At 37.7% G+C, this 60,948-nt stretch overlaps 2 protein-coding genes and 1 long non-coding RNA gene across 3 annotated transcripts; 2 read left to right on the forward strand and 1 right to left on the reverse strand.

Moving 5' to 3' along the window:
- Positions 1-9,202: 9,202 nt before the first annotated feature.
- Positions 9,203-10,114, forward strand: LOC132643756 (uncharacterized). Its single transcript, XM_060360290.1, has one exon. It carries the CDS (start codon positions 9,203-9,205, stop codon positions 10,112-10,114), a length of 912 nt encoding a protein of 303 aa, XP_060216273.1.
- Positions 10,115-41,004: 30,890 nt separating this feature from the next.
- Positions 41,005-48,058, reverse strand: LOC132600687 (GATA transcription factor 26-like). The gene is made up of 2 exons (XM_060314014.1): positions 48,019-48,058; positions 41,005-41,676 (listed from the first exon to the last, which is right to left on the reverse strand). The coding sequence occupies exons 1-2, from the start codon at positions 48,056-48,058 to the stop codon at positions 41,318-41,320; spliced, it is 399 nt and encodes a 132-aa protein (XP_060169997.1). The 3' UTR covers positions 41,005-41,317.
- On the forward strand, positions 41,461-45,240 carry LOC132600688 (uncharacterized). Its single transcript, XR_009567283.1, has 2 exons — positions 41,461-41,538; positions 43,776-45,240. It is a non-coding gene; the product is annotated as an uncharacterized LOC132600688 (long non-coding RNA).
- Positions 48,059-60,948: the final 12,890 nt, after the last annotated feature.

Raw genomic sequence — 60,948 nt, forward strand, 5'->3', positions numbered from 1 at the left:
TTGATGACTCTTCTCATCTGGAAAATTCTGGTCGTTCTCACCATCATCGGGGCAAAAATAACAACAAAACCCGCGGCTCTAGCGGCGGGAATAATAACGGCGGTGGCCGTGGTTCGGGCGGCGGCAGTGGCAGCCGACGCCATGGAGGACGCCCCTCAGGTGACCAGCAGCAGTGGCAATAGCCCTCCTCACCGTGGCAGTGGGGTTGGATGCCTCAGTGGGCTCCCCCTTGCCCGTATCCTACCACGCAGTGGGCTCGGCCACAGCAACAGTGGCAGTCGCCATCTTCTTCGTCTGGCCCGAGGTCGCTGGCCTAGCCTGGCATTTTGGGCTCGCGACCACAGCAGCAGGCATATGCAGCCGCGGGCCCCCCGACGCAATGGACTCCGACGGATATTGAATCGGCTATGCACATGATGACGTTGAACCAACCCGATTCGAATTGGTATATGGATACCGGCGCCACGTCCCATATGATATCCATAAAAGGTACTCTCTCGTCTTATTTTAATTTGAGCAATCGTAATACTGGCATTGTTGTTGGTAATGGTAATTCAATTCCAATTCGAGGTTGTGGTCATACTAAATTGCCTCCCCCGAACCCTCCTTTATTGTTAAACAATGTCCTTCATGCGCCAAAACTCATAAAGAATTTGATATTGGTTCGTAAATTTACTACTAATAACTATGTGAGTGTTGAATTTGATCCTTATGGGTTTTCTGTGAAGGATTTCCGGACGGGGATGGCTCTCATGAGATGTAATAGTAGGGGTGCTCTCTATCCATTGTCCACCTTCAAATTTTCCACCAATTGACCGTCGAATTTTGCTACCTTGTCTTCTACCCGTTGGCATGATCGTTTGGGCCACCCGGGAGCTTCTATTTTGGATTTTCTTAGGCGTAATAAAAGCATTTAATGTAATAGTTCTAGTTCATCAAGTATTTGTTATTCTTGTGTTCTTGGTAAACATGTTAAGTTTCCATTTGCTAGTTCTATTTCCGAAACTTTGTTTCCATTTGACATTATTCATAGTGATTTGTGGACTTCTCCAATTTTGAGTTCTATGGGCCATCGTTATTATGTTCTGTTTTTGGATGATTTTACCAACTATTTGTGGACTTTCCCTTTGGCTAGAAAATCTGATGTTTACTCAAAATTCATGGATTTTAAGACCCATATTCTTACTCAATTTGAACGTCCTATCAAGAATGTCCAATGTGATAATGGCAGGGAATATACTAATAGTCAATTCGGAAAATTTTGTGCATCCAATGGGATGTCTTTCCGTCTTTCGTGTCCTCATACATCCTCTCAAAATGGGAAAGCAGAAAGAAAAATTCGTTCACTAAATAATGTCATCCGGACTCTTCTTGCTCATGCCTCCATTCCTCCGTCTTTTTGGCATCATGCATTGCAAATGGCGACGTATCTCATTAATATTTTACCAAGTAAGCTATTGGGTCACAAATCACCTTTAGAGGTCCTTTACCAACGGAAACCATCTTATTCTCATCTCCGAGTCTTTGGGTGTTTATGTTATCCCCTTTTTCCGTCTACTACTATTCACAAGTTGCAACCTCGGTCAACTCCATGTGTCTTTTTGGGATATCCACCAACCCATCGTGGCTACAAATGTTTTGATTTATCCTCAAATAAAATCATTATTTGTCATCACGTTTTATTTGATGAGACTCAATTTCCATTTTCCAAAATCCATACTCCGGCTCCCACCTCTTATGACTTCCTTGATGATGGCCTCTCTCCTTACTTGATCCATCATATAGCCGCCAGCCCTCCACCGCTGCCCTGTCCCCCTCCGTCACTTCCCGTGACTCAGGACCACGCCGACCCCTCCCCACCTGGGCAGCAACCTCCATCGTCCTCTACGCAGGACCAGTCCGCCCCTCTCCCCCACCAGCATCCCACCACCCCGCAAAAATCGACCATTTCTCCACCTGTCCAGCCCAATACCCACACACGCATGGTCACTCGTAGTCAACGCGGGATTTTCAAACCCAAGCACCCATTTAATCTACATGCGGCAGTTACCAATTCCCCCATACCTCGTAAACCGTTAGATGCGCTACGTGACCCGAATTGGAAATTGGCCATGGATGATGAATATGATGCTCTTATTAAAAATAAGACGTGGGATTTGGTACCCCGTCCACCTAATGTGAATGTTATTCGGTCTATGTGGATTTTTACTCATAAAGAAAAGTCTAATGGTGATTTTGAGAGGCATAAAGCCCGTCTTGTAGGTGATGGCAAAACACAGCAGGTTGGCATTGATTGTGGTGAGACTTTCAGTCCGGTCGTGAAGCCAACAACGATCCGCACTGTCTTAAGTCTAGCTCTATCTAAACATTGGACCATTCATCAGTTGGATGTCAAAAATGCATTTCTTCATGGCGGGCTCAAGGAGACGGTTTATATGCATCAGCCTATGGGTTTTAGAGACCCATCTCGTCCCGATTATGTGTGTTTGTTGCGCAAGTCCTTATATGGGCTTAAACAGGCACCGAGAGCTTGGTATAAAAGATTTGCTGACTTTGTTTCTTCCATTGGTTTTGCTAATAGCAGGTCTGACTACTCCTTGTTCATCTATCGCAAAGGGCACCACTTGGCTTACATTTTACTATATGTGGATGATATTATTCTTACTGCTTCTTCAGATGCTCTCCGTTGTTCTATTATGGGCCTTCTTGGCTCAGAATTTGCTATGAAGGACTTAGGTCCTTTGAACTATTTTCTTGGCATTGCGGTGACCCGTCACAAGGGTGGTATGTTTCTATCACAACGAAGTTATGCTACGGACATTATTGAACGTGCAGGAATGTCCTCGTGTAAGCCTTCTTCCACTCCAGTTGACACTAAACCGAAGGTCAGTGCCTCTTCTGGCGATCTGTGTGACGCTCCCACTCATTTCTAGAGCCTTGCAGGTGCTCTTCGGTATCTTACCTTCACCAGACCGGATATTTCTTATGCCGTACAACAGATTTGTCTTCATATGCATGATCCACGAGATACGCATATGCTTGCTCTTAAGCGGATTATTCGGTATATTCAGGGTACTCTTGATCATGGTTTGCATCTCTACTCATCTTCAGTTAGTGATTTGGTTTCATACACTGATGCTGATTGGGGGGGGTGTCCAGACACCAGACGCTCGACGTCGGGTTATTGCGTGTTTTTGAGAGATAATTTGATATCCTGGTCATCTAAGCGCCAACCTACTTTTTCCCGCTCTAGTGCGGAAGCAGAATATATGGGGGTTGCTAATGTTGTCTCTGAATCATGCTGGATACATAACCTCCTCTTGGAACTACATTGTCCGATCCCTAAGGCTACTTTAGTTTATTGTGATAATGTCAGTGCCATTTACCTGTCAGGAAATCCAGTCCAACATCAGCGCACCAAGCACATTGAGATGGATATACATTTTGTTCGTGAAAAGGTGGCGCGCGGCCACATCCGTGTCCTTCATGTTCCGTCCCGATATCAGCTCGCCGATATTTTCACTAAAGGACTGCCACAGGTCTTATTTGAAGATTTTCGGGACAGTCTCAGCGTTCGTAAACCTCCCGTTTCGACTGCGGGGGTGTGATAAATAGTGTAAATATGTAGTAAAAGAATATTTTGTAAATCTTCTATTTTAGGTTAGTATAGTTTGTATCCTAATAGGACATTGTAACTATGGTATATTTACCAACTCAATCAATGAGAATAATCACGGAATTAATCTCTTTCAAAATCCATCATGAACTCCTATTCTGATTAATTATTAACGATATCAATATATGATTGGAGTACGATTTATGGGTTAGAAGGAATGACCAGACTTCAGGAGCTACATTTACTTTATGTCGTTAAATAAATCCTTATGAATTTTTCCTGGGAGAAGGAAAAAGAAGATGATACTATTTTAATAAAATGATGGGACAATTGTTTCCAGGGAGAGTGAAACTCTATTTAATTAAGAGATAATAGGGTTAATGTGGGTCATGGTCGGGTCTTATTGCCATGTGGACCGAGAAAAACAGAAGAAAAAGTCCATGTGGACTAAATCAAATACTATGTGATATTATGTTGGCGAAACATTAATTGAGTGACTTTTGAAATGATATCGGAAAAGTGGATGACCTTGTTAAAAAAAAAACAATACTGGGAGAGATCATTACCATAACTAGATAGCCTTTTGTGTCATGACCTCGGAGGGAGTATGTAAAAGAAGCCTTGAAAGTTGAAAAGTCTATTTCTGCAAATGGCCTGAAAACAAATAAAAATGGACCCAAATTTTATCTACCCCCAACCCACCCCAACCCACCCACCCACGACCCCAAATTAAAATTCAAACTGTCATCATCCATGGAATTTTTAATTCAAAAAATTATTTCTGATACGAATTATAGTGTATTGATTAAAATGCCGATTTTGCAATGTAAAATACGAATTTAGAATTTCTCTTTGTAAATTTTGCTGGTTAATATGTAAGCTTATATATGATTTTTGATGTGATAATAGCTTTAAGCTGTACTGGTATATTTATTTGCATTTAAGAGTTAAGCATCAAATTTTCCTAAAATCTAATTGAATAAAACTAGTGTTGAGATATGCAGTGGGTCTAATTTGTGTGTGACTGGGAACTATTAATTGTTATAAGCACTTTGAAAGATTTGAGGCCAGTGGCGGAGCCAGGAATTTAGTAAAGGGTGTGTAAAATTAAATGTATACTCATAATAGCTAACATTTAACCTATGTACAGCATGTAATTTTCTGGCGAAGAGTGTGCATCGGACCACCCTTCGCGTAAGGTGGCCCCACCCATGTTTGAGGCAGAATTAATGCAATAAATAACATTACTACAATATTTAAGAATGATTAAATGACCAGATTAATCTAAGAGGAAACTACTATAAGTTATCATATTTTTTAGCAGACAACAGCTCTATATAAGCACTAGACTAACTGATGAAATGACAAGGTTTAGAGGATTAATAGCCTGATTGGCCAAGCTTCTAAAATCCTCTTATTTTGAAAAATGTTTTTTTTTTACAGAAGCAGAGTGCATCCAATCAGGACAACTTATTTTATCAGGTAATTAGCACATCTGCGCACGTTTTGGGTGCCGGGGGCAGGATGTAAGAACAATGTGCAAATGTTGCAAAACAAAATCAAGTAGCTTATTAGACATTATTGTTGGAATAGCTTAGAAAAGGAAGCAGTACGGTGCAAATATGTTCTTAAGCTTTTATCATTTCCCCTTATTCTATCTTTAGTCAGGTTAGAGAGTAGTAGTTTTATAATGTTCGCTGTTCCTCGTCTGAAGTTGTCTGAAAAGTGCAACCGATTCCCATATTTTCCATCTGTAGTTCAAGCCTTTGAATCAGTTGCGTCTGATCTTCCACGATATGTTCATTCAGATTTTCCATATTGACCGTAAGTGTGTCAACTTTCCTTCCTTTAATCGCCGACGTACCTGTACTGTCATTCAAATTAACTGAGTGTATGGGGACATTTATTAGAGAGGAAGACCAAGCCTGCAAATTGTCATTTGCTGTTTCAGACCTTCTATCCTTGTCAATATATCTGCCTGGAAAATTCATGAATGGCAAGTGGCATTTTCTGGGTGAGAACTTATCTCGTTAGGTGGTTAAAGAGTCACTTCTGGACTCTGTGAATTAGTGATCAACGAACATAGAGATTAAAAAAGGCATAGTACATACTCGGACACCTTAACTTGGACATGTAGCACCAGCTGAATCTCTATACAACTATCATATTTTTAGGAAAGGTAAAATGGTAACTCTATCATGATTCATCTATTTCCATGGGAATGATCAGCTGTAGTCTCCCGATTTGTTATCTGTTTATATATATCTTGCGATCCACACCTCACTCAGACATTTTAGATTAGAGAGCAAGTCGAACTCTATGGTTAGTAGCAGCACATTCAACCTGATTTAAACTGGAATCATTCAGAACCAGATTATATGGGTAGAGAAAGGCCATGTTTCCATTGTGGCATCGATCGTAAGTTTTATTGACCACCTATATCCCACCTTTTATGTTTATCAATAATTTTATGTTTTACAGGATACTTGATTCAGTGATATGTGCCTGATGTCTTCAACAAACAAACTTGAAGGCTCACATGATGAAACACTAAATATCCAAATTTCTCTGAATTGTCTATCTGTTAAACATAAAACATGGAGTACTTTAATTCTCTCACCTCTGGAGCCAAATGTTAATTGATTTTCAACACAGCAGCCATAAGTCTAACAAGAACTAAGGTCATCTAGGATAAAATGCAGATTGACTCCCCAATCCCTGGTATCCATGCACATTTAGTCCCCAGTTATTTAATCTTTTGACAGAAGTGGTGCTTAAGTTCTAGATGATATATATTCCGAACTTTTTTCTCAGGAAAAGTTGTTCATAGACAGATGGATTCAGAATGGTAAGTAATATGGAGGGAGCAAGTAAGATGGCAAGTAACACGGAGTACTTCAATTTTGTCACCTCTCAAGCCATTTTGAGTCAAGCTGTCTATGAAAACTTTTGTTGAGAAAAAAGTTCGGAATATACATCATCTAGAACTTAAAGGACTACTTTTGTAGAAAGATTAAATACATGGGGACTAAATGTGCATGGATGCCAGGGATTGGGGAGTGAATCTGCAAGTTATCCTAGATGACCTCAGTTCTTTTTAGACTAATGGCTGCTGTGTTGAAAATCAATTAACATGTGGATCGAGAATTGATAGAATTAAAGTACTCCATGTTTTATGTTTAACAGATAGGCAATTTAGGGAAATTTAGGTATTTAGCATTTCAGTGTGAGTCTTCAAAGTTTATTTGCTGAACATCAGGCACATAAATTCTAATCATCGCTGAATCAAGTATCCTATAAAACATGAGATTATTGATAAACATAAAAGGTGGGATATAGGTGATCAATAGAACTTACGGTCGATGCCACAATGGAAACATGGCCCGTCTCTACGCATAGAATCTGGTTCTGAATGAATCCTGTTTAAATCAGGTTGAATGTGCTACTGCTGACCAATAGAGTTCGATTTGCTCTCTAATCTAAAATGTCTGAGTTAGGTGACAAATCTCAAGATATACGTAAACAGATAAGAAATCGCGAGACTACGTCTGGTCATTCCCATGGAAATAGATGAATAATGATAGAGTTACCATTTTACCTTTCCCAAAAAAATGATAGAGTTGTCATTAACTTTAATCTATTTTTAACTATTTTGTTTCCCCTTAACTATTTACACTATAACTCCAATGAGAGAAGTCTTGGATTCTCAATTGAAAGAAAAAGGGGTGGCGATTTGCAGGGTGGAGAAGGTGGGGTGAAAGCTGGACTTGGTGAATCTTCATAATTTTTGGGCCTTTAGTCTAGTGGTCAAGGCTTTTTAATCAACAAATCTTAAGGCAAGGGAGTGTTAAATAGTTTCAAGATGATAATTCAAATATGTAAAAATGAGCTTATAAAAGAGTTGCCAACTAACATGTATAATGTAGTAATTGCCTGCAATTATGATAATCAGATTTGGTATTGAAAATTCCAAGGAAGGCCCTCAGATTACACTAATGAGAGCAGAACAGAAAAGAATGACTACATTCAATTTCTTTGCAATTATGCTTTTTTACATCTGTATCCCCTTGAACTAGTACAATTATCAAATAAACCGTTTTGCTTAAATATAAGATGGTCTCATTAACGCTCTGCAGGTGAGATTTGAAGTCCATACAAGTGGTGAAATTGGATGGATTTTCTATTTGGTGAGCACGCCTCATCTGGCTATTTCCTTGCAAATTTTCTTATAGTCTTTGGCCCTGTAAAAAATAGATTTCTAAAAGAAGAAATTACATACGTTTGCTTATTAGGACAAAATTGTTTTCTAGAAGAACAAACAAACATTTTTCAAAAGAAAGCGAAAAAAAAATCTTTTGTTGGTTTTGTTTTAGTCAAACCAAAATTGAACGAACTTCTACAATAGCCCCGAAATTCTAAATATTATCATTTTGACCCTTTTCTTATAAGTTTAATTTACTTTCTAATCACCTTCTTTTTCAGAAAGGAAGGGAAAAGAAAATTAGTTTCCAAAAACTTCGCAGTGGACTCTTTGAACACACCATAGTGAGTTGCCAAATCATGACTATTCTTGTTTTTTATTGGCACTTCTATTGTCGATTTAGAGGTCCTTATCTCAAAGTTATTCCTGAAAAGTCGACTCGCTATTTTTTGGTAAGATTTCCTTGTTCTTGAAATGTAGATATGCTATTATGCACTTCTGTCTTAGCAACAGTTTTATTGTTTAATGGACTCAGTTAAGAATAATTCCTTTTTCAAGGGAGAGTTTCCCTGCTATTGAGATGCAGCAACGACACACTTACTTTTCTTTCTTACCTTGCTTGCACATTTATCTATCCCCATTGACAGAGCTTCGTGTATTTTTTTTTTGAACTGGTAACTATAGAATTTCGTGTGTCTAGGGATATGGTTTACCCTTTATATCATTCTTACTGACTTCCAAATAATAACCAGTATTATGCCTCAATCCAAGAAAGTTGGGGCGACTCTATGATTCTTCATTATCTTGCTTTATTTAAGCTCATCTCATCATGCTTACTGCTGTAAAAATACTTATTTCATATTTAAGGTTACTAACATATTACATACGCATAATATATAGAACATCACTGGCTTTATGTACTCTGTTATCTACTTCTCTGTGATGCCGAAAAAATGTTCTTTATCTTAGTTGTGAGCATGTTCTTTGTGTATCCATTTAGTGTTGATTAATTGCTTCAGTTACTGCAATAAAAGATCAAAAGAAGTTGCTGGATTGTTTCCTGTTTTTTAGCCATTTTCAGTAGTGTTAACTTAGTTGCTGATTTTTAGGAGTTTGTTCAGATTTTTAGGAGTTTGTTGATCATGGAATCATGTGCAAAGTAGTTGCTTAAATCTAGGCCCTAGTTGTTGAATTTTTTCTGTATTTAAACACCATTTCAGTTAAATGAAATGATCATCTTTCCAGCAGCAAATATTTCTTCTATTCTTCTTGCCTTTATTTCTATTTTTAGAGTTGTAGTTAACTTAAAAACTCCAACAAAGTGGTATCAAGAGCTCTTTTCTTGAGGGGCCTGTAATCGAGGGAAATACATCTTTTTTTCTTCTATGGATTCAGAAACTCCTTTCATTGCACTAGCACCACCTGTCTTCGAAGGTGAAGGCTATCAGATCTGGGCAGCAAGAATGGAGGCACATATGGAGGCAAATGACCTCTGGGAAGCTGTTGAGGAGGACTACGAAGTTCCTCCCTTGCCTGCAAACCCCACCATGGCGCAGATAAAGAATCAAAAGGAGAAGAAAACAAGAAAATCAAAGGCTAGAGCGACGTTATTTGCTGCAGTCTCATCTGAAATCTTTGTCAGGATTATGACAATGAAATCAGCATTTGAGGTATGGAATTTCCTAAAGAAGGAATATGAAGGAGATGAACGGATCAAAGGAATGCGTGTTCTCAACCTAATCAGAGAATTTGAACTTCAAAAGATGAAGGATTCAGAGACAATCAGAGAGTATTCTGATAGATTACTCAGCATTGCCAACAATGTAAGATTACTTGGCTCTGAATTTCCTGATTCTAGATTGGTTCAAAAAATTCTCGTAACAGTCCCTGAAAGGTTTGAAGCAACCATTTCCTCGCTGGAAAATTCCAAGGATCTGTCAAAAGTTAGTTTGGCAGAACTATTGAATTCTTTGCAGGCACCAGAACAGAGAAGGCTTATGAGGTCTGAAGGATCTGTCGAGGGTGCACTACCTGCAAAAGTTCAGTCAAACCAGGGAGACAAAGGAACGAAAAAGTGGAACAAGAAGGAAAACTCAGGTTTTAATTCTCCTAGGTTCAATAGGGGAACAAAACATGATTTTCCTCCTTGCAAGAATTGTGGAAAGAAGGGTCATCCACCATTCAAATGTTGGAGAAGACCAGATCAGCAGTGTGAAAAATGTCAGAAGATGGGACATCATCAAAAGATTTGCAAGAACGACACTCAGCAAAATAATGCTGCAGAGGTTGCAAATTAGGAAGATGAGGAGCAACTCTTTGTAGCAACCTGTTTTGCAACTAGCAGCTCAAGTGACAAGTGGCTTATTGATAGTGGTTGCACAAACCACATGACATTTGATCGTGATCTCTTCAAGAAGTTGGATACTTCAGTGATTTCCAAAGTACAAGTTGGCAACGGAGAATATCTTCCTGCTGAAGGCAAAGGTACTGTGGCAATAAAAAGCTCTTCAGGTACAAAACTAATCAAAGATGTGTTTGTTGTACCTAATTTAACTCATAGTCTGTTAAGTGTTGGCCAACTGCTTGAGAATGGTTTCAAGCTTATCTTTGAAATCAATTATTGTCAAATCAAAGATGCGGAAGGTAATAACCTATTCAAAGTAATGATGAAGGGAAAGAGCTTTACATTGGATCCTTTAAAGCATGAGCAAAAAGCTTATTCTGCAATTAAGATCAATGCAGATGTTTGGCACAAAAGGCTTGGACATTTCAACCATGCTGCTCTAATGAACCTACAGAGGAAAGATCTGGTTCGGGGGTTGCCTAACCTTGAAGCTGAAATACCAGATTGCAAAACTTGTCGATTTGGAAATCAAACAAGGCTTCCTTTCAAGAAAGCAACCTGGAGAGCTACCGAGAAACTAAAATTAATCCACACAGATCTGGCTGGTCCTCACAGAACTCCTTCACTCAAAGGGAGTATGTATTACATAGTTTTCATGGATGACTATACGAGAATGTGCTGGATTTTCTTTCTTAGGTTCAAGTCAGAGGTTGCCGCTAACTTTTGGAAATTCAAGCAGTGGATCGAAACTCAAAGTGGTTGTAAGATTCAATCTTTAAGGTCTGACAATGGCAAGGAGTACACATCTGATCAATTCAATGTATTCTGTGAAGAAGCCAGGATTGAACACCAACTCACTGCTCCATATACTCCATAACAAAATGGAGTTAGTGAGAGGAAGAATCGTACCATAATGGAGATGGCTAGATGTTTGTTGTACGAGAAGTGTTTGCCAAAAGAGTACTGGGCAGAAGCTGCACATACCTCAGTCTTTCTACTCAATAGGCTTCCAACAAAAGCATTAGAAGGAAAGAGACCATTTGAAGTCTGGTATGGTTATAAACCTTCTTTAAAAAAATTCAAAGTGTTTGGATGCTTGTACTTTACTTATGTGCCATAGACTAAGAGAGATAAGCTAGATAAAAAGGCGGAAGCTGGAATATTTGTGGGTTACAGCACTGTTTCTAAGGCTTACAAAGTTTTCAACCTCATACAAGGAAAATTCTGATAAGTAAAGATGTGCTTTCATGGAGGATGAGCAATGGAACTGGAAAGAAGCACAACCAGTATTAATTCCATATCAAAGTACACCGCTCCAGCTGGAAGAAGATGAATTGGTGGATGATGTTCTAGTAAGAGGCACAAGATCTCTCTTTGATATTTATCAGAGTTGTAATATGGCAGTTCTTGAGCCGACAACTTTCAAGGAAGCAGAAAAAGATCCAAAATGGAAAGCTGCAATGAAGGAAGAACTCATCATGATTGAGAAGAATCAGACCTGGAAACTCGTGAAAAGGCCCGAAGACAGGAAAGTCATAGGAGTGAAGTGGATTTTCAGAACCAAGCTGAATGCAGATGGCTCTATCAACAAGCACAAAGCCAGGCTTGTTGTAAAAGGGTATGCTCAAATTTTTGGTATTGATTTCTCTGATACATTTGCTCCTGTTGCTAGATTAGAAACCATCAAATTAGTGTTGGCTATAGCTGCACAAAAGGGTTGGAAACTGTTTCAGTTGGACGTTAAATCTGCATTCTTGAATGGCTTTCTTGAGGAGGAGATTTATGTTGAGCAACCTGAAGGATTTGCCGTCAAAGGGCATGAAGATGAAGTGTATCAGCTCAAGAAAGCTTTGTATGAACTAAAGCAGGCGCCCAGAGCTTGGTACAGCAGAATTGATGAGCATTTGTTGCAGCTCAGTTTTAGAAAAAGAATTTGCGAAGCTACTCTCTACATTAAAGGTGATGAAATCAATTTTATTGTTATATCACTCTATGTAGATGACCTGCTGGTTACAGGAAGCAATGATGAACTTGTTAAGAAACTTAAAGAAGATATGCAGCATACTTTCTAGATGACAGACTTGGGAGAAATGGTTTATTTTCTGGGAATGGAAATCAAGCAAGAGCAAAATGAAGTGTTCATCTGTCGAAAGAAGTATGCAAAAGACATTCTGAAAAAGTTCAGAATGGAAAATTGCAAAGAGACAACTACTCCAATGTGTCAAAAGGAGAAGCTGAGCAAGAATGATGAAGCTGATCAAAAAGTGGATGAGACTCTTTACAGAAGTATGGTTGGATGTCTCATGTATCTTACAGCAACTAGACAGGACATTTTATATGTTGTAAGTCTTCTATCTAGATTCACTAGTTGTGCAACTAACACTCATTTTAGAGCAGCTAAAAGGGTGATAAGATATGTTAAGGGAACACTGAATTTTGGAATCAAGTTCTATGCAAATCAGAAGTGAGTGTTGCAGGGGTATTCTGATAGTGACTGGGCTGGTTCTTCTGATGACATGAAGAGCACTTCTGGTTATTGTTTTAATCTTGGTTCAGGGATATTTTCTTGGTGTTCAAAAAAGCAGGAGATTGTTGCACAATCAACGGCTGAACCTGAGTTCATTACAGCAACAGCTGCTGCAAATCAAGCCTTATGGCTTAGAAAAGTGCTGCTTGATCTTAATTTAAAGCAAGAAAAGTGCACAGAGGTGTTTGTGGATAATCAAGCAGCTATTGTTATCTCAAGTAATCATGTTTTTCATGGAAAAACCAAGCATTTCAATATAAAATTATTCTTTCTCAGAGACGCGCAGAAAGAAGGATTTGTTAGGTTAAAGTATTGCAAGACGGATCTTCAACTGGCAGATATGTTTACCAAAGCCTTGCTAAGGAGCAGATTTGAATTTCTCATAGAGAGGCTTGGAATTTGCAGCAACTGAAGCAAGGAGGAGTGTTGATTAATTGCCTCAGTTACTGCAGTAAAAGATCAAAAGAAGTTGCTGGATTGTTTCCTGTTTTTTAGCCATTTTCAGAAGTGTTAACTTAGTTGCTGAATCAGATTTTTAGGAGTTTGTTGATCATGGAATCATGTGCAAAGTAGTTGCTTAAATCTAGGCTCTAGTTGTTGAATTTTTTCTGCATTTAAACACCATTTCAGTCCAATGAAATGATCATCTTTCCAGCAGCAAATATTTCTTCTATTCTTCTTGCCTTTATTTCTGTTTCTAGAGTTGTAGTTTAGCTTAAAAACTCCAACAAGTGGCATGATACGGTAGGGATTCCTTCTTATGACACTGTTGCATAATTGGATATAGAATTTGGGTATAAATTTCATTACTGCTGGGGGGAAATGTAACATATGTTGCCTGAGAGACTTAGTTTTTACGGTTCTTAATGGTTTAGTAAAGCTAGCACTTGATCTTCTTGCCAGAAACGTTGGAATATACTTGTGTTTGACAAATTGATACGAATAATAATGGTATTTCCCTTGCTTGCTGGTTTACTGGGTTGTGCAGATGCGGGTTTGTTTGGAAATGATTTAATTTCTGGTTCCATGCCTTTATATTGCAATATTCCTTCAGTTATGCTTGAGAATTTTCTGGTCAAACTATCAGAGTAGTCAAGATGTATTCTGGTCAGTATTATTGAAAGCATATTTTGATTTTTTTTCCTCAAAACCTATTCTAGATATTCTAAAGAGATTGTTTGAGCCTCCCTGTTCTGGCTTGAACATATCTGCTTTTGGTGATTCATTTAGCTTTGCATGACACATCCTTTCTTGAAAAATATGGCTTTTCCATAGAGGCAAAATACTAGGTGATCTTTTCTCATCTATCCTAACCTTGGTGGACGGCCTTTCCTTTCATGTATGGCAGGAAGTCCCTCCAGCTTGTCGATTAACCAGGCTACCTATTCATGTTCCATAGCTAGCTCGGGTTGAACCACACTCTGGGGAAGCATCTTTTGAGGCAGACAAATTGATCATGTCGAATAATCCTTTCCAGTTCCTGCTACTCCTCTAGAGTTACCCGAATTCGTGTTGATGGGAGTTAGCAGGTACTTTATGAAATTTGTTAAGGTGTGCGCAAACTAACCCAGACACCATGATTATTTCAGTCTCTACTGTCTTTTCTAGTAATTTTCTTGACTGCATTGCACCACCTGTCCCTGCATGCTCTGTATTTTCCATGAGGAAATGCTTCCATTGTTTCTATAATGGTTTCTTCACCAATTGCACTTCCACTAGTATCCCAGATTGATGAGTTTGTTTGAGATGTCCGGATAGTTTGACAGGTTTTAAGATGTTAAACTGCTAAAAAAATTCTGTGTTTTACCATACTTGCATTTGCCTATGTAAAATATCTCTGCCATTATTATCTACTTTGCTTTACTTGATCCCAAAACAAAAAAAAATCTCTACCATTACATCAAGCCTTTATCTCATATGTGAAATCAATGAACTAATAACTGAGTAACTCAATAAACATATGAAAATACTGTAAAGCTGGACATTTAAGTCAAATATAGGACATATAATCGAAATATATAAGTCACAATTGGAAAGCATAAAACATCTATCAACATATCCCAAATATAAATGAAACTGGTTAAGTCTGAAACTAGTCATGAGTTATCTAGACAAAACATAAGTAGTACATAGATGCTTCGGGGCATACCCTGAAATAACTAGCAGAAGATGCTGAGGAGGATACGAGATCTACTCGAAGGTACCTGTCTCTGCACCCAAAAAGATAAGCACATCTGAACGGGTTGAGTACATTATAACAGTACTTAGTAAGTCTCATGAACGACCTACCGAGTGATATGACAAGGTTATAAAACATGAAATGCACAAATAGCATATACAATTCAAACTGAAAACTGAAGGAAACTGATAACTTAGAATTGTGAAATATGAAGGCATTTTTTATTCTTTGATTCTATTAAAGAAACAATTTGAGATAAGCAATTGAATATCTGAATTGATCCTTAAATTTTCGTTGTTCCATATAACTAATGTAGTGCTGTTATAACCTAAAAATAATGTTATACTTAGATCTATCCAGCGTTTAATATTAAATTCATTATATATGCTTGAATACATGTATTGGAGTGCTAATAGTTATACCAAATATACCTAACAATATTGGTGCTGAGATAGTCCTCCTCAGTGGTCCAGGTGGCACATTAATCCTCTTATGATCTTTCAGAAACTGAATAACATAGAAAAAATTAAAATTAATAGTAAAAGGGGGACCAATGAATTAACAATTATTAATAAATTTTACCGTAATCTTTTTTTTTAAGAATTTGTTCGCCTTGAGAAGCTTCCTACATATAGACTTCAAATGTGCATCACGAGCCTTATAATCATCAACATAAAATGAAAACAAACAAAATCGTGGAGTGTGAGTGATAGATAGGGGCGGAGCTACAATATTAGGTACGAGTTCAAACAAATTTAGTAGCTTTTAATTAGATCATCTATTTGTATTAGAAAATTCACTAAAAATGCATCAAATATTTAATTACGAATTCAATAACTAAAATGAGCTATGGGTTTGGTGTCAAGTTCAGAACTCATAACTTCAAATTTTGACTCCGCCTCTGAGATCTCCTTTGGTTTAATGCCACGCCTTAAGGCCAAAGGGAGTTGATGTGGTGTTAAAACCATCGTCTTTTCTGGGTTTGTATCATCGAGACACCCCAAGAACCTACCATATGCACCTCGGAATCCTAAGGCCATTCAAATAGAAATAGAACAAGTACCTGTGACTAAAGGAAATGGAATAAGTACCTATGACTAAAGGAAATGGAACGCCGACAACAGGGTGAGAGAATCTTATAATATGAGGGCTACTGACTGATCAAGTCATTAAACTTAGTCGATCAACATTTCATAAACTTTAATAGATAATTGAATAAAAGGAAACATCTTGCTATCTTACCTTTTTCATGTCATTTGCTTTATTTGCTTTCTCCCTTAACTTAATTTTAGTTTCAGCCATTTTGAGAAGTCTTTGTTCTTCATTCAGTACAACTCCTCTATACTTCCTTTTTGCCTTATCTGGTCATTATTATTGTTAGGCTTAGCCACATTTTTGGTCTGGCCACAAAAGAAGTACCTTATAACAGGGCTTGAAGAACCACTTGCAATATTATTGACCAATTGTCCACCATTTCCTTTATAACATTTTTCTTTATCTACTTGAATTGAAAGATTCAAGTCTGGAAGATTCAAGCTCATGGCTATGGAAGAAAGGTGTAATTAAGTGGTGAATGAACACTTAATTATTATTTACCTGTTCTTCTATGAACTAAAGTGAGAAAAATGAGTCTAGCATTCAAGGCAAGTGTGGGGAATATATTCTTGCAAATGAATGTTTTATGTATTCTCCTATAGTATTTTTTTTGGAACATGTTTTCAATGTGTTCTAAAATATTTCATATATCATCATTGGTTCACATATATCATGACATATTTTATAACCTAAGACAAGTATGTAGAAATTATTATAGGTTTATCATAAATTTAGCAATGGGACAAGTTATAAGTAGCCATCCAGGTGAAAATATTGACAACCGGAAGATCACATAAAATCATTGGACATAGCGTAGCCAAAAAGAACCAAAAGCACTGTAACGAGAACTGAGGTCTATGTTCTTCAACGAATTCATAGATTTTCTATTCCATCATCTATAAAACATTTTTGTGATGCAAAAAGATGTATATGCATGTTATAAGTTATATATATATATATATATATATATATATATATATATATATATATATATATATAATGTATGTATATATATAGAATGTATGTATATACAGAATGTATGAGCACTAAATGTTTATAAATAGTGTATATGTGTATACACAGTGTAAGAGTAGATACACTTTTCATACAATATATATATACACATTATATAGATTTTTATCGATCCCAATCGTAGCCACTGTAATCCTCCACGCCCATTTTTCTGTATAATTTGTGCATAATAAATGAATAATAAATATGTAATCAACATATACTTAGTGTATAATGTATACACACTAATTGTACATGTATTATACAATTATTATACACTAATTACACAATGTATAAATGAAAGAGCACAGAAGAACAGACAAATTTGTCCGGAAAATAGTTATATCACTATTTGGAGTTCCCAAACATGCATTGATTTCTAATTTGTGATCATGTTTTTAAATAGACCCAAACTCTATTCTCCTCCCCCCCCCCCCCCCCCCCCCCTCCAAACCCCAACCACCACCACAAATTAAAATTCGAAAATTTCAGATACGTTCTCTTTGTAAATTTTGCTGGTTAATATGTAGGCTTATATATGATTTTCATGTGATAATAGCTTGAAGCTGTAATGGTATATTTATTTGAGTGTAAGCATCAATTTTCCCAAGAAGATTGAATAACTAGTCTTGAGATATGCAGTTGGTGTAATTGTTATAAGCAGATTTGAGGTAGAATTTAAATGCAATAAAGAACATTACTACCATATTTAAGAATGATTAAATGACCAGATTAATATAAAGAGAAAAGTACTATAAATTATCATATTTTTAGCATATAACTGATGAAATGACAAGATTGAGACGACCAAGCTCTCATTTCCTCAAGAAAAAATGTGATGTCCTAAGTTGCTCGGACTCTGGTGTGAATCTATAGGTCGATCCAAATTTTAGGATTCGGGGGTATGAATACAGGTTGCTACTTTGTTGTCATATTTTTTTCCTTTTATATTGCTTTGTTCTCTCGAGCTGAGGGTCTACAGGAAACAGCCTCCCTACCCCAAAAGGTAGGGGTAAGGATGTAAGGTCTGTGTATATCTTACCCTCCCCAAATCCTACATGTGGGAATACACTCAGTAGGTTGTCGTTGTTGGATACGGGTGTGGGGATTCAGCTAAAAATAATTCAAATATCTAAAAAGAAAGTTATATGTTAAAGTTATGAGACATTATGTGGAAAACTTACAAGCTATTCCAAGGAGAAAATATTGATCAAGAGGAAAATTCTAGAAGGTGATACAAGGAAAAGGACTGACATAGAAATTTTCATATACAAGGTATTCCATTTTCTTCAAATTCACCTTAGATTTTGTTTAGATTACAGAAATCATTGTATTTGTCCCGAATTTCTCCGTCAACTTTGGTCAAAGTACCCAAAATCGCTTGACCATATCCGGTATGGATCCCATACCCACACCCCTGTCGTGTCGACACGGATGCCGCACTGAAAATGAAGAGTCGAACAACTTAGGTGATGTCTCCATGGGAACACATTTTTTCATCACATCTAATGTATTCTCGTGTGAATTTCAGAACTATTCACAAGAAAAATTGTTAGGTTGGTGTTCTATTAATAAAACCTTAACAGTTGATAAGTCTTTACCGAAGTACTAGATTTCCAGCTGTAGGAAGAAATACAAAATGATTATTAATGCTCGTCATATTTTGGCAAAAGTAGAATTTTCAGTGCTCTTTGGAGACTCAGCAATCAGCAATGCTTTTCAAGGCAATAGAGGAAATCACGAGCGGAGTGCATCCAATCGGGAGTACTTATTTTATCAGGTAATTAGCACATCTGCTTTGTAGGTGTCGGAAGCAGCATGTAAGAGCAATGTACAAATGTTGCAAAATAAAATCAAGTAGCTTAGAAGACATTTATTGTTGGAATGACTTAGAAAAGGAAGCAGCAAAGGAGCAAGTATGTCTTAAGATTTTATCATCTCCCCTTGTTCCATCTTCAGTCAGGTCAGAGTGTAGTAGTTTTAAAATGTTTGCCGTTTCTCGTCTGAAGTTATCTAAAAAGTGCAACCGATTCCCTTTGCTTCCATATGTGGTTCAAGCCTTTGAATATGCTGCATCTGATCATCCATGATATGTTCATTCAGATTGTTTTCCATATTTACCGTAAGTGTGTTAACTTTCCTTCCTTTAATTGCCGACGTACCTGTACCACCATCCAAATTAACCGAGTGTATGGGGACATCTATTACAAAGGAGCTCTAAGCCTGCAAACTGTCATCTGCTGTTTCAGACCTTCTATCCTTGTCAAGATATCTGCCTGGAAAATTCATGAATGGTGAAAGTACAAGAGGGGGGGTGAATTGTAAGTCTATTAAAAAATTCTAGTCGACTACTGTCTGGTGCCAGTCGACTGATAGCGAGACAGCCTGCACAAAATTATCAGTCCTTCGATTTGCACAAGTATAAACCACAATAAATAGTAAGGGTGCAGAATATAATATAAGAGCAATAAAATAAATGACACCAGAAATTTTTATACTGGTTCGGAACCAATGTGGTATCCTAATCCAGTCCCCTTGGGTTGCAAGGAGGTTATCTCTTTAAGCTCTTTGTAGTTTGAGTTGAGTACAGCCTTTGTGGTTTTCCTCGTTCACCACCAACGTTTACAAGGTTGGTTTTCACTCGCTCACCAACAACGAACAAGGGTTGGTTTTGACACGCTCACCAACAAAACACAAAGTTGGTTTTTCACTCGCTCACCAACAACGACTCTTTGGTTTTCACTTGCTCACCAAAGAAACGAACAATGACACAACCTCTCAATACAAAGCCTCACCAACTATACTATATCTCTCCTCTCTTTTTTGTTTACACAGTAAGTCACTCAGGATTACAATGCTTATAAAAAGTAGAGCAAAGAACTTGAGAAGGTTGAGACGAAAGTATAAGTGGTTGCGTACTTCAACTATTGTAGTGTCTTCTCTTTTTATACTCGGTCTGTGAATATTTTAGTCGTTGAACAGTCTTTTGATTTTGGAAAAGAATTTTCTTTGTTGTTGACTTCTTCTCCAACGTTCCTTTGAATGCTCCCCTTGATTCGGCTTCCAAATTTGGTATTGATGGAGAAGGAATTCTCATTCCATGTATAATCTGCTCCTGTAGAATAGAAAGATCTTTTTCCTTCTATTTTGTCTTCTTTGAATCAAGGCTTCTAATTGTATTTCCTTCTTAGCAGATCCTCTTCCATAATTGTTGGCACTATCCAAAATTACCTTTTCCTTGCATCTTGGTAGGTAATCTTTCCATACGTACAGCTTTGACAATTATGCTCCTTTATTACAATATCTATCTTTCCTTCATGAGCTTAATACTAGATCACATCTCATGTAGCACTTTTCCTTTTATAAGTCTTTGACCATTCTTGCACTTCCCTTTAATTCCTTGATGATGGATCTTTTAATCAAACTTGCAAATATCTTTGCAGATTACATCGTCCGACCTGATATAATAATCCTCATATATTTTTTTTCTATTTGAGCACCCGAAAATATATTCTCCAGCATCTCGTATTTCCATAATTTTGTAGTGTAAATCCAATACCTTCCTTTCAAAGTTGTATCAAGTGTATTCAAATTTGAGATTCAAATTTGAATATATTTCCCTTCCGTAGAATATCTTTTTTTTCAAGATAGTAATATTCTCCCACTAATTTCTCTGCACTTTTTTTTCTGGCTTGTACAAGTATGAGCTTTTATTTAGGCAACCCAAGAGAATTTCAAGATCCTCTTCATTTACTGTGGATCTTGATTAGAATGTAATCACATTCGTCTTCTTGATTTTGGACTTTAATCAATTAGAATATGGACTCTTTTGTGAACTTGAGACTTCTTGATACTCCATAGATTTTGGATCTTCCTTAAGCAATAAATTGATCTTGATCTTTTTCTTTCGTAGAATATTTTCCTTCCATAGGATCATAGTAAATATTCTTTCCATAATTCTTGCACCTTGATTTGAGTAAGTATTTTTCTTCCATGTCTTCTTTTGCAATTCCATCTCGTAATATGTTATTTTCCATATTTGATTAGATCTTCACGAAATCCTTCTTCATCAAATAAACCTATACCAAAAATAAATTTACCACAAGTAAATGTTCTTTTATTAATAATTATATTGGTTTGTTATCATCAAAATTAATAGGTGAAACCTTGGACCTAACAAATGGCAAGTGGCATTTTACGCGTGAGAACTTCTCTGTTTGGGTAGTTAAAGAGTCACTTCCGGGACCTTTTTTTTGATGCGGTATGCAGATACAAGCTAACAACAACAACAACATACCCAATGTAATCCCACAAGTTGGGTTTGGGGAGGGTAGGATGTACGGAGACCTTATCCCTACCTTTGAGGGCCAGAGAGGCTATTTCCGATAGACTCTCAACTCAAAAGAAAGGTATCCGACTCAAGATTGTAAGAAAATAGACAACAAAATAGCAAGGTACAACACAAATGCAGCAACAAATATAAAATATGCAAATACAAGCTATTTTCTGTAATATGTTCCCTCCGCTCTCCCTTACCATAGAGTGATTAGATTCCCCGGTGCTGGTAGAGCTGATGGACACATTCTCTTCCCTATTTTACTCTATATGCTACTAGTACTACATGTTATGAATGTGACTGCAAGGAATCTATTGTTTTGAGAAACTTCTTAATAAATGTCAAAGATCATGCTAGATCACTTATCATGATTTTGCTACAATGTTGAGAAATATCTCTAGTACCTCATTGTTTCCTATAGATTGTATTGTTCCATTTTTGGTCTGTTGCAAAATGCTTTCCGCTTTCCTAAATGGAAAATATTATTGCTCTTTTTGTTTGCAAAATGCTTTTGGCTTTCCCTTAAATCAAAATCTTGCTTCTTTTTCTGTTTATCACCTTTTTAAAATTACACTATAAAATATTTATATAAGGTTAGCACCTCTGTAGAGCCTCTGTTAATACAACTCTCCTTGATTAAAAACAATGTTATATGGAGATTAGTTTATTTTTCTAGCATCTCGACTTATGAGAAAAGTAACTTCAAACCATATACTTGTGTCCAGTTTCTCTATAACACTACAAGATTTCAACTTTTCTCCATGCATAGGAGAACTAAGTCAGTAGAATTTTGGACAATGGGAGTATGATTCAAAGCCATTTTAGGGGGAGGGGGAGAAATTATGCTCAAGATACCATCGTAAATTATTTCAAATTTCCCCATTGGCTAACACAAAACATTATTGGGATGATCGAGGGACGGACCATTATCCACCGAGTTTGGAACCATGAGCATTGTCCCTCAGGGGATTTCTCGGTTAAAAAAAAACCTTTTATGGGATGTGCCTATCCCAGCATGAGTCCGTTGATGCTAGTAGTGTTGGGAAGAAACAAGCAATAACCAAACTGCACGACGAGCTAATAGCGGAAGAAATACCAAAGTCGAAACTTCCCACACTATTTGAACCTAGAGAAGACAATAAACACTAGCACAAATGGAAATCCAGGCAGCAGCTATACCAACAATAAAATAGCAAAGCAAGCAAAAATAAATCGAATGGAAGAGATACCAAATTTACATGGTAAAACCCCTTCAATGTGAAGAGGAAACATCCACGGGACCTCCGGCCCACAAAACCTCCACTAAAATCAACAAGATTTACAACAATGTTCTCCAAATTGCTACAACAACAAAGCCAAGCAGGAGCAACAATACATAAAAGATAGCATCAAAACTAGTGAAGAAAGGAGAGAAATCACCCCCAAAAATGAGCTACTGTTCATACTCGAAAAATGGAGCTAACGACCACAAAATCCGATCTCCACCGTTGAAATCGAAGAATCGGATGTTTAGAACCCCTAGTTCAAATTTCAACACGATCCAACGGTTAAAGAATCCAAAAACGCAATTTAAAGCGGACTGCTGTAGCAGAAAATTTCTGGACGAAAATCTGCTTTCTCTCTCACGTTTTTCTCTCTATATGGCTGCTATGAATTCACTCTTGTGTTCTCAAAATAAGACCTAAATTGATCCTATATATAGAGGAAATTTTGGGCAAAATTAGCCTGGTCCAAATTGGATTGGGTTTTATCAATCCAATTCCGAAGGGAAAACCCAAAAACCTAATTGGATTGGGTTTTATTAATCCAATTCCACATAGGAAGGGAAAACCCAAAAACCTAACAGGTAGATACACCAGAACTTGTCTTTCAAATATGTGATGTTTGTTTGATTGCAATTTCGTATACCAAAACAAACTAAAGAAGATATGTACCTTGAGTTGTGTAGAGTCGTGGTCATCCTCTAGGCCTCTTAACTAGGTCTCCTACTGGAGTTGTGGAGATCCGTGGTCGTCCTCTAGGCCTCTTAACTGGGTGTCCTACTGGAGTTGTGGGGAGCCATGGTCGTCCTCTAGGCCTCTTAACTGGATGTCCTACTTTTGCTCCATGGCGAGCACTTTGAGGATATAGTTTCTGGCCGGAGACCTTAGCAATGAATTTCAAGTCAAGCAGTAATCAAATAAGGAACCTCAAGTAGTTATGAAATATATCAGGATGTACCAAATCACAAAAGGTTGACATAGAATATTAACTAACGCTGCTGTGTGCTATTATCCATACATTAACATTAGTTTGAAAGTCACAATTTGAGTTCTTGACTGGAAAGAAGATTGTCAATGGGGAAACACCTGTATACTTGTATTTTCTTGTACATGCCAAAAACAGGACAGAGGTGGCATGTCAAATGAGCTCTTAGATAAAAGCCAAAGAAATGTTTGGAAGAATAAGTTTCTTAAAAATAAGAAGTGTTGAATCTGTTGAAAATAAGTAACTGATTCTTGAATTGTGTTCTCAACAAATCAAACTGTGTCTCTACCTCCGTGATGCGACTATTAGTACTTCAGTTTTTTTATACATATTCCATTTCAGTTTATTGGAATGGACGGAAACGCCTCATGAACAGGAAGATTAATTATGCAGTTGTTGTCTTAACTAGAAGATTTCTGATTTTAGTTTCCTACCAGTTATTATTATCTGTTGTTTCCTTTCCTTCGATTATTGTATTATTTCTTATTGCTACTGTTCTCTTCTCCATTAGTTTTAGCATGGCTTTTTCACTACTGTATTTTCTTTCCATACTTGATTTTGATATGCTTTACTTGAGCCGAGGGTCTATTAGAAACAACCTCTTTACCTTAACAAGGTAGGGGTAAGGCTGCATACACACTACCCTCCCTAGACTCCACTTGTGTGATTACGCTGGTAATAGCACATGAGAACTACTGTCTTATTACTGCTGTAACTAATGTTTTACTGGTGCTGTACTACTGTATCTAACGTTTTACTGCTGTTGTACTTCTACTCAGAATTAACGTTAGATTAGGATTAGGATCCTTCAGTTATTTTAGGCATTAGTTTTGTATCAGCTGCTGGTTATCCAGTCTTGTACTTTAGGAGTTAGTTTAGGACAATTGGTTTATTTCGTCTCTGTATCAACTCCATTGGAGTCTCATCAAATAACATATACTTTTCCACTCTACTTCTCTGCATTCATATGGTATCAGCACCACAAATACTCTTCTAACGAGTTACAATTTTTTTTTCTGCGCACAAATGGCTTCTTCCACCCCAGTTGTAAATGCCGATGCCGATGCCGCCCCTGTCGTCAAACACTTAATTCAATTAAACCCATCATCACAGCTGCCCATTAAACTGTCTGGCAACCACAATTTTACCATATGGAAGGCCCAGATTGCCATGCTACTTCATGGCCATGACCTCTACGGTCATCTTGATGGCACTAACTTGTCCCATCCTCAAAAAGTCACCACTAACGGCGTTGAGACTGCCAACCTCGATTACAGGACTGGTTTCGTCAAGATAAACTAATCCAAAATGCTCTTATGGCCTCTATTGATGCCACAATCGCACCCACTGTTGCTTCTGCTGACACCTCCAAAGCTGCGTGGGATCAACTTCACACCTCCTTTGCGAACAAATCGCAGACCCGCATATTCAGCCTTCGTCACCATCTCAGTCGGGTCAGCAAAGACAACAAATCAATTGCTGAATATATGCGAGAGATTCATTCTCTGTCTGATGAACTCGCCACAGCAGGTTCACCCGTCAATAATGAGGAACTTGTGGTCAAAATATTGAGTGGACTCGGTCCAGAGTTCCGTGAGATCTCTGCAGCCATCCGGGCACGAGACTCTCCAATTAGCTACGCGGAACTTTATGATAAGCTTCTTGATCATGAATTGTTCCTCAAACATGAGGACCTCAAGAAGACTACCACCCAGGTCACAGCTGTTGTTGCTCAATGAGTCACCAATCCTCCATCAGCTCCACGCAACAATCGACGCGCACCCCACAACAACAACTGGCCTCCCCAAAACAGGCAGCATAATCAAAGCACCACTTCCCAGTATCCAACTGATAATTACTAGTGGCGTAATTTCCCACATCAACCCTCACAAGTCCAGTGTCAACTCTGCGACAAATTTGGGCATACAGCAAATGTTTGCTGCTCCCAGTCCCACAACCACGTTGAAGCAAAAGCGAATTTTGTTGCACAAACACCACCAAATGACCCCCGGCTTGTCGACTCGGATGCGTCTGACTATATTGCATCGGATACCAACTCCCTCCACAATGTTCAGGACTTCAAAGGGATCGAGGAAGTGGCAATGGGTAATGGTAATGTGATTCCAATTACTCAAACTGGTAGTACTCATTTATATGCATCAAATAATGCCTTCAAACTCTCTACTATTTTATGTGTTCCCGCTATCAAGCGCAAGCTGCTTTCAGTTTCTCAATTTTGCAAAGCCAACCTAACCTCAATAGAATTTTTTCCTTTTAATTTTCTTGTGAAGGATTTGACTACGGGAACACCTCTTCTGTGCGGCCAGAATAAAGCAGGACTCTACGAATGGCCGTCATTGTCTCGCCCAACCATCAACATAGCTGTTACCGGCCCTTCCTTACATCCGTGGCATCGACGATTGGGTCACCCCCATTCTCGAGTTTTATTTTTTGTTCTAAATAATTCCAGTGTTTCTTATTCTTCGAAAGACAAATTACTTATTGTAATTCTTGTTGTTGCAATAAAGCCCACAGATTTCCATTTTATTCGAACACATTGTCTAGCAACTTTCCATTAGAAACACTTTATAGTGATTTGTGGGGGCCCTCTCCAGTGCCCTCAATTGATAAAAAACGATATTATTGTATTTTTGTTGATCAGTATAGCAAATACATCTGGTTATACACAATAAAGGACAGCCCGGTGCACTAAGCTCCCGCTATGCGCGGGGTCCGGGGAAGGGCCAGACCACAAGGGTCTATTGTACGCAGCCTCACCTTGCATTCTGCAAGAGGCTGTTTCCATGGCTCGAACCCGTGACCTCAATGAAAAACGAAAATGAAGTTCAAAATATTTTTCAGAACCTACATCCTGTGCTTGAAAAACATTTTGATAAAAAAAATGCTCACACTTTACACTGATGGAGAAGGCAAATATCAAATACTAGAACCGTGCCTCTGCTCCAATGGCATAAAACACCTTGTCTCTCCACCATACACGCCTCAAAGGGTTGCCATCGCTGAAAGACGCCATCGTCACCTTATTGAGACAGCCAAAACACTACTTCATCAGGCTGCTGTACCATCCAATTTTGGGACGTTTGCCTGCCATCATGCCACATATCTCATAAACCGTTTAACCACTAACACTTAACAACAACTCACCATTTGAAGTTCTTTTTAATGACAAACCGGCTTACGATCGCACATTTGGTTGTTTGTGCTACCCGTGGCTTCGGCCATATGCCCGAAATAAATTAGAACCATATTCCAAACCTTGTGTCTATCTAGGTTGCTCCATCGCCCATCATTCCCATCAGTGTTTTGACCCCACAAGTTCCAAAAATCTTATCTTACGGGATGTAAAATTTTTAGAAGATGTTTTTCCATTTGAAAGTATGTTTTCTTAATTAAAACAGAAATTTTTATCTTTACAGTGGGAAAACATTCTTCCTCAAAATAATTCATATCCACAAGGAAATACACTTGATAAAAGTACCAACCAGTTGCCCTCCACTATTCCGCTAATGCAAGACACACGCCAAGATACATGCTCACTTCGTGTCGCACAGGAGAACTTCCCATGGACAGATTCTTCCACAACTCAGGAACCAGGTAATATTCATACTACTTACTCATCCTCCTCTTCTAATCTGTATGAGCGATCCCCGACAGTTGCTAACCTACAGCCCCACTTCGTATCCCAGAGCCCACCACCTGCCCCTCAACTCGTTCTATCTCCATGAATCGCCGCCCACCAATTACTTACGTCTATTGACGTCGCCCACACTCATCACCCGTATTGCCACCCTCATCCCTCAATGTTAAAGGAGATGCAAGCACTCGCACTCTCAATTTGCCTCATCCAACTGAACCTGTTGTTAACATTCCACACATAGAGCCACCCAGTGTGGTAACGAGGTCGTAAAACAACATCTTCAACAAACAAAAAATCGTTAACTACACTGCCCAACTCAACCAGCCTGCACCCTCTATACCTGTAACTCACAAGCAAGCACAAAAATTTTCATATTGGAGAGACGCTATGAAGGCTAAATTTGATGCATTGATGAAGAACCAGACTTGGGATTTGGTTCCACCAGACATACCAGAAATGTTGTACCTTGTAAGTGGTTTTTTTGTAGTAAAATTAAGTCTGATAGCTCCATTGATAGGTACAAAGCACGTTTAGTTGTAAAAGGCTTCACTCAAAGGCCTGGGGTTGATTTTCACAAAACATTTAGCCTGGTGGTTAAACCCACCACAATTCGTACAGTACTCACGCTTACTGTACAGAAACATTGGCCGCTTCATCAGATAGGGGGAAATTCATGAAGACGTGTATATGTCCCAACCTCCTTGCTATGAAAATCCAGATCATCCCAACTATGTCTGCCATCTCAAAAAAGCAATTTATGGACTCCGGCAAGCTCCTAAGGCCTGGTGTGATGCACTCACTGATTCTTTGATTCAAATGGGGTTCCAGATGTCTGAGTGTGATAATTCTCTTTTTGTTCTGCATAACATGGGGGTTACTATTTACATTCTGATTTATGTGGATGACCTCATAATCACGGGCAGTGATGAAACACTCATTCAACGTGTCATTGCCTCTCTTTCAAAAAGATTTTCTCTTAAGTATCTTGGTCTATTATGCTATTTCTTGGGCATTGAAGTACACAGGGATGTTGATGGGTTGTTTCTCAGTCAATCCAAGTATATACAGGAGGTGTTACATGATACTCAGATGCAAGACTGCAGAGGTATTCAGTCGCCTATGAGCACATCCGAGCAACTGTTGGTTGATGATGGGGCACGTAAAACTGATGGAAAACAGTACAGGAGTGTTCTTGGTAAGCGTCAGTACCTTTTGTTTACCCGACCTGACATCACATATTCGGTAAACAAGCTTGCTCAGTTCAACAACTCTCCTTCTGTACTTCACTGGAAGGCAGTTAAACATCGTATCCTTCGATACCTTAAAGAAACATCCCAGTATGGTATACATATTTCTCCACAGCAATCAACGGCTCTCTGTGCCTATGCTGATGCTGATTGGGCAGGTGACATCAATGATCGCCGCTCGATCTCTGGGTACATCGTTTGTCTAGGCGGGACGCGTATCTCCTGGTGTTCTCATAAGCAACCTACTGTCTCCCGCTCCTCCATTGAGGCTGAGTATCGTGCCGTTGCTGCCTTGTCTGAAACAAATTGGATCACTCACTTGCTCAAAGATCTTCATGTGTCCCTCTCTGCTGCTCCAATAATACTTTGTGATAACCTTGGGGTCACATACATTGCTGAGAATCCAGTACATCATACCAAAATGAAGCACCTTGAGGTTGATCTTAACTTTGTTCGTAATCAAGTCCGCAGTGGATTGGTCCAAGTATCGCACGTCCACTCTGATGATCAACTTGCAGATCCGCTCACCAAACCACTGTCCAAGCCATCTTTCCAGCGAATGCTTCCCAAGTTAGGCGCTGTCTCTTCACACCTAACTTGAAAGGGGCATAATAGCACATGAGAATTACTGTCTTAATACTGCTGTAACTAATGTTTTACTGATGCTGTACTGTTGTTACTAATGTTTTACTGCTACTGTACTTCTACTCAGAATTAACGTTAGATTAGGATTAGGATCCTTCAGTTATTTTAGGCATTAGTTTTGTATCAGCTACTGGTTATCCAGTCCTGTACTTTAGGAGTTAGTTTAGGACAATTGGTTTATTTCATCTGTGTATCAACTCCATTGGAGTCTCATCAAATAACATATACTTTTTCCACTCTACTTCTCTGCATTCATAGTTGGGTATGTTCTTGTTGTTGTTGTTAGGATTTTAGGTGCTGATCTTCCAGATGGAAATTCTCAGTTGTGCTGTTTCAAGTGTCAATATGTCTATACTTGAAGACTTACAAATATAGCCTCTTAATTACATCTTTTTGGTGGATGGATAATTTACCCAAGAGATTAAGAGGAGATCAGGATAGAAGAAGACGTGTTGTGTTTACAACAGATGCAAAGGACGGATGTCACGACCCAACCCCGTAGGCCGTGACTAGTGTCCAAGCTGGGCACCCGAACACACTCATCCAATCTGAATCACATACAGATAACGTATACGGGCACAAATATCACACGCTGCCTCATATTATATCAAACTGTCTCAGACACATTTGAAACGCAACCAAATATGTACATATATATCAAAAAGCCGACAAGGCTATCAAATGGCACAACGGCCCAAAACATATACAAATGCATGCCGACAAGGCTGCCATGGCAAATGGGATCATACAAACACACCTGTACAGAAGTAGGCACAACCCACATATATGTCTACAAACCTCTAAACAGACCAACCGAATCATATGGTGGGACAGGGCCCCGCCGTACCCCTGAACAAATATATACATATGCAAAGAACGAATATATACCAAAATATAGGCTCCGGAATAAGAGGAGCACTCCAAACAGCAGGAGAGGGTGTCCTAAACTGGTGGATCACCAAACTGTGCGTCTGTACCTGCGGGCATGAAACGCAGCCCCCGAAGGAAGGGGGGTCAGTACGAAATATGTACTGAGTATGCAAAGCAGAAGATACAGAAAACAAATCTGAGACATAAACGAAATAGAAGTACAGAAAATAAGTGCAAGCCCAAAATATCAAAATGTTTACTTTCAAAATATAAGTCATGCATAGGGTACAGAAGAATATGGTCGCCCGCCCGTCGATGGCGCCATAACACAGCATAACACCAGAAGGTTTCAAATCTCCGTATCCCCATCACATATCACAACACAGCATAACGCCATACCCAGCATAACACCAAATATAAGCGGAAACATAGCATAACACCGGAGTATATCAAAGTGCGCACGACAACAGAACTGGCCCGGGATCCGGCGAAAGGTATAACAGAACGCACGAGCAGAGTCGTGAGTAACCATATGCATAAAATCATTATCATGGACTCAATTATAAGTAAAATGACCATACTTAAGAATCGAAATAATAGTCATACAAACTCCTACGAAAATATCGAAGCAATCCGAGCCTTTATGTAGAAGGTACGAGGTCCTTAGTTACGGAATTCTTTTAAAACCAAACTTTTTGTGTAACATTTGGAAATCAATCATTTCGGAGACATAAGGGTTCATATTTCATCTCATCAAACATACGGATGCCAAGGAATATATATAAGCATCATAACGTGCTCGGATTGCGAATTTAGAATTTCCTCGAGGCTCGTGACATAGCCTATTTATAACTAAGACATGCCAAAAGAAGGAAGGTGTGAGCTTTACATACCTCGTACGCACTCCAAGTTAGTCCAACTAAAGCTAATCCCAATCTACGCCTCGGGCTCCCCAAGGTCTACAAATACGTCAACGAATATCAAATATTAGACATAGGCACTTAGGCGATTTATTCCAAACTAACACTCAAATTCTACGGAAATTTGGGCAGCATTTCCCTTGTAATTAGGCCAACCCCGAGAATTTAACTCGGCCAAATCAATAATCACAACAACAATAACCAACCTAACAACTCCAATGACCAATCCGAAAGGCAATATAACATTAATGACTCTCTTTTACGACATTCAACAACATTCATAATATTCAATTCGACGGCTTATGTTCAAGCCACATTACCGCTCATACATTCAAATACCAACCCGAACCCATACCAACAATATTCAAGGACATTTCAAACAAGTTACACAATATTTCTAACAATCCAACAATTTCTCCAATTTACCCGAAAACAACCCTCAAACCCGAGAACTCCACTACAACACACTCCTCATTTTCAAATCATGATTTGTATCAACAATCCACACTATAACGATATCATTCTCATAAATATACAAAGTACATCAAACACACAATAACCCTCAAACCAGCCCCTACAATTACAACATCCATCTTGAGTCATTAAACGCTCATTTCCAAACTAGAATTCATGACGACAACTACTAAAACACTAAGCGATATTAATTCATCCTTTGCCACACATTAGAGGCTATATACGGCCACACACCCACATACACATTTAGATGGTTCTCATTTATTTCTTCACCCTACAACAATCAAACATGCTACATAGAATTAATTCATCCACCCAATTACCACACCTATTTACACGCCCACACATACCATACACGGCTCACCTCCAACTTACAATATTTCATAAATTTCATCCATATTAACATACTATAATATGCATAAAATATTCACAACACATAAAACAAGATCAAAACTTACCTTTCTTCTTCAACTCCACAAATAGGCTAGGGTTTGCAATTGACACAACGGATAGTTGGATGACCCAAACAACACTCCCACGCTACTTAGGGACCTCAAAATAGTGGATTTACACCAAAGAAATAATTTTGGAAGGGATGAAATGGGACTTGGTTTTCTTGATTTCTTGGCCGAGAGAGGGGTTGAAGTGGTTCTTCAACTTCCTTGATTTTTTTCTAAGTGTTGAATGAGGAAAAGATGACTTAGACTTCATCTTTTAAGTTCCCACAAGAATTCTCCATGTGTCCTTGGCCCACACATGTGTTGGACCATTTAAAATTGGCCACAACATGTGTGGGACCAATTTCAAAGCCACACGGCTACAAGGCCCCTTGGTGCAAGATTTTTAATTCCAATTATTTAATTCTTGGTCCCATTTTTTTCCTAAGTGTTCCATGTCAACAATTTCATGTACAACTTGTGTCTTAAGTAAAATCAAAAGTCAAAAGTCCCGACTTCAAATCCCGGAATCGTCTTGGCCCTAACTTATCATAGTTAATCCGGGTTGTCCCAAAGTATAAAAATACGGGACATAACAACGGAAACATAGGTTCATTTACATGAAGAAAAAAGAAAAAGGAAATAAAGTGGAACCAGCATATACATGGAGGAGTTACGGATAAATAGTTGGATTTTTCCTTATGATTGTAGTCCTTGTTGACATATTGGTTAGGTTACTAAAATTAGAATAGCAGGTCCAGGTACTTCGATTTGTTCGCATTCACTCTGAACTTTGAATACTTTAGGATTCCTTTTTAGCACTAATTTCAAGTCTCTTTGTTAGCACTATTTTCGACTATGGGGATTATCTGATTATTATTGTCTTTTATCAGGTCGAAAAAGCATGGTTATCATGACTCATCAAGATACTTGCAATCATACAAAGGGTTGTAATTGTTACACTCCATAATAATTTGTGCTACTTGTACTAAAACAAGAAAGAATGAGTTAAGAAGGTTCAAGGAAAGTTAATCGAGTTAGTAAGAATATCGTTATATATATGGTTGTCTTAAGTATCTCAAGGTGACATGGTAACCTAAAGGATTTGAAATCGCGTTATGAGTATGTATATGAGGTGATGTGAGTGACCTTTTAAAGTATTTGAGATTATTAGTAATGATATAGAAGATGGACAAAAGATAGGAATATACTTTTGCGATTGGAGTTTCGTTGAAGCTTTGTGAGTTCTCTAGTTATGTTTAAGGTTATTGTGATTCTCCGGACCCTTCGAGATGTGTATATGGATTTTTATTGATGTATATAAGTGTGTATATGTATGTATACGAGGTTACATGAGGTTGGAAGAGGATAAGAAGTTAAACGAAATGAATCGGAACAATTTCAGTAAAATCTCGGACCCGAATTTTAGCCTATATTGTAGGAGGCATATCTCCTAGTATATGAGGAGTTTTAAGATGTTTCAAAAGCCTAAAATGAATTTCATCGAGTCTAGTTTTCAATACAACAAACCGTTCGTCAAAATGATATCGGGATAAGGATATATGGACAATGCAAGTCGGGATGAGTATTAAGACTTAAATGTTCACAAAGTTTTCACTAGTGGTCGTGTGGGCCCCACAAACACATGACAAAATTAGATTTTTGCCCATGCTTAGTTGGGGGAACGTGTAAGGCCTTCTTGGGCAGCAAAAAGGGATTAAATTAACAATGGTTAAATTATTAAGTGGGATTGGGAACAAAAATCAGTCCCTTATTCTAAGTCATGTTTGGTCGTGCATTATAGTGAAATGGTCAAAGATTCTTGACCCAAAAATTTAAGTGGACACATGTCCAACTTGTGGACTGCATATATAAGGAAAAAAAATGTTGATTCATGGTTCAACTAGTTAGCCATTTCACCTTCACAAAGTTGAGAGAAACCAAGAAATAGAAAGAGAAGCTCTCGGCTATGGCTGGCCGAGAATGAACTCCAAAGTTTGACAAAAAAAAATCAGTTTCTCCATCAAATCAACTCCTCATCAAGTGCATAAGAACGTGTAGTAGTTGTTGGAAAGAAACAAGGAGGTGTAGCATGTCAATAAGGTAGAAGATTCGGCCAAGGTTGAAGAACAAATTGTAAGGTAAGAATGATTATTTTTCTTGTGTTGTATGATGATTTGAATGTACAATTCGTGCATGTTTTTGTTGGATTGTTGTTGTGGTTGAAGTTGAGGTGAGCCGTGAGCTTGGGTGAAGCCATGGTTGGTCTCATTTTGCATGTATGGTTGATGGATTGAATGTGTGTCAACATATGTAAATGAATAAAGATTGTAAGAAGTTTGTTTATGATGTTGTATGTTGGTATTGGACTGTTTTTCTTGAATTTGAAATGAGCCGTGTGTTGTAGAGTTAGATGGAATCATGCTTAATCTTCTTGTACATGTATTGGAAATGGATTGAATGTGTTGTAGCATGGATAAATGGATGAATATCATGGAGATATTGTAGTTGTGTTGAAGCCGTGTAAGGGGACTGTTTTAGGGGAGATTATGGACTGTTTTGTGTCACATTTTGATTGTTTTTGTTATGGACATTGTGGTGTATTGTATGCATGTTGAATATGTGAATTGAGGTGTTAAAGAAATGAATTATGTTGAAGCATACAAGCAGTCCAAAACAGTGGACTGTTTTAGTGCTAGAAGTGAATTTGTATGTGTTGAGTGTTGATTCTTGTTGTGAACGTTTAGTGAAAGTGAAGTGCAATGATTCAGGTCGAAATTGGAATGATTTGTGGGCTGTTGTAAGAATGGAAATGATGCTAAAACAGTTCCAAGAATCATGAAAGTAATGTCATTAAACGTGTTGTTGTTGTTGTAAGTTAAATCTGGAAAATTGCTAAGTGAAAATGGTATTGTGGTATGTGCTGTTTGGCCGTGAGTTTGGGACTGATTTGAATGATGTGCAAGCTGTCCAAAGTCCCCTAAGTCATGTTAAACAAGTTTGGATTGATATATGAAAGAATGATTAGCAATGTTAGCTTGTAGCACTAGTTGGTTTGAATGCGAACGAAACGTCGTTTAAATGTTAGAAAGGGATTGTGAGCGTCAAAATACGTTTTGAATTCCCTCGTAGACTAATTGTAGCTCTTGATCTCTTGATATAGGATAAGTGTTTTTGGGCAGCAAGTACAAGTTATAATACGACTAAACGCTAAAGGTATGTAAAGCCTATTCTTTCTTTCTTTTGGCATGTCCTAGACGTAAGTATGAAATGATATGAACCTTACGGTAAATTCTATTCTCTAGTTCCATGCATGACTTATGATTCTATATTTCCTTAATGCTATTGTCACGATTCTACTACATGATTGACTAATGAATGATGTATAGAAGTTCTTACTCTTAAAAGAATGGCATGAACAGAAGCATACTTGACTTTCAAAAACTACACCATGTCAAATTGATACATGTACATGAAAGCTGAAACGTTCCTTGCTATAACTTATAATGAGAGTTGAAAAGAATTGAATATGATTATTATCCCCATACTTTAGAGCTGGTTAGTTGCTTATCTATTGAGTCTCTAAAGATGAATTGCATATATGTGGTTGCTTATTATTCTGCTCGTGCTTACCGCTATATCCTTCACTGAGTCCCGGGCCAGGACACGTTCTCGTGCGCATATTTACTATATTAATCACCGAGTCCCTCACTAGAGGGCCGGGACACGTTATATATATATATATATATATATATATATATATATATATATATATATATATATATATATATATATATATATATATATATATATATATATATGATGATATGATGATGTGATGATATGATGACATGGTGATATGGAGATGGTGGCCAGGAGGGCATATTCCCTATTACCGAGTCCCTTATTAAAGGGTCGGGACACGTCTATGTTTATGTTTATGATGCTATGATTTTAATTACCGAGTCCCTCATTAAAGGGCCGGGACACGTTATATATATGTTATATACAGAATGATTATGCAGCTTTGATTACAAAACTCTGTAACGATATTGATGTGAGAATGATACAGATGAAATATGTCCAAAGGCAAGTTCTATGAATTTCTGATTGTTGCATTGGGTCCTACATACTTTGTCTCCTTATGAGTCTATTACTACATTTCATGCTTTACATGCTCAGTACATATTCCGTACTGACCCCCTTTCTTCGGGGGGCTGCGTTCATGCCCGCAGGTACAGACGCTCGTTTTGGAGATCCGCCAGCTTAGGATATCTATTCAGCTACGTTGGAGTGCTCCTTTGTTCCGGAGCCTAGCTTGTGGTATAAATCCCTTTTGCTGTATGTGTATGTGTTTATTCGGGGTACGGCGGGGCCCTGTCCGGTCACATTATACTGTCACTACTCTTACAGGTCTGTGGACATCTGTGTGGGTCCGTGTATAGTTGTTGTTGCATTGTATGAACATGACTTATGTTTGGGGCGTACCCATTCGTGATGGCAGTCTTGTCGGCTTGCATATGTATGTATGTTTGGAATGTTGCGTGTAATGGCAGCCTTGTCGGCTTGTGTATATATAAATATATGTTGTTGTTGAAAATGGTAACTCCTCAGGAGATAGGTGCTTATGACATACAGAATCGTGACAACTTTAAAATAACACCCTACCTTTTTATACAAATAAGTTCATGACATGCTAGTTATAAATGATTACAGTTGACAGGCAATATGAGTGTCCAATTCGGGCACTAGTCACGGCCTACGGGGTTGGGTCGTGACAGTAATGTCAAGCTGTACATACTTCGGCTAATATTGCATTATGAATGAACATGTTACAATAATACAACTAAAATACTGGATCAAAGGGATAGAAACTAATATAAGCTAAAGAGAACATCTTTAATCACTTCAAGAATTAATTAATTTGTAGACTTGGGTAGTGATGAAAAAGACAATGATAATTCTCTTTTGATAAGTAATTTCTATGAAGATGTTTCAACCGTAACATGTATTTTTTTATGTTAAGTTGGTTTTAGCTAGACTTCGTTGTAGCACATGCATGATGACTGAATGTAATAAAATGGGACAAAGTAAATTTAAACAATGATCTGCAATCTTTTATTCTTGAGATCCAAATATTTTGTAGGGTGAGGTTTTTAGAAAATTTAAGGCTATTATGTTTCTGTAGATGATTTATCAAATATCTCAATTGTTGAAGATACAATTTAAATAAATAAAAGTGTACTTTCTCTGATGAGATGATCACACACTCAGACCCCACTTATGAGGTTACACTGGGTTTGTTGTTGTTGTTGGTCACATACTTCAATATGGTATTAGAGTTGATAGAGGTCTGGGATTTGAGTCTTACTGCCACCCATAATTAAAAAAATTCATTTGCTAGGAGTTCACATATGAGGGGGTGTGTCAAAGATATAATTTAGAGTAAATAAAATTGTTTTACCTCTAACGACTTAAGCTTTTAGATGAGATGGTTACACACTTCAACAACTCAGTAGATTTATCTTTTCTTATGTCAATTGTGTTTTACAATTTTCATGATAGAAGTAAGGCTTGCATGTGAGCTTATACATTCGGAAAGCATTTTAATGCAATGGCATAGAAGGACTTCAATGTTAGAAATGAGGTGTGATTGGAAGAAAACAACATTCAGCATGGAACCTTACATATAACTCCTAAAATCTCTTCCTATAAGTAGTATATAAATGTGACAACGGAGGGATGGTCTAGTGGTAAGACCCTCCACCTTCAAAGATAACATGAGGTGTGAGTTACCCATGGAGCAATGTGAGAAAAAGAGCCACTATTGGGCTCTTGGATATGTGGGGTGGTGGTGGTGGTAAGTTTACCATATCAAAGAAATAGTACTATGAAGAAAAAACAAAAGAAATAGTACTACCTCCGGTCTATTTTAAATGTCGTTTTTGCCAGTCAAAATTTGGTACGAAGTGTCACTTTAGGAAATCAAGAAGTCTTAATTTTTATTTTTATTTTCAAATCTACCCTTGGTCCAATAAAAGATCTGAAAAGTCTGTGGAGAGATGATGGGTGATTTGAAGATATACAATGGGTAACTTAGTCAAATAACCCATATAATAAATGTTATTAAATGGTTTTCTTAATGTTTGTGCCAAAAGCTTAAATGACATTTAAATAGGATTAAAGGTAGTAGTATATAAATATCTAAAGTCCCCGCTCTTTTTCGGCTAAGAGGTACTTATGATATTGATTAAATTGTTTTGTACGTATTAGACTAATATTGTGAACAGATTCTTAAATGTAGGAGGGCGCTCCTTTCAGGATTAGGAAGCACACTAGGTGGTAAGGCACTTTAATACTACCTCTTGAAGTTTTGTTCAAGGCTGTGTTTTCAAAATCATATGTTTTGCTGCTGATGTTGATAATGATTATTTTGACAAGGAACTTTATATGGTATGTGGAACAACAATATTTATGAAACTACATGTTGCAAGTTTTGTGTTAAGCTATCATGTTATGTTCGTTCCACCAAGATTCACGTGCCTTTGCTTTTCCACCCTCATATCCAGTAGTTTCATTTTGCATGGCCACATGATCTAGTACATTATTGTTTATCCTGAAAAAAAGTATAATGCAACCCATTACAGTTGTAATGACAAGCATATGTAAGTTAAATGCCCTTTGAGATGTTACAATGCCCTGTGGAATCCACACAAACTAACAAACTTGTAGGTAAGTACGTTGTGACAGACATCAGAATTGACATATTAAATGCACCGAAAAAATAGAATTGACATGTGAAAAATGTATGCACAACTGGCAAACTAAATGGTCTCAAAACACCCAAGTTGTTGCTTCCGCTAAAACAAAAAAACCCAAGTTGTTGTTTCTGTTAAAAAAAAAAAAAAAAAACCAGTTGTTGTGAGTTTCTGTTGGGGACATCCAGTAAAGTTGGAACAGCCAAAATTGTTTTTAACCAACATTACACTAGCTAGACAGTAAGAGTTGGCTTCAAATACCAGCTTGAACCTTGTGCATGCATCTCAAAATTCACTTATAGATCTGAATTTCCAACATGAACGTTCATTGAGCAAGAGGCATTATCTTCTTTCTTTGGATATAGAGATGTAGAGCGTTCTGTAGTAGCAGTTGGTGATACAAGCAGCATAGCTCCAAGACCAATCTCATTAAGAGGAATGTTTTTGTTCTTTTCATTAATTAGAACATCTTCATCTTCAAAGTCTTGTTCCTGAAGAATGTTATAAAGTTGCCTCTGGAATCTTTCAACAGGTAGCAAAATCTGTTGTCTAAGCTTTGATCTCTTTCTTCTTGGGACGCTGTCAGGATTCCAGAGCGGATCTTTGTCTGCAACTCCTAACAAAAGGTGAACATTAATGCATACAAAACAATACGGTATCAATACAATATATCTTTTTCTTTGGGTTAACCTTTTATATTTGAATGGTTAAGATTTAGTTGGACCCTGGGGAAACAGTCTCTTGCAGAAATGCAGGGTAAGGCTGCGTACAATAGACCCTTGTAGTCTGATCCTTGTCCATATATATAGTTGGACCGGTCAGTTCATATATTTACTAAAAATCTAATTTATCTGAAATCTGTCAATATCGGTTCATTGTGTAAAAGAAAGTAAATTTTTGAAGCTTAAGGGAAACACTATAATTGATGGCCTATGACCAAGAAAGAAACTCAATATTTTGTTTATAGAGTATCATAGAGTTATTGCTCCCCTACTGCTTATTTGGTAAAGCCTTGAATATGATTAGACATTGCATAATTTGACAAGCACATCACACTAATCAGGAAACAAAAGGAATTTCATGCGTAAAAATGAATCTCTGAGTGTCGTGAATTTGATACATGCTTATCAAGTTGGCTTAGAGCTCATGGTGCAAGTGATTATTTTGAGTAGTAGGTACTAGTGAAATCCTAACACAAACAACCACTTGGACAGTGGGAGAATGCTAATGAAAAGTTTATGTTTCACTGTTAAATTTGTTGTGTAGGGTCTTTAGATTCTTCCTCTGTTTTTCTCTCTCTCTCTATATATATATATATATTTTTTTCTTTGAGGTGGGATGGTGGGTCAAATTCATCCATTTTTAACCGAATGATAAGTGAAGTTCTTATTTGGAATCAATAATAATATTGGGTGAAACGTTTTCTTTCTTTCCTTTTGAATCAGAATACTATGCGCTGCAGGATTACTTTTTGGGGAGGCTATCATCCAAAGATTTGGTTGCCAGATTTCATCTATCTCATAAATTTCTTTGAGACTAACAGTCTGGGGCTTACTATCACGCAAACCAGAAGAAACACATTGGCCAGAAATTGAATAGGAAGCTATTAACTTTCCTCTTTTTTCTAACCCTTATGCTTAAGAAAGGATTTGATTGTGTTAGGCCTTAAGATCAATCTAATAAAATGTGAGATCACTCCTGTGGGAGTGGTTAATAAATTGGGAGATGGCGCAAGTGCTGAATTGCAAGGTGCGCACTCTACCTATTACTTATCTGGGACCATCTTTGGGTGCTTCTAGCAAAGACCTCGCAGTTTGGAATACAGTGATGGAGAGAGTGGAGAAGCTGCTTGCAGGATGGCAAATGAGGTACTTGTCGAAAGTGGGAAAGAAAGTTTTGATCAAAATCACTCTGTCCAGCACTCCTACATATTTCATGTCGCTTTTGCATGCAGGCACCTGGCAAAGTGGCTGAAAGGTTGGGAGGACTTCAGCGTATGTAAGTTTTTATGGGGCAAATCGGAAGGCACTAGGAAGCATCACCTTTTGAACTGGGAAGTTGTCACTTCTCCAAAGGAATGGGGGGATTTGGTGTGAAAGATCTCAAAGTGTTCAATAAAACGTTGTTAGGGAAGTGGATATGGAGATTTGAGGTGGAGGAGAGGATCGCTGAAAAGTATGGTACTATGGAAAGGGGATGGAGGACTAGAAAAATTACAGCTCCGTATGGGTCTGGTTTGTGGAGGATTATTATCTAAGTTGCACCAACTTTTCATTTTTTATACCGAACCCGTCTCAACACGAGACTGGGACGAGTGCAGGTGGGGGTAGGGGTGCGGGATACGTCTCGGATTCGGTCAACTACTTCAGATATTTTGACCGGAGTCCATGGACAAATTGTGGGGGAGGGGGAGGGTGGGGAGGGGGGGGGGGGGGGGAATTGAGATTTTAATTTCAAAAATAAAAATAGATTTAATACATCATAAATGGAATGCCCATCTTGGAGAATGAAAGATTTAATTCTACTATATACATGTAAGTTTTCTTTTTGGTGTACTTACGAGATCCTTATTTTTGTAGAGGATTGATCTACTTGGTTGAGAAGGATACTTTGATGTAGGTTCTCTTCTTTTGGTATACGGTGTGTTCTCTTCTTTTGGTATACGGTGTGTATACGAGTTTTTTCCCATTTGTTAATAAAATTTCTTAGCTTATAAAAAAAAGGATTTGATTCAGAAAGTGCATCATATTTCTCAAGTCAAGTTCAGTGCTCGATATATAAGTGAAATTATTTTACCATTTGTTTCTTCCATCTGAATGAAGTTGTATGAGGATGATCCTACTGAACCTAAGCTTGGTATGTTATTTATTTCCTCTTCAAGACAAGCCACAGAGCCATCCTGTCTAGAAACCTCTACTCCAACTTCCAGCTCTTGGTCATCACGAGCTAAGAGACGCGGCTTCTTGACAGAAGGTAACTGATAGCTCTGTATGTCTCTCTTTCCATGTTTGGGAATATAGTCATCTAGTGTCCCCTTAGTCCGCCATCTTGATCCACATGCATTGCAGAGCACTGGTTTTGCAGGTGGCCCAGGTCTCCAAAGGGGTGTTTCTGTTTGAGTTCACAATTAATTAGTGTTTAAACTGGGACAAAATACATTCCTTGAAACTTATCTCAGGAACTAAAGCACAATGATCATTGACTATTAAAATCTTCGGTAAATGGTATAGAATGTATTGCACAAGAACGAAAGCGTAACGAAACTAGAGTATGTATAGCAGGGAAATTTTTTGGCAAAACAAGGCGAAAGATCTTTCTGTGAAATATGCTTTGACTTTTAGGATCTGTCAACTGTTTCTGCACTCACATTTTCATCACCATGTTAAAGAACCATACAAAATAATTAAAATTTAGCTTGATGGAGGAAATGTTAACTGATGTGTTTATGGTCTTTAAGTTTCTAGAAAGTGTGGACTCTCGGGACAACAGTGTGAAGGGAGTTTTTGTTACGTCCCGTATTTTTATACATTGGGACAACCCGGATTAACTGTGACAATTAAGGGCCAAGACTCTTTCGGGATTTGAAGTCGGGAATTTTGACCATTTGATTTTATTTTAAGGCATAAGTTGAATATGAAATAGATGGCATGAACACTTAGGAAAAATTGAGACCACAATTCATAAAATTGGAATTAAAAATCTTGCCCAAAAATGGCCTTGTAGCCGTGTGGTCCACAAAAAGGTCCCACACATTGTGTGGCCAATTTTAATTGGTCCAACACATTGTGTGGGCCAAAGATTTGTAGAGATATTTGTGGACTTAAAAGATGAAGAACCAAGTCATCTTTATTCATTTTTCCCACACTTAGAACAAATAGCAAGAAGGAGAAAAACCCCTCCAACCTCACGGCTTGGACCATGGAAAATCAAGTCCAAATTTTGCCTCTCCAAAATTAATTCTTTGGTACAAATCCACTAATTAGAGGTCCCTAAGTAACGTGGAAGTGTCGTTGGAGCGATCAAGCCATCAAATTTGTGGATTTCAAACCCTAGCCTAATGGTGGAATAAAGAAGAAAGGTAAAAATTTCTCTTGTTTTATGAGTTGTGAATGTTTTGTGCACAATGTAGTATGTTAATATGGATGAAAATCATGAGATATAATATGTTGGAAGTGGGTTATGTTATGGGTGTGTGAGCCGTGTGTGGGGTATATGTGGGTGTGTATATGGGTGTGGAAAATGGAATTGATGAATTAATTCTTGTATCATGTAAATTGTTGTAGAGTGAAGAAATAAATTAGAACCATCTAAATGTGTATATGTATATATATGTGGGTGTGGCCGTATATATATGGTCCCAAATGTTTGGCAAAGAATGAATTAATATCGCTTAGCGTCGAAATGGTTATTGTGATGACTTCTATGTAGGAAATGAGAATTAATGTCCCGAATTGATATAGTAAGCGTTGCGGACTGATTTGGAGAACTTTGTGCATTTAATGTAATCTTTATATATGAGGACCATTAACATATGTATATGGGTAGTGTGGACGAATGTGAGTCCTATAATGTGTCGAAGATCGCATCACTATCGCTTAGTATTTTAGTTATCGTCGATATGAACTCTAGTTGGAAATGAGCATCTAATGACTTAAGATCGATGTTGAGATTGCGCGGGCTGTTTTGAGGCTTATTGTGCGTTGATGTAATTTGTATATTTAATGAAAATGATATCGTTATATTGTGGATTGTGATACAAAACATGACGTGAAAATGAGGAATGTTTAAAGGGGGCAGTTCACGGTTTTAGGGGATGTTTCGGCCAGATTTGGAAAAAAAATGTTGGATCGTTGGAAATATTATGTGAATCGTTTAGAATGTCCTTGAATATTGTTGGTAAAGATTCGGGTTGATAATTGAATGTATGAGCTATATTGTGGCTTGAATGTAAGCCGTTGAAACAAATATTATGAATGTTGTCGAATGATGTAAAAGAGAGTATTAATGCAATATTGCCTTTCGGATTGATTGTCGATGTTGCTAGGTTGGTTGTTGTTGTTGTTGTTGTTGATTTTGAGCGAGTTAAATTCTCGGGATGGCCTATTTACAGGGGAAATGCTGCCGAATTTTCTGTAGAATTTAATGATTAGTTGGAATAAATGGCTTAAGTGCCTATGTTTAATATTGGATATTCGTTGGCATATTTGTAGACCTTGGGGAGCCCGAGGCGTAGATTGGGATTGACTTTAGGTTGGCTATCTTGGAGTGCGTACGAGGTATGTAAAGTAACCTCCTTTCTTTTTGGCATGTCTTAGTTTTACATAGGCTAGATTAGAGCCTTAAGGAAATTCTCAATTCGAAATCCGAGCATGTTATGGTCTGTATATGTTTCTTGGCACTCTTATGTATGATTTGATGAAATATGAACCCTTATGTCTTTGAAATAATCGCTTTCCGAATTTTGCATAAAAGGGTTCACTTTAAAGAAGTTCGTAATTTTTGGAATGCCATATCTTGCACAAATATGCTCGGATTACTCCAATATTTTTGTAGAAGTCTATATGACATATGATATGTATGTTTTCCATAGGCGGGCCCGACTCGGGTCAATACCCGTCCGTGGTTCCCGCGACTTTCCCTTATGTAATTCGGAAATTTTTTGAAAGAATTTGTTATGATTATTATTTCGAAATTCAAGTATGATCATTTTGCTTATGTTTGAATTTATGATAATGATTTTATGCAAATGACTACTCACGACTCTACTCGTGCATTCTGTTATTCCTTCGCCGAGTCTCGGGCCGGTTCTGTTGTCGTGCGCACTTTGTTATACTCCGGAGTTATGCTATGTTTATGGTTCACCGAGCTACACGCAAAAGAGGGTCGGGTTCCACTTATATTTGGTGTTATGCTGTGTATGGCGTTATGCGGTGATGTGATATGTGACGGGGATACGGAGATTTGAAACTTTCTGGTGTTATGCTGTGTTATGGCGCCATCGACGGGCGGGCGACCATATTCTTCTGTACCCTATGCATGACTTACATGTTTGAAACTAAACATTTTGATATGATTGGATTTGCACTTATGTTCGGCACTTCTGTTTCGTTTATGTCTCAGGTTTGATTTCTGTATATTCTGCTTTGCATACTCAGTACATATTCCGTACTGACCCCCATTCTTCGGGGGCTGTGTTTCATGCCCGCAGGTACAGACGCACAGTTTGGTGATTCACCAGTTTAGGACATCCCCTTCTGCTGGTTGGAGTGCTCTTCTCATTTCAGAGCATATATGTTGGTATATATTTGTTCGCTGAGTATGTACATATTTGTTCAGGGGTACGGCGGGGCCCTGTCCCGCCATATGTTTTGATTAGTCTGTTTAGAGGTCTGTAGCCGTATTTGTGGGTGTGTGTGCCTACTTCTGTACAGTTGTGTTTATATGGTTCTATTCGTTATGGCAGCCTTGTCGGCGTGCATTCGTATATGTGTTTTGGGCCGTTGTGCCATTTGATAGCCTTGTCGGCTTTTGTCATATTTGACAGCCTTGTCGGCTTTTGACATATTTGATAGCCTTGCCGGCTTTTTGATATATGTGCATATGTTCGGCGATGTATATTCCGCCGCCTCTTCTGATTCTGATATAATGTTTTGTACGCGCAATCGCGCAAGATAATATTCGTTCTCAACTCTGTTTAAAAAAAAATGATGAATATGAAATCCGTATTAAGCTTTGCTATGATGATTAAGTTTGTATGTCCGTTTGGGTGCCCAAGTAGGGCACCAGTCGCGGCCCACGGGGCTGGGTCGTGACAGTTTTATCCCGACTTAAAGTGGCTAGAGAATAGCATACATGCATTCAAGACCTTTTCCCCTTTGTAAAGAAATGGATCTTGGGTCTAACTCAACCCTAAAAGCTAGGTAGGTCATAAGGGAAGGATTGCCCTAGTCCACATAAAGAGACCAAGTTCCCCATCCTTAGCTAACGTGGGAGAACTCAACACCCCCCACACGCGTAGACCTACCAATTGGAACGTGAACAATGTAAATAGGGGCCCAACATCGGTGAAACAAAGAATTGGGAGGGGTCCGGCTCTTATACCATGTAAACAAATGGATCTTAGACCTAACTCTAATATTGGGGTTGAGTTAGGCCCAATATTTGTCCTCTCAGTTTTAGCATTTTATGACTTACTAAGGAATTATTCATCAAACAACTTGTCTGTACATCCCTCAACTAAGTGGGGTAGCAGATAGGAAGAATAGGCACCTCATTGAGACTGCTCACACTCTTTTCATTGAATCTCGTCTTCTGCTGTGTTTTTGGGGCGATGCAGTTCTCACATCTTGCTGTTTAATTAATCAAATGCCCTTATCTTCCATTCAGAATCAAATTCCTTATTCAATATTGTTTCCTCAGTCACCTCTATACTATCTTCTCGCTTGTGTCTATGGGAGCACATGTTTTGTTCATAACTTAATCGCTGGGAAAGATAAATCAGCCCCTCGTGCTCTCAAATGTTTCTTTCTTAGTTATTTCGGGTTCAAAAGGGGTATCGTTGCTACTCATCTGATCTTCGTCAGTATTCTTATGTCAGCTGATGTCACATTCTTTGAGTCTTGACCTTAATTTACATTCTTCTGATCATCCTAATATATCTGAGGTCTTACCTATACTGTCTTTTGAGAAAGCTACGGTTGCTTCTAGTTCTCCAACCACAGTGCCGTCAGTCTTACCCAAACCAACTTTCGAGGAATCTACAATTACTTCTACATCTCTATCCACAGTGATGCTACTCCTAACTTATCTTCGTCGTCCACGCCTAGCATCAAACCCGAATGATTCATGTCCTACACCAGGCCCTGCACCCACTATCGATTTGTCTCCTCCTGATCAAACAATTGCACTTGAAAAGGTATACGGTCCACTCCATACTAGCCCGCATTATACCCTTTTAAGTTATCGTCGTCTATCATCACCCCATTATGCCTTTGTATCATCTTTGTCCTCTGTCTCCATCCCCAAATCTACAGGTGAAGCACTTTCTCATCCAATATAGCGACAAACAATGATTGACGAGATGTCTACTTTACATGCAAGTGGTACTTCAGAGCTTGTTCCTCTTCTTTCAAGTAAATCTATCGTTGGTTGTCGTTGGGTTTATATAGTCAAAGTTGGTCTGGACGGCCAAGTTGACTGGCGTAAGGCTCATCTTGTTGCCAATGGGTATACTTAGATATTTGGGCATGATTACAGTGATCCTTTCTCTCCCGTGGCTAAAATAACATATGTCCGTTTTTTCCTATCCATGGTTGTTGTCCATTATTGGCCTTTTTATGTTGCACATTAAGAATGTTTTTGTTCATGGTGACCTAGAGGAGGAAGTTTATATGGAGCAACCATCTGGTTTTGTTTTTCAGGGGGAGTCTGTTCTGGTGTGTCGATTACGCTGGTCACTTATAGTCTGATATAGTCTCCCCGAGCCTGGTTTGGGAAGTTCAGCACAGTAATTCAGGACTTTGGTATGATTCGTAATGAAGCTGATCCCTCTGTATTTTATCGACATTCCGCTCCAAATCTATGAACTTATTTTGTGGTTTATGTTGACGATGTTGTTATTACCAGCAATGATCAGTGTGGTATTATTAATTTAAAGCAGCATCTCTTTCAGCTTTTACAGATTAAGGATTTCAGCATAACTAAGGATTTCGGCATACATAAGTATTTTCTAGGTATTGAGGTTGCTCAGTCTAGAACAGGTATTGTTATTTCACAATAGAAGTATGCCTTGGACATTTTTTAGGAGACGTGAATTATGGGATGTAGAGCCACTGACACTCCTACGGTTAAGCCCAAGATCTATTTCTTTACATGGTATCAGAGCCAGATCCATCCCAACTCATTATTTACCTTAGCCTTAGATCCATTTTTTTTACATGATATCAGAGCAGGACCTATCCCAATTATTGTGTTAGGCCCAAGGTTTATTTCTTTATACCCTCCATGTTACTTGCAATTCTGAATCCATCTGTCTATGGACAACTTTTCTTAGAAAAAAGTTCGGAATATACATCATCTAGAACTTAAGGACCACTTTTGTCAAAAGATTAAATAAATGGGGACTAAATGTGCATGGATGCCAAGGATTGGGGTAGCGAATCTATAATTTATCCTAGATGACCTCAGGTCCATTTAGACTAATAGGTGTTGTATTGAAAATCAATTAACATTTGGCTCGAGAGGTGAGAGAATTAAAGTACTCCATGTTTTATGTTTAACAGATTGGCGTTTTAGGGAAATTTGGGTATTTAGTGTTTCATCATGTGAGTCTTTAAAGTTTATTTGCTGAACATTATTACCTAAATTCTAATCATCACTGAATCAAGTATCCTGTAAAACATGAGATAATTGATAAACATAAAAGGTGGAATATAGGTGGTCCATAGAACTTACTTTTGATGCCACAATGCAAACATGGCCCTTCTCTACCCATTCAATCTGGTTCTGAATGGATTCCAGTTTAAATGAGGTTGAGTGTGCTGCTGCTAACCAATAGAGCTTGATTTGCTTGATAATCTAAAATATTTGTGTGAGGTAAAAAAATATAAAATCGATAGACTACAATTGGTCATTCCCATGGAAATAGATGAATCATGATAGAGTTGTCATTTTACCTTTCTTAAAAAAATGATAGAGTTGTCATTAACTTTGATTTATTCTGAATTGTTCTGTTTCCCCTTATGAAAGCTCATCAACTTTGATTGTTGTAATTTCTCAACTATTTACACTATAACTCCAATGAGAGAAGTCTTAGATTCTCTACCGAAAGAAAAAAGAGTGGGGATTTTGGGGGTGGATGGGGTGGGCTAAAAGCTAGATTTGGTGAATCTTCGTAATTTTAGGTCTTTAGTCAAGTGGTCAAGTCTTTTTAAGCAACAAATCTTAAGTCAAGAGAGTGTTAAATAGTTTCAAGATGATAATTCAAATATGTAATTCAAATAAAAGAGTTGTCAAATAACATGTATAATGCAGTAAATGCCTGCAGTTGTGGGAATCAGATTTAGTATTGAAAATTCCAAGGAAGGTCCTCAGATTACACTACTGAGAGCAGATCAGAAATGAATGACTACATTGAATTTCTTTGCAGTTATGATTTTTGCATATGTATCCCCTTGCACTAGTAGAATAATCAACTAAAGCGTTTTGCCTAAATATAAGATGGTCTCATTAACACTCTGCAGGTGAGAGTTGAAGTCCATACAGAGGATGATAATTGGATGTCAAACTTGTTCCAAGTAGTGCATCATTGGTATTGCTGCTTTTAATGTTTTCTCAAACACTCTGCCATCGTGTTTGTTTTTGGCTAGTTGAGTATGTTTGAAGCTTATAATGAGTAATCGGTACACTTATCTGTCTATCTTCAGATGCAAGTTAACACAAATGTTTTGGCTCAACCTCTGCCTTTTTGTGATGGTTTAACTAGGTTGACTCTCTAAAATCTAGTGGTCAAACCTGATGATTTTTGCAGAACACTATGTTCATCAGATATTTTCATATGAAGGTTCTATCAGTATTTATAACTAAAAACTGCGATCATTTGGCCTCATAAATAGTGTTAATAACTATGTGGTGTGAGTTGAGTTAATTTTTCCATGTTACCTAGAAATTCCAGTTATTTTGGACAAACTTTTTTTTTGTTTTGCATAACTTTCTTTTTTAAGTGTTATTGCCTTAAAAGAATGTGGATTTTTGTCTAACTACACTACTCCCGCATCTTTAATTATCTGTCATGCTTACTAAAAATAGTTGTCTCAAATTATTTGTGGTTTTAGAAGTTCAAGGCACAATAAGTTATTTTTTGTCATTTTAGCCTTAGTAGAGTTCTGTCATTAATGGAGATGACACATAAATATAGTAAACATTTAATAGAGAGATATTACTCCAACTTAGATAAAAATAGGAGTAGAGTTAGTCAAATACCCCTCTTAATTAATATTTTTAAAGGGAAGTCTAAAAAGAAAGCGACAAATAATTTGAGACGGAAGGAGTAATTTCAATTCGTTGTATCACTTTTAGAAGTTCCCAAACAAGCATTGATTTCTAATACTCCCCCATCCTAATTTATGTGATATTTTTCTCTTTTCGAGAATCAATTTGACTAAACTTTGAAGTTAAATTGTATTAGATTAACTCAATATTTTATGATTAAAATTATTTTGAAAACTACATGAAAAGTACTATAAGTTACAACTTTTCTCATATCAATTTGGTGAAACAATACATCTTAAAATATTTTTCAAAGTTCATACAGTTAGAGGTAATCTCTCTCCCTTTTATTAAACAATCGCCAAGTTCATTTCTCGATGCAAGGCTGCGCAAAAAAGAGGTAATCTCCCTCCCTTTTATTTCTTTTAGCATTATTAGCTATTTTCTGCTTATATATGTGCTGGATTGTTTTGTGTAGTAGTGTTAATTGTTAGTTTAGTTATTGTTCGTATGTGTTTATCATTCTTGCCTAGCATGTTTAGCAGTTGGTAGTTTTGAGCCCATTTGAATCCTGTTTAGTTATGTTTGCTCATGTTTAAATCCTGTTTAGTTATGTTGATGAGTATTAGGCTCCTATTTAGTCCCTCTAAGTTGGTTTTAGTTTGTTATTGATGGCTGAGTCTTTATTATTTGGAACTAGACCCTGCTTGTGTGTTAACTCAGTTTAAAATAATGTCTAACTGTTGTTTGTCCTGTTCAAGTTTAGCATGTGCTAAAGATAAGTTTGTATAGTCCAAATTACATATATGTGTTTAGCATGGGAATGGGCCTATCTGCTGGTGTGTTTAGCTAACTATGATTAGTTGGATCAAATGTTTCAGTTAAATGAATAATGAGTTATCTAAGATTAGCATAAAGCCTGTTTGGTTTTTTGTTGACTTAGCCTGATAGAGTGTAATGTAATTAAGAGAAGTCCTGGTCCAAATTTGGAGTAAGCTTAAAATTCTATTAGTGATTACTGCATACAATGTGATTATGTATACTTAAGAGTTAGTTTAAAATGGGACCTGGGCATGTTGGACTTGGTTTATCATCATGATAGAGGCTATTGTGTATTGTTTGGTTCAAAAAATGTTTAAACTGGTTATTTGATAATCTGATGAGCATATTTTAGACTCGGATCTTAAGACTGTTAATAGAAAAAATATAGTATATATATGCCTAAGCTGATATCAAACATGTTATGATAAATTCCTCCTCTGTGTTTAATGTGGCATAAGCCCTCAAGCTGATTAAGTGTCTTTATCTGTTGAAAAAGTATTCCCATGCTACATTATCTGCCTATTGGAGTCTGTTTTGAAGTCTATGCATATCTCTTTTTAACTCTAATGTTATTAGTACATAATAATAGTATGATGATTTTGTTGTTAAAAGTAGTAGTTAGGTTTAGACATGCATATAGGGGTCTGTCTATGATGTTTGCCTATCATGAACTAGTTTGGAAGTTGTGTGCATGTCCTTGTCTATTTGCTCCTATTTTGAAACTGTGTTAGTGTGCATTCTTAGGTGCTTGTTTTGCCCTTCCTATAACACATGCCAAGACTGTTATTAAGAAGTTTAGTCTATGCACATCTGTTAAAAGATTGTCTCTCCCCGTCCATATGCTTTCTATGATCATTCAATGCTCATGACTTCATTTGAACTCTTATGTGACATTTCATTCCTGCTATCCCTTTAATTCTACTGGTGCATGTCTCTCTTCTGAAGCATAATTACATTAAGATTTTGCTAAGGACCTATGTGGATATATATATGATCTGATTGAAAAGGTTGTCGCTTGATGAGTGGTTGATCATAGTTATGACTAACCTAGGGCAAGGAGAAATGAGGATAGGGCTTGGAGTTTTAGTCAAACTCAGCCTAGTCCCCTTTACTCTAGGTTGTTGGGGTTCCCCTATGTGAAATTATACACCATGGGACCCTTTAAGGCTAAAATAAGTAGCAATATACATACATTGCATGATTAAGTTATCTTTTGAGGATTAAACAATGACATGAAATACCTTATCTGTCAGCTATTACCCTGCATTTGTTTAACTTTGAACTTTGTGAACCATGCATATCCTGTCTACTACATCTTATTCTTTCTTCTTTTCGGAATCTGTCCTTGTACCTTTTGAATGAAGCTCTAAAACACTAAGTAGAGCAAAATATGTCTTTACCTGAGTTAAATGTTAATTTCAGTTTCGAATATACAGGGGATATACCTGAATATACTAGGTATATACAGTTTCTGTATATCTTTGGTATATAGGAACTTGTATGTTGAAGTATAAATATGGTATACTACCTATGTGGACTCTGAGCTGTTAGTTGTGCATGATAATAGTGTTGAATTGAGCCTGGTCCTTGTTTGTTTGCTGCATTAAGCCTTGTCCCTTTACATTTTGGGCTCATTCTTTTGTTTACCTTCGTTAAAGTTGTATTTGGGCATGTTTTGTCTTCATCTTACTATTAGCCTCCCCTTTATGTGTTGAGTTTTTGGTGTTTGGGCCTGTCCAGTTGAGTTTTGGCGAGATAATCCATCTGGGCTTTGAATCTTTTTAATTGTGATAGATTTGGGCCTGATATTTCCATAAAGTATTTCATATGTTTCTTTTTTGTATGTATGTGTGTTTGGTTTGTGTTTTATTTTGCTTACTCAAATATTTGATGCCTTAGTTTAAATGATTAGACCCTTGGTAATCCTTACCCTTTTTATATCCAAGTGATCCAACACTGGGCCATTCGGGCCACTCTCTACATTTGAACAGAGGCCCAACAACCCTTTCTTCATCGAGTCCATATGGCAAGGGAAGTTGATATTGTCTTGAAGGCCCAGCTATAAGTGAAAATAGAAAACTGGTGGGCTTAGGTAAGCCCACCAGCCTAAATTCCTTCTTTTATATTCATATTCTTAGGGAAGTCACCTCAAACATCTTTAAACTTAATCCTTTTTCTTAAAACTTATGAGATCTGAATTACTTAATTTAATGTGGTTAAGTTTTAAACTGATTTAATGACAAGGTTAAATGATATTCAAAAAAATGGCTGAGTAGTAATTTTGGAACTTCCGCCCATTTAGTTTAAATTTTGATAAATGTTCTGTTTTGGGCCTTAAGCCCGTGATTAAGTGGAACTGCCTAATGGGTCTTTAGAAACTGAATCTGAGTTAGCACAAAAACTGATTTCCAAATGCGTTGTAAAAATGACAAGAGGTAACTTTGAAAATCTGGGTTAATCGATAAAAGAGGTACCAAATTTGGATATTTTCAGAACTTTAAAGAAGGATATTTGGGCCTGAAATGAGTTTTGGATAGCCTGATAATTGGACTTGGACATAATTCTAGAAAAAGGAAAGATCTTTGGGCCTGGAAGCCCAACACTAAATTTGGACCGAAAAAACTGACTTATTGGACCAAACTTGAGAGCAAAATGGATTTGGACCAGGAATATTATTGACCTGGTGGGCTTCAATGTTAAAACCGGACTTAAACTATATATATGTATAAAATCAGAGATATACTCCATATTTTGTATACGTATAACAAAACCCACAAGAACTAAACTCATTTTATTAGGACTAGAATAGTATTGACTCTACTTGGGAGAAATTTCAGGTATGTCCTACTCTAGCACTAAAGTGAGTTGAACAGTGGATTTTTTAAACCCAAAACCCCTTTTTGGGGGGGACTTTTTGCCAAATTTTTTCTCGAGTTTATGATACAAAGGAATGACATTTTTGCGGAAAACTAAACATCTTTTAAGCAAATAAATACATTAATCACACATTGAAACTCGTAGATCAATCGTATTATATGGATCTTTAATACTAGGGCCCATAAAACCTTCCCTCGGGGAACACCAGAACCCTTTCCTCGAACTTTGGTACCAAAAAGATTTCTCTCATACATGAAAAATCTTTTCCCTGGTTTTCCTAGTTTTCCTTTAATAAATTAGGTGGCGACTCTAAAAATGCAAAAATCCAATTAGAGCACCAACAACCTCGTAGTAACTTTTATGCTTTAACCCGTGTAAAAGCGAACCGTAACATTAAGTATAAGCATTAGAGACCTGGAGGTATGCTTCAGAGGATGCCCATTCTTAAGTGGAAGTGGGAGAGGATAGCCATGGATTTTGTTGTGGGTCTTCCGAAGACCTTGGGCAAGTATGATTCGATTTGGGTCATTGTGGATAGGTTGACTAAGTCTGCGCATTTCATTCCAGTCCAGTTTACTTATAATGCAGAGAAGTTGGCCAGGATTTACATCCGAGAGATTGTGAGATTGCATGGGATTCCTATTTCCATTATTTTAGACCGAGGTACTTAATTTAGCTCCCATTTCTGGAAGACTTTGTAGACGGAGTTAGGTACTCAGTTAGATCTCAACACCGCATTTCATCCACAAACCGATAGTCAGTCCGAGAGGACTATTCAGCTACTTGAGGATATGTTAAGGGCTTGTGTTATTGATTTTGGTGGTCATTGGGACCAATTCTTACCATTGGCAGAGTTCGCGTACAACAACAGCTACCATTCGAGTATTGACATGGCACCATTTGAGGCTTTATATGGTAGAAGGTTTCATTCTCCGGCTGGGTGGTTTCATGCTTTTGAGATGAGACCTTGTGGTACGGATTTGCTGAGGGAGTCTTTGGACAAAGTAAAGTTGATTCAAGAAAAGCTTCTGGTAGCATAGAGCAGGGAAAAGGTGTATACAGACCAGAAGGTTCAAGATTTGGAGTTTATGGAGGGTGAGCAGGTTTTTCTGAAGATTTCACCCATGAAGGGTGTTATGCGATTTGGGAAGAAAGGCAAGTTGAGCCCCAGGTACATTGGTCCATTTGGGATTCTCCGTCGAGTTGGTGCAGTGGCTTATGACTTAGCTTTGCCACCAGGCTTGTCAGGTGTTCATCTGGTATTTCTTTTATTCGGATAGTTCTTATATCATTCGTTGGGATTCAATGTTGCTTGATGAGAATCTGTCTTATGAAGAAGAGCCTATAGCGATCTTGGATAAGAAAGTAAGAAAGTTGAGGTCAAAGGAGATAACTTCAGTTAAGGTGCAATGGAAGCACCGTCTAGATGAGGAGGCCACATGGGAGACCGAGTCCGATATGCATACTAGATATCCCTAGTTTTTTACCGACACAGGTACTTTTCCTCCGTTCTTTTCCTTTATCGTTCGAGGGCGAACAATTATTTAATTTGTATCTGATGTAACGACCAGTTTGGTCGTTATTGCACTTTTGACCTATTTACCCCCATTGACCTAAACCCAAGCCCTGTTAGTATGATTTTGACCCGCGGGGATGGAAGACACGACTCCCAAGGTAATCGGGCGAGTTTTATTGTGACTTATGAGAATTAGAGCCTTAAAGAGAAAAAACTGTTGACCAATAGTTGACTTTTGGGTAAACGGACCTTTTTCGAAAATCCATCAATTTCATGAGGTTCGGAGGGTCGATTATGACTTAGTGGGGTATTCAGTTCGGTTCTTGAGGCATTTGGGAACGTTTCGTACTAATGGTTGGAAAGTTTATTTTTGGTCTTTGGGGGTTGACTTGGTCCATTAGACCTCCGTTGGAAATTCGAGGTCACGAGTGAGTTCGTAGTGTACTTTTACGTATGTGTGCATATTTGTTTTGTATCTGGGTGGTCTCGGTCGATGTCGGGATTTGGGGTGAAATTTGGTAAAAAACCAGAATATTGCCGGTTCTGGTGTCTCACCCCAGCTAGTCTTGTGCCCCAACGGTCCCACCTCAGCGAGGCTTGGTCCACAGGAACGAATGTCTACCATTTTACTAAGACCCGCCTCAGCGGATGGTTCTCTACCGAGGCGAGTCCCCGAAAGCGGAACCTCTTTCGCTGGAGCACAAATGTTACACCTCGTGGATCTTCGCATCGTCGTAAGCAAACTAACGTGAGTTCAGAGAGGCCATGATACCCCTATAAGGTCAAGGAAGTCTTTTAATAAGTATTAGACAAGTATTTAAAGGTTTCGGGATCAAGCGAATCGAAGAAAATAGGTTCGTTGAAAATTTGGAAAAAACTTGACAAAATGTTTGACGAAAATTTTGGCCCAAATTGTCATGGGCATATCTCCTAGAATATGAGGTGTTATGGAATCCATAACCTATGTAAATTGGAGTTCAGCGAGTCTTCTTTCTAATGCAACTGACAGATAGCATTTCTGTAAAGTACGGAGGAAACTACGGCCCGTACAAAAAAGTACTCCCGTACTTTTTGGGCGTATTTTGCAAAAAAATTCCAGAACTTAAAATTTTGCCCCCCAAAGTACGTGATACTGTTCATCACGTACTTCAAAGTACGTGATGAACAGTAACACGTACTATTCCCGAGATTTCCAGAAATTGAGGCGGTGGAATTATTTTTCCCAACTTTTATATACCCATTTCCACGACTTGGGCCTCATTTTTCACCTAAAATCAAACCCTAATCTCTCTCTAAGCTCCCCTTAACACCCATAAACACACCAAATCAGTCCAAATCAAATCAAGAGAAGATCAACCTTGAAAACCTAGTTTAATTTATGGGAGTTGGGGTGTTCTTGCTTTCACTTGGAGTTGTGGGGATTAAGTATTAGAGAAAATTGTGTGAGTTGAAATTCTTCAAAAACAAGGTATGTTCTTCATCTCATCTCTTGTGTTAAGTGGATGTGAAGGTTTAGCAAGTCTTAAAAGTGGAAAGAGTTATGGGAAAAAGTTCAAATATGAATATTGATGATATTTTGAGTGTAAATTAACTTGAGCTATAATTGTTAGCATATTATGAGTATAATCTTGTTATGAGGGGTAGTAATGATGTTGAGAAAGTGTTGTATACAAGAGTACAAGGGGATGTATAGAATTTATTGTTATGGATTGTTTATGAAAAAACAAATTGGGATGGAATTAAGTATAATTTGAATATAATCTTTTGATTATGGAATTGTTGCTACCAATATTTGGGAGTTTTTTATCATATGCAGGAAGTGGTTGGAACAAAGGAAATGCTGCCCAATTTTCGTTAGCTCTTAGTCATTTTAGTTTAGACTCAAGTATGCTTCCAGTTATCTAATTTTAGTACAAAATCTCTTGAATGTAGAATCGTGAGTTTGGAGGGGGAAATGTTCAGTCGATAAAGTTAAAGAGACGTAAAGGTATGTAAGGCTAGCCCCTTTCTTTCAAAGGCATAGCTCCTATACTATGATTCCTTTATATTTCCATGACTTCCTCATATCCCAAAGTTGAAGGCTAAAGATTTCTAAGAGCTTCCTATGAGAAAGGGATAAGATATGTTCTATGATAATGACGATGATTATGGTGATTTTATCCATCGAGATTCTAAACTTATGAAATGATGCTATAATGACACTAACGATTATATTGCATGATTTTCTTGATATTACTCATTGTTGATAGTCTTACCTCATAATACTAGTTCCTTTAAGGTGAGACATGACGATCATGATTATTTCATAACATAATCTGAGATTACCGACCTTACGTCACTCCGATAGAATTATAGCTTTTAATTGGACTCTCATGCATGCGTATTTTTATGTATGATTACACCAGGCCTAGTTGGCCGGGCAGACACCACTTCGGTGGGCAGCTTATGGATGATGATAGTTACACCGTGCCTAGTTGGCCAGGCAGTCACCACTAGTGGGCGGCGTGAGATGATTACCCCGGACGCGGGCTAGTGATGATATTATGTTATGTATGTATGAAAAATGTTTTCGTAAAAGGCTAAGCATGCATGGTATTCGCCTAAAGGGGCAGTTTGATATACAGGTTATCTTTTTCCCTCATGTTTCCTTATTGCTTTACTACATTATGGTTCATGCCTTACATACTCAGTACATTGTTCGTACTGACGTCATTCCTTTTATGGACGCTGCATTCATGCCCGCAGGTAGACAGGGAGACGGATCGGATACCTAGGAGCTCTATCAGCAGTCGTATAGGAGCACTCCACTTCTCCGGAGTAGCCGCTTGTTGGTATATTTTTGTGTACATATTTGGGGCATGGCGGGGTCCTGTCATGTCCTTATGATTCCAGTATTCTAGTAGAGGCTCGTAGATACATATGTATGGGTTAGGGGTGTCAAGTGGGTCGGGCCGGGCCTGGCCGGGCCATTTAAATGTGGGCCATAAGGGGCCGGGTCGGGGCCGGACCGTAAGTTAAGTGGGTCGGGCTGGGGGCCGGGCTTGGAGAGGGAAAGGGTGTCCGGCCCAGCCCACCTCGGATAGGGGCTACACGTCGGGCTAACCGGGCCCATTAGTGGGCCGGGCTGGGTTTTAGTTAGTGGGTCGGGCCAAGTTTTAGTTAGTGGGTCGAGCCGGATTTTAATTATTTTTAAAAAAAATTCTAATGCTAAAATTTATTAAGTTTAATACTTTAAAATCTAGTTGTTGTCAACTTTATTTTAACGTTCAAGTTCCTTAAATTATACTTTGGCCCTATTTTCAAACTATAAATACCATTCATTCTTCTCCATATTATCTCACAATTCCCTACTCTCCTCTTTCTCTAAATTTCCTACTCATCTAAATGGGAACTAAATGGGAACAATGCACATGAGTTTTGATACTAAACCAAAGTTCTTAATTTAATTATCTCATCTGATCCTAAGTCCTAATGTCATGTGCAGATTGTCACGTCTCCATCATCGGTGGAGACATTTCAATATGCTAAAAAATATTTAATTATTATTATATATAAAATATTTGAAACTAGTAAGATTACATTAATATATTATTATATATATAACTAATAGTTTATATTATTATATAGTATACTGTATAACCTATTGAAATATTTTTGAACTTGTGTAAGCCAACAGCAAGATAGTAACTTAAAAGGGGTATTTTGATTTATTTCACGCATCAGCAATTTCAGAGGCTTGTCATTTCACTGATTTTGTCAGCCTATTATAATGTCTTGTTGCTTTTGGGCACTGATCAATGTTTGTACCTCCTTGCAGAAATTTATCTTGGAGTTGCTACTTGTGTAGGATTAGTTTTACACAATTACATTTATAGTTCTATTTTGACTGCGTACAGATTATTATTCTTCTAAATAAAATTATAAATAAAATTATAACACAAATTTGAAAAGAAATTCAAAGGCTCAGTGAGCCTTTAGTTTTATTAATCGATAATTGCAAAGTCGAATTTAAACTTTAAAGCTTACAAACTTACAACTACTTTTCTTTGATTTCGTAAACTTAAACTAGAAAAAGAAAATTCAATTTGACAACTCTTCAAATTTAAATCTACATATTTTCCACCATTTTATTCAATTCTTCCATATTAACATTAGGAGGAATTGGCTCAAAATTTTCATAATCGACATCTCCATACATTGGAGATGTTTGTACCGATGGATCTCCAAGCGACATTATATCTTCAAGTTGCTGGTCTTTTCTTGGATCTTGTTCTCTTCCTTGATTTCTTCGCTCTGATCTAATCCAATCTCTGAAACATACTAGAACATTCATTGCGTTGCTGCCCAATGAGTGTCGGTTATCTCCGAGCTGCTGCCTTCCTTGGCTAAATGCACTTTCTGATGCAACAGTTGGCATTGGAACATTTAGCACATCTCTAGCCATTGTTGAAAGAACAGGAAATTGTCTTCTGTTGTTCCTCCACCAATCCAGTGCATTAACTCCATCTTCGAAAGGCTCCAATGGCTGTCTCAAAAAAAATTGAAGCTCATCAAAGTTTGTATGACCTTGTTGAGGTGCTATTTGAGACCAAATAGATAATCTAGGAACACCCATGATAGGCACACCTTGTGCCTGTCTTTTAGAAGATGAAGTTTCGTTAGAAAGACCGCTTGGGATAGAAGTCGGTGTAGCATTATCAAGTAATGTAGAATAATGGTTATATAATTGTTGTGCGTAATCATTTGCATCACACATAGCCTTAAGAAGGGATGGTTCCTCAGTAGTTTTAATATCTAAAGAAGTATATATGATACGGGTCAATTCTGACATATTAATATATTTAATACACGGATTTAATATAGCACCAACTAAGTAAATAGGAGGAATAGGAAAGAAATACTTTTTGAATTTAATTATCATTGCAGTAACAGCCTCTGTGTAACCTTCTTTAAACTTATATTCTTTAAGCAAATAAGAGATATCAGCTAAATAAGCTAAAATGTTACAAACAGTAGGATAATAAGCACCCGAAAATTCCAGAGTAGCAAAATAAAAAATTTCTAAAAAATCTACAACATGCTTAATTTTGATCCAATCAAAATCACTTAACATTAACTCGGGATATCCGGTAGCAAATTGGTTAAAAGTTGCAGTTATAGGAACTTTATATTCAACACAAGTTTTTAAGAAATCATAAGTAGAATTCCACCTAGTGTCTATTTCTTCAGGCATAAATCTTGGTCTAAGATTATTTTGCCTGCATTTATTTTTAAATTCAGCAAGTCGCTTCCTATTATTATTTCCTTGAATAAAACCAACTGCGTGTCTAATTTTCTCAATCACAGGCTCAAAGAAAGAAAGATCATCTTGAACAATTAAATTGTAAATATGACAAGCACACCGGACATGAAATATTTCAGGTAAAGGTGGAGACAACTCAGATTTTAAACTGTCGATAGCAGATGTGTTGTTAGAAGCATTATCAAAGGCCATACATAAAACTTTGCTTGTAAGACCATAATATTTTGCAATGACAGTGACAGTATCAGATATGAATTGTGCAGTATGTCTACGGTCTTCGTCATATTGAAAAGCTAAAATACGTTTTTGCATATTAAAATTATCGTCTATCCAATGACAAGTAACTGTTAAATAATCATTTCTATTAACAGCACGACCAAGATCCGAGGTGAGAGAAACTCTACAAGGGAGATATGTCAATAAATAACGTAGATAAAACAAATATTGTCCATGAAGTCTAAAAATATCAGATCTACAAGTAGTTCTAGGAATACTGCTAAACATAGGATTATAAATTTTTTGTATATAATGAATAAAAGCATCAGAAGAAGCAAAGGTGAAAGGCAAACAACCCACAACTATCATTTTCGCTAATTCTTCACGGTCCTTCATTTTATTATATGATCCACTTAATTTACCGGTCTTTAGGTTCAGTCTTGTTTGGGTTAATCCCCCGGTGGCACCCTGAGCTTCTGCTATCTCTTCTTTCCAATTTGGGTGATTGTTATCCAAATGTCTAGTCAATTGACCCGTCCCCCCTTTACTACCCCCGGTGCTATGCTTATAAGGTGTCTCACAAATTTTACATGCAACATAACCCGGATTATTTTCTAATCGGGCAAAATAATTCCACACTAAGCTAGTTTTTTTCCGGGCGCTA

Source organism: Lycium barbarum, chromosome 6, assembly GCF_019175385.1.
Source record: "Lycium barbarum isolate Lr01 chromosome 6, ASM1917538v2, whole genome shotgun sequence".
Lineage (NCBI taxonomy): Eukaryota > Viridiplantae > Streptophyta > Magnoliopsida > Solanales > Solanaceae > Lycium > Lycium barbarum.

Coding starts and splice junctions, on each gene's coding strand:
- LOC132643756 (XM_060360290.1), top strand. CDS start 9,203: ATGGATTCAGAAACTCCTTTCATTGCACTAGCACCACCTGTCTTCGAA.
- LOC132600687 (XM_060314014.1), bottom strand. CDS start 48,058: ATGGGTAGAGAAGGGCCATGTTTGCATTGTGGCATCAAAA. Junction 41,677..48,018: donor TTTGCATTGTGGCATCAAAA/GTAAGTTCTATG, acceptor GAACTCAAACAG/AAACACCCCTTTGGAGACCT.